The 72,089-nt window shown below is 46.2% G+C and overlaps 4 protein-coding genes across 4 annotated transcripts in view; 2 read left to right on the top strand and 2 right to left on the bottom strand.

Annotated features, from left to right (window-relative positions):
- The window catches only part of LOC135816965 (E3 ubiquitin-protein ligase TRIM71-like), an 11,891-nt gene extending 2,190 nt beyond the window's left edge, over window positions 1–9,701 (bottom strand). Inside the window, exons 1-6 of the mRNA XM_065330068.1 lie at window positions 8,980–9,701; window positions 8,313–8,456; window positions 6,941–7,081; window positions 2,802–2,954; window positions 1,508–1,645; window positions 519–659 (exon numbers count right to left, since the gene is read on the bottom strand). Of these exons, the coding sequence (XP_065186140.1) occupies window positions 519–659; window positions 1,508–1,645; window positions 2,802–2,954; window positions 6,941–7,081; window positions 8,313–8,456; window positions 8,980–9,456 (1,194 nt within the window). The 5' untranslated portion in view covers window positions 9,457–9,701. The remainder of the gene's footprint in view (window positions 1–518; window positions 660–1,507; window positions 1,646–2,801; window positions 2,955–6,940; window positions 7,082–8,312; window positions 8,457–8,979) is intronic.
- A 1,628-nt stretch (window positions 9,702–11,329) lies between these two features.
- Window positions 11,330–12,247, bottom strand: LOC135816964 (serine/threonine-protein kinase pkn2-like). The gene has a single exon (XM_065330067.1). It carries the CDS (start codon window positions 12,245–12,247, stop codon window positions 11,330–11,332), a length of 918 nt encoding a protein of 305 aa, XP_065186139.1.
- A 16,397-nt stretch (window positions 12,248–28,644) lies between these two features.
- LOC135818260 (uncharacterized) lies at window positions 28,645–32,826 on the top strand. Its single transcript, XM_065331616.1, has 3 exons — window positions 28,645–28,986; window positions 29,597–29,949; window positions 31,436–32,826. Exons 2-3 carry the CDS (start codon window positions 29,677–29,679, stop codon window positions 32,018–32,020), a joined length of 858 nt encoding a protein of 285 aa, XP_065187688.1. The 5' UTR covers window positions 28,645–28,986; window positions 29,597–29,676; the 3' UTR covers window positions 32,021–32,826.
- Window positions 32,827–38,225: 5,399 nt separating this feature from the next.
- LOC135818261 (uncharacterized) lies at window positions 38,226–39,835 on the top strand. Its single transcript, XM_065331619.1, has 4 exons — window positions 38,226–38,262; window positions 38,483–38,697; window positions 39,009–39,327; window positions 39,504–39,835. The coding sequence occupies exons 1-4, from the start codon at window positions 38,235–38,237 to the stop codon at window positions 39,740–39,742; spliced, it is 801 nt and encodes a 266-aa protein (XP_065187691.1). The 5' UTR covers window positions 38,226–38,234; the 3' UTR covers window positions 39,743–39,835.
- Window positions 39,836–72,089: the final 32,254 nt, after the last annotated feature.

Here is a 72,089-nt window from a genome sequence, read left to right as displayed (position 1 = left end):
GGCATTTCTCTAAATGTCAACATGCAAGCCAAGCATACAGTAAGAACACAGCTACAGTACGCCCCGGACTTGGTTGTAGCATTGATGTGTGTCCACTGTATTCCTTGCTCTGTTCTCCAGACATTCAGCACTCCACACAGTCTGAGTATGCATGGACACTAGGTAAACCCTAAAGCATATGTGCCAGAGGTACCATTTTGCAAATCATGCTAGTACTAGTATTCATTGCAAGCTTACATGTGAGACACACTTTTATACAAGAAAGTAGTGTAAGAGTAGAATGTACCCTTGTTTTTTGAACTGTAAGAGCTAATGTACTCTTGCTTTACTTGTTGTACTCTGTGCATGCAGTGTACATCACTTTCTGTGTTCATATCAGTGTTGTCTGATGATTGTACTGACCATGAATTACAGACTAGCAACAAACTGACCATGCTCCACTGTTGTATATGTACTGGGTACTACTCTCTGCCTGTAGGTATTTAGAAAGAAGAATACGACAACAAGCTCTCCCTTACCATAACACGTCCATTGCCAGCATCTGCGACTAGTACATTGCCGTAGGCATCTGTAGTGACATCATACGGTTCCTGCAGCTGACCAAAAGCGCTGCCCTGAGACCCGAACGAAGTGATATACTCTCCATCGACGGTCATCACCTATTGCAGGAATAAATAAAATTGAACATTCACACACACCACTGTGGTGACAGCCAGAGTATAGATATAACAGGAGTGTAAGAATAATACTCCAACACACAGTGCATAGCTACTATCATTATGACTGTAATGATGATAAGGTTACTGGTGTGCAACTGTAAAAACTCAAAACCTGAGGTAAAACATGGACCTGGCACCAACATTTGATTACTATGTATGTATTTATTGTAGCACAGACACTGTTTGGTTTGTGACATGATGTATAGACATGATGTTTACGAGTCTAACTTCACATCAGCCTATAAACTCTTACACTGAAAAGGACAAGTAACAGGCAAACATGGCCAACAAGCACTTGCATAACGTACACATTCATTTCTGATTGGATGAACATTTGCAGATTTTCTGAGTCAAACCTTCTACTTGCTGATCATGGGCTCTGGACAGCAGTCATGAGTCAGTCAAGTGTCAAGTCAATCAGAATGAAGTGTAAGCACCAAAGGTTGGAACAGCCAACTATAAATACCTGTCCAAACAATATAAAGCTGAACTTGCTACTGCTTCCATTGCTGCTGCTGCTGAAGTAGTAGTAGTAGTAGTTGCTGTTATTGTGGTTGTTGTTGCTGTTGTCGTTGTCGTTGTCGTCGTCGTTGTCGTCGTTGTTGTTGTTGTTGTTGTTGTTGTTGTTGTTGTTGTTGTTGTTGTTGTTGTTGTTGATTTTTTGTTGTTGTTGTTGCTGTCGCCGTCGTCTCTGTCGTCATCTTCGTTATTGCTTTCGTTGTCATTGCGGTTGTTGTCGTATTCTACATCATTGTTGACGTTGTTGCCAGCTGAACATGATAACATACCTGGATGCGATGGTTGTCCTCGTCAGCAACAAACAACCTGTTGAGGTACACTGTGATGCCTCTTGGATCTTGAAATTGGCCTTGACCACTACCTTCTGTTCCAAACGCATATCCTGTCTCACCACTGCAGGGCACAATCTGTACAGTACCAGTGTACATAGAAGAATATACACCTGTGAGTTGTTGTCTGATGATCGATTAAAACCGTGAAACTCAGAGTTACAGCTTAAACGCTTTTGATTCCTTTCAAGTGTGTGTGTAAACCTGTGAGGTATGTAATTCATTTGCGCACAACTTACAACTAGATTTGGTGGTTGGGCTGTGACAGAGCTTTATGAAGCTTTCTAAAACAAAAACAAGTAGTGATGTACCGGTATGCCAATGGAACACACATGCATGTACATACATACACACGCTCACGCGCACACACACACACACACACATGCACACACAAACACACACACACACATCTACACACACACTACACAGACACACACACGCGCGTGCACACACACACACACACACACAAATGCACACACACATGCTCGCACATACACACAGGGCACACGCACAAACACACACACAATCGTGTACGCACCCTAAAGCTCCCCCCCCTCACACACACGCAAACACAAGCCAAATGGACCCGCCCACCCACACGCAAACGGCTCCACCCACCCACATCACACCAATGCCCCCGACCTGCATACCAATGCGCCTGTCCTTTTACATGCTCATTTCCAAAGCTTGAATGGCGAGGGAATCAAAGGCATCTTGAGATGACCGATTGGCTATCGAACCATCCAACGGCAGATATACTGAAATCGACTACCTCTGGGTGGACTTGGAAATTATTCCACTTATAGGCTCACCACACATGTGTGAGTGGTTTAGGACAAGGTGCAGAAAAGGGTTTAACAGCACTTACCCCCCCCCCCCCCCGTGAACGTAATACTGTAATACATGTATAGTAGATGGCAACACACGCAGTCACAATCTGGCTTTAGAGCACCCACCAACAGAACTAGCTGACACACCCATTAAACATGCACTCACCCCCCCCCCCCCTCCCAACACACACACACACATGCATGCTTACCAATGCACTGTACTGTGTTAAGAATATATGCTTGACCTGCTGTTACATAATTGAAAACAGTCCCACAACTTGATGCTGAACAGTGATATAGGCTAGTTCTATCTTTATGTATACCACAGTACACTGTTAGTGGGTAGGAGAGGGATTTTACACAATACAACTGTACATGTACAGTGTGTACTGTCTGGTTATTACCTGAACCCGATGGTTAAATGCATCCATCACTGCAAGGCACTGGCCCAGTGCGCTGTGGTTCACTTGGACAACACCAGTTGGGAAATTGAACTCGCCAATTCCTGATCCATACCTTCCTATGGTGCTGAACTCGGAGAAGTCCTTACCAGTGATCTGCAGAGGGGGCATGGAGATGGACAGGAGAAATCAAGATGATTTAGAAATGGAAAATAAATTCTTTGGACCAGTTTTCGAGAAGACGAAAGGTTAATTCACGCTATAAGCAGTATTAGTGCCACAGGCATTACCATGGAAGTGAACATGTTTAGAGTTAAAACGGGTGTGTAATTCCAGAATCGATTCTCTGCTCCGGTCATCAGTAGAATTTACGGAAATAAGGGTAAGCGGCCAATAAACAAAGGTTAAGTAGTCACGTGGTGATACAATAGACACAGAAGAGTTGCTGATGAATGTTATAAAACTAAGTAAAAAGGCTAGTAAACAAGGTGGTGATTATACATGACAAAGTGTAGAAAGAAACACTCGTGTAAGGCTACTTCAAAGTAGTATATTCGTACGTGTGTGTGGGGGGGGGGGGGAGGGGGTGTGTTCAGGTGTGTGTGTGTGTGTGTGTGCGTGTGTGTGCATGTGTGTGTGTGTGTGTGTGCAGGGGTGGACCCAGGGGGGGGGGGGGGGGGGGTCGAACGAACCCCCTGTTGTTTTTCCGACCATAGTTCGGGTGTGATCACTAACCCATGCCCATGTGACGTGCACGCCCCATGCTATGGCCCAGTCGGCCCAAGCCAGATCGGTACGCTAGCTATGCAGCTTGGTAGATCTACATGACATTGTACTTTGTTGTGTAGAACGTAGATAATACAAAGTAAAGTAAATCTGCACTGAATATACAGCTACGCGTTCGCTTTCGGAGAAAGAGGGGCATGCATTTGTTGAGCTGCTGCGGAAACTTCGAAAGTAAGTTTCAAATACTAGTTTCTGAATAGTGGCCGTGCAGTGCTGTAATTGTCGTCGCGGCTCGTGCTTTTTGAGTTGTCTTAGAGTTCGTCGAAGCGTCTAAAGAGGCAGGTTCAAGACCAGCTGCCATTGAATTTTGGTGACACTCCAAAGAAAAGTGTAGCCACTAGTGTCGCAGGTAAAACAAAGAGCGAAACTTTGGAAATCACCTTCAAATTCACCGTCCCATCATCCAATAATCAAAATTTCTCCGAACTGGGGACAATTATGACTGAGACACGAAAGATGCAGGAAGCCTGCCATATGGAACCTTCTGTACAGTGGAGTCAACGTCAGGCGGCTCGGAGTACAATATTATGGACAATCATTACAGACGAGCTACTGGAGAAAGTACCAATCACCTATTCTGCAGCAAAGAAATTGAAAATTTCTTCCTGGTGCTGCGTGTCTTTAACAATGTTTTGTTTTAGCTGCAGAGTGTTGAAAATAGGGAAAATGAAGTTTCATTTGTATAGCTGGCATATTCAAGTACAGGATGCAATATACAGTACATGTGGGCTGTCGTGCTGTACCGATAACGCGAACGTGTGACCCTCTTATACCTGTGTATGTCATCAATGACTCATCATTTCGTCATTGTGGGTAGGGTGGGAAAAAATTGAACCCCCATTGGAAAAATCCTGGATCCGACCCTGGTGTGTGTGTGTGCGCGCGCATGTGTGTGTGTGTGTGTGTGTGTCCCCCCCCCCCCACTCAGCACAAGCTGCTATGGCTTCTGCTGTAGCATCGCTATCATCGCCTCCGGCGATGGGCGTCAAATGGTAAATGATGTGTGTGTGTGTGTGTTTGTGTGTGTGTGTGTGTGCATGTGTGTTCAGGTGTGTGTGTGTGTTTTGTGGGGGGGGGGGGGCTGTACACGTTGCCAGATGTGTCTGTTTCTTTGGCCTTAAATATCGATGTCGATAAGATAAAAATTCCTTGTGGCTGATAGGAACATCACACCATCTGACATCGGCAACATTGTTTTTGTGAAAGGGAAGGCAACAGAGGATTTGCCCCTATTCCTCTCCACCTTGGTTCTGTTGCTACACCGGTTTACTCGCTAGAAGAGAATTGCGCCGGCGCAATGTTGCAGTACACACTATCTTTTGCAAACTGTGATGTGTTTTGTCCACAAAACCTGTCCCTGTGCCCCAAATGACATCTAAACTTTTCCTGTATAGCCTTCATCCTAGTGTATAGTACTGAGTGCTGGACTCAGCTGAAAGCAGACCTTGAAACCAGGCATTCAACATGTTTTGGCCAGCATTGCACTGAGGGGCTAGGTCACCTTGTCAGAATGCCAAACATCCCAGATTTCCAATCAACTCCTGTTTGGACAGCTGCCCAATGCTTCTTTGAGATGTTGTCCAAGTAAGAAAAAAACAGGCGATGGGATGCAACTACTCATGACTTAAAAGCTAGGGACATCCCCATCTTTTGTCGGTCTGAGATGGCTGATGGTAGAATGCAGTGGTTTACGACGGTCATGAATTGGGCTTCTCCGCACTGACTGACACCACCAACAATGTCGATAGTCTGCTTCATTGTTCTGTTGATTATTCTTCTCCAAACTCTGCTACCTTGCTTGCCACACATGTCTGGAGGAGCAACACATTTCTATCTCCTTGCAATGTGGCTCAATCCTGTGTTCTACCTGGTATCTGCTCTATAAGCCTTTCATCGCTTATGGTCATGAAATGTCACAAGTTGGCAGTGTGTGCGTGTGGTTCTATGTGCACTTGAGAGGGAATGCATGTATGCAGGTATGTGCATGTTTTTGAGTGTGTATTCTGTGGGTGGGTGGTTGAGCGTGTGTGGGTGCATGTTAGTGTAAGTGTGTGTTTGGGTGTTAACGTGTGTGGGCCAATGTATGAAGAGGAGAGAGTGTGAGTGAAATAACAGTGGTGCTGCACAACAAATACAGGTTTTGCTCGTAACATGAGCCATTAGTTAGTAAGTGCCCATCATTGCAGCAAGAAAACCATTTCAATAAAATTGTATTACAAAGAGGTATTTACTTCTGCATGGGTTATAATGTGGGTATCCAATGACAACATAGTTTGTGTAAAATGTACATGTATGTGTAATTGTATGTTGTTGATTACTCAGGGGTCGTCTGTAAACACATGTATTTACTTAGAGAAGTCTAACAGGCGTTTGTGGTGGGTTCGCCTGCAAGGCGTATTTAAAAAAATACATTTCAGAGTGCATGCATACCATACCGCGTGTGTACATGTACATGATGTACTATACTGTAGTGGATATGGAAATCCGGTCGCACGTCTAGCGACCCCAGGGCGCTGGCCATGCAGCCGTGGGCAAACAGACCACACATGCGCTGGAACGCGCTGGTCGCATCGGAACAACATGACTGTGCACTGTTCTGTACGCGCTGAGGGCGCCGGCCCCGGTTAATCGACTGGATTTCCATGTCCACGACAGTAGCACTGCTACAGCTAGTACTGGTAGGCGTTGAGATGCACTACACTGCACTACACGCATCATGGCAGAGTAGACAGGGACACATGCACAGCCATACTCTGTACTCCCAGAAACATGCGCTTGCATGCAGTGACAGGCAGCTACCAGCAGACTTGTAGGTGTAAAACAGGATCCTTGGGCTTGGTTTCAGGTTCAGGTGCACATGTAGCCCATGACAGTATGACTCAGGTGCACTTGCTTTACATGTACATGCGGCCCTTTTAAGATTTGGTTTGTTATAAACGAAACCTGTTCGCTATAAAGGGTCAATTTTGTATGGTTTCAAACAGGGACATGGACAAGGGTTCGCTATATCACGAAATTCGTTAATATGCGAGTTCGTTATAAGTGGAGTCGACTATACTGTGTATGTGTTCATAGCATGGTGTTTATTATGAGTGGTGTTATCTACATTTGGGGGTGGGCGTTTCTGGGGGTGGGTAGGTCAAGAAAGAACCGCCTATTAGACGTCTCTAAGTAAATACATGTATTTACTTAGAGACGGCATTTCACTGTGTGACGGTTTCTATTTTGATTCTCGAGGCTTTTTTGAAGTTTTTCTGAGCAGCTGGCTTTACTGCATTGTTGATCAATTTTGCACGTAAAAGAGGCTACTGTTTACATGTAATCCTTACAACATGATTGGAACACCAAGACTATACCTGTAGTCGGTTGTTGCCAGTATCAGCAATGATCACTCGTTCATCATCTGTTACATGCACGGCTGTTGGCCAGTTGAACTGTCCACAGTTTGTACCCCTCTGACCAATCGTCTGCTTGAACTGGCCATAAACCCCATGTATCTAAGTGAATTGACAAAAAGGAATACAATTACAAATGTTAACACAACCATGCACCCATACATAGCCCAGATCCAAACATACATTGTAGTAAACATTTGGTTGCAGTTCTATAGTGTGAATCTAGCGAAAAGCTCGTCCAAAACTGTCAGTCACACCTACACACCCAATGTGCTGTCGGCCACCCCATTCCACTTGCACATCACCACCACAGCCAGGACAATTTAGTTGAGATATTGACTTTTCAGACCCTCCAGATAACTTTTTGGTCCAACATGGTGACAGAGCTCATCAGTGGAGGTTGTTGATAATGGTTGATTAAGATACAATGAGTGATTGATGTTGTATAGGGGAAAACTTTTACAATTTCACACGTTCTCCTTAGTGTGGCATGCCTTAGCAAACAAAGGGGTTAGGCGATAACCGACAGTTTTAACAGATGTGACAATACAAGCGTGCAGTGTTTGGACATTCAGCACTCGTATGTATGAGTGGCTATTGGCTACTAGTAGCACCTCTCATTGTTTGTTGATTTTGTACCAATTCTAGTACTGCAGACGACCTGAAAGCATGTCCCAGTAACGCACACTTGCACGATCTGTTATCACCTATAGCCTCAGTGTCCTATAGCATGCCTAACTTCGACGTAGAAAGCGCAGAATTGCGACTGTTTTACCCTATTATAACATTATCTCTTCACCCGGATCATCCACTATCACCAACTAACACTGATGAGCTCTGTTGGAGCAAAGCAGCTGCCTTCAGGGTCTGAGATATCAATATCACAATGGAAATGTCCTCGTTGCGGTGGTGATGTGAAATTGGAATGGCCCGGCCAAAAAAATATTTACGAGTGGGGGTGTCACAGGTATTCAAAGTCTTTTGTGATTTACAATGATCACCTTTCTCCAGTTTGATAGTTTAGAAAACCTGATCACTTCTGAAGAGAAATGACATTCTGCTTGTATCAACTTCTCAGCTTTTGTGTTCACTGGGTGTACAGGTTAACTCGATGGTGCAATAACGTAAAATTTAGAATGTTGAAGAATTCATCCAAGGGATTGTCTACTACTCTTTCAGACAGTCTTGAGCATCTTCAACCTGACCAATTGGGATCCTTCTTTTTCAATTCTACTAATGCATACACAGACCCTCCCGAGCAGGTCATCTATCAGAGTGACATTTATATATAAACTGTACTTGTCGGTTAGCATTGTACTGTGAGTTCAGTTACCTTTATTCTGCCGTTGTAGGAGTCACAGATGATCAGGTCACCAGCTTTGTTGGTTGCTATTCCCGTAGGAGAGTTAAACTGATCTCTCCCGCTGCCCTTGCTACCAAATGAGTACCTTGATCTGCGGATCTGTGTGTAATCACGCTGCAATACAGGAGAGCAGTAAGAACAACAGCAATCAACACTAGGACAATAGAGGGAGAAAGTAGTGATGTCAAACCTGGCCGGGTGGTCATACACTTCATACTTCGATTTCAAATTTTCATTGGCCTCATGTTTCGTATAAGGAGTAGATGATGGTATATACATCACCCTAAGGTGAGGGACCACATTTTCGACTATACAACCCTACAAAAATTGATCAGAATGGATTGCGCTATCAATCCTCCGGAATGTCCATGACAAATCAGTTTCAAGCACTAAGGACTAAACTAATATCATTTGTTGCATAAATAGTCACAAATACTCATGGTTTTGCCCTGCATAGTGAAACTCTGACTTGAACACACACCAGTGTTGTGTGTATGTAAACTATACTCAACTAATGCATGATGACGTCATACACGTACCACTATACACCCAGTCATGCAGGGCAACAGACTGTAGGAGAAATTTGATACACCGTTGCATAAACTTGTAAAAGTAAGCCTTTAAAAAGTAGCCTAACCTTCCGTGGTGGAGATGCAGCTACTACTGCTGCCGCTGCTGCTACTGATGCCGATGGTGACAACGTGTTTCTGGGCAAGGTAGACTGATCTGAGGCTGACCCTTGTCTGGGCACTCTAACCTGTGTGTGAGCTGAGGAAGCGCTGGATGACATCATCGGTGGTGTTGCAGAAGATGCACTGCGTGGTGATGGAGAGGACTGGGGAATAGAGTCACCGTTGGGTGAGGTAGTCGCCGTCAGACGTTGAGTACTGGCACTAGACGACTGTCTGGAGGCACGTGACTCCAGGGCAGCAATGCGTAAGTCCACTGCGGCGGAGCGTGAATCCACTTCAGCCAAGCGTGTATCGACTGCAGCAATGCGTGAATCCACTGCAGCCAAGCGTGAATCCACCGTGGAGTTGAGTGAAGTGAGAGTTGATGAGTGGGCACTGAGGTTAGTGTCGATGGTGGAAACTCTCTCCGTCAATGCATCCATGCCGTTCACTTTCTCTTCCACTGCTGTCACCCGGGTGATGGTTGCCTGCTGTTGTGTGGAAATCGTTTGCAGTTGAGTCAGAATGTCTGCAAACTGACTCAAATAGCGATCTGCGGACTAGACAAACACGAATAAATAACACCATCCACAAACACACACATACACATGCACACACATATTCACACACATGCACACACGCACACATATTCACACACAAACACACACATGCACACGCGCACACACGAACACACACACACACACACACACACACACACACTAAGGATTATTATGCTCTGCGTGCACCCAATTCAAGCGTTTGTACCTATGGATCTCAGAAAACAAAAAAATCCCGTGGTGTGTGGTACAACGAGACAATTTCACAAATCCGAAAGAAAGCATTCAATTATTTTGCAAGGAAGAATTCAAAATTGACGGAGTGGAGCAGTAATCTCTGTATTGAGTAGTGCTAACTGGTCACTGCTATTATGGATTTAGGAGTCTCGTCCGTAATTATCGAAAATAAAAAATTCGTCTCCGTCAAAAATTGTTTCTAACCCACCCACCCACCCCACCCGATTTTGTCCCGTTAATATTTTGTTTTTCCCAATGCCCAGCTAGAAAAAAGAACTCCTGACCCCAGAGTCACTGACTGCACCTGTGTCAGGTACATTGTACTAGTAGCTACTGTACTAGTTTGTTTTGTTTCTGGTTTTTGTTTGTTTTAGTTTTAGCAGGTCTACCAACGGCCATGCACGTCCTACAACTACATGTTCATCATACTGGTGTTTGCGACACTACGAGTACAGCCAGTACACTGCAAAGCCAGTGAAACAACTGTATGAAAGTCACTGAAAAAATATATAAATAAAAATATATGAAAAATTGACTCAGAAAAAACAAAAAAATTAAATTCCGCCAGCACTCCTGACCACCCACCCCCTTTTTGCATGAGGACAGATTTTTTAATTTTTTTAATTACGTACGACCCCTTATTAGTTATGGCTCTGATCCACTACTTTATGTTTTCATGTTACCATTCTGGATAAGGGACCTATGCAAATCTATAACCCCCCCCCCCCAGATGAAAACATAATTTCACTGGGCTATACTATGCATACTGCAGATGCACTCCACACCTATGTACACGCCACATGGCTGATGTCATAGGAACAGCCGGTCACCAGCCAGCATGTGATTGTGAGGCCTGTGCTTTTCAATACAATCATCTTGCGCACGTCAGTGTTTTGCCTTTTTGAAGTGTGACAGTCCAGACAGCCTGCGCCGCCTCCACTGAAATATCAGGGCCCTTATCTTGTGTAATATAATGTCATGCTGACCAGCCAGCTAAGACTTAGGGGGGCGTTCGAATTGTCTTCATCAACTGTTCGAACAAATGTTTAAAAGAGATTAGATGAAGTGTCCCATTAGAACGGTTACTGTCATTTCAGAGTCTCTCAGTTTCTCAGTGGAATTGTCATGGCGATGATGACGTCCGATCAGATCGACCATCTCCACGTACAACGTGACGTAGCTATTCCAAATTTTTCGGAACTAATCCATCTCTCCCATCGGATGAGATTGTGGAGTTTCGCGGAGTTTTGAGGAGTTCTTTTTGCTGAAGAGGCCTATAAGGCCACCTCTTCAGAAAAACGAATCTCCTGGAAAAGTCAAAGAGTGACAATTTGGCGAACGTGCCCTTAGAGTATGAGTGTGTACATAGGCAAAGCCAGGTCTAATGTATGCTCTGGTAGCTGCACCATTCAGGCATGCATCAGCCAGTATTTCCCATTTACATGTACACATTGCATGTATACCCAGCTAGGCTGTATGCTAACAGTACAGCACAGTGAGTACAAAGTCATGTTATACTATGTCAGTACATCCATACCATAGAGTGAGGTGAGATCTGCAGTAAGTGCATGTGAACATCAGCCGATGTGGGTCTAGATCCAGGATCATCATGCAGACACGACACGATTAGAGAATGCAGTGGATGATCCGAGCCCAGTCGATCCAGATCTGCTTTGCGTCGGCGACCCTCCGGAACTGATCTCCGCGTTCCATTCTCCAGCAGAACAGTAGCTTCAGTTGGGGAAGGTGGTCGTCCCACAAGCAGCGACAGCATCACCACTCCTAGAGAAAACACATCCAGTTTTTCGTCGTATGTTGTGCCCACTTGCAGGCTCTCTGGCGGCATAAAATAAGGCGTGCCGGGGCACCGTGTCAGAGTTGTCAAGTCTGCACCTTGACCACCGTGAAGAGAGCGGGCCAAACCTACATCAGCTATCTTGGCTCTCCCTGCCGTGATCAAGATGTTGTGGGGTTTCAAATCGCGATGCAAAATGTTCTTGCCGTGTAGAAAACGCAAACCTTCCGCCGTGTCGACAAGATACTGAAGGCTTTGCGCGAATGGCTCTCTTGGAACAACTCCAATTCGATCACCTAGCGAGCCGGCCATCAGTTCTACCACTATACACGGAGATTGATTGGGAGCAATGCCGATCCCGAGCAGTCGCACAATTCTTTCATGCTGCAGTCGCCGCATGACTAGGCACTCAGTGCCGAATCGCTGCAGAAGAGCTGCACGCCCGACATTGCCCTGTTGGAGTAAAATACTATGTAAGACCTTCACAGCAACAGGGAGACCCTCCAACTCACTTGTATAGACAGTGGCATCCGAGCCACGGCCTATCTCGGGTTTGTTCAGGTCAACTTGGACGCATCCCAGCCAAATTGAGTCTGGGACACCAAGTATCTCTTGGAGCTGAGTCTCAAAGTTGAACCTTGCCATTGCAATATAATAGTGTAACACACAATCGTCTTGCTCTCGCAACTGTGTGTTTGATTGTGTCTGCGAGTGTTCAGCACCTTGTTATGGCGTTAGACGTACACTGCATTGAGTGTGTGTGTGTGTGTGTGTATGTGTGTGTGTGTGTGTGTGTGTGTGTGTGTGTGTGTTTGTGTGTGTGTGTGTGTGTGTGTGTGTGTGTGTGTGTGTGTGTGTGTGTGTGTGTAGTCTGTAGACTACAGACTGCTACAGACTGAAGTTTAGCCCCGTTCCGCACTGGGGTATGCATTCCCGTTCTCACCTCCCTGTTTGCAGTCTACAAATACAATATCATGTACAGGTGCAGACATGAAGAGCTAGCTGTCTCTCGCCTCAACAGTGGGTGAACGTTTTGATCGCAATCGGCCACCGGTACCTCAAACGGCGCAGCCGCGTGCCGAAAAGGCCCCATTCGTAAGCATTTCGGAAAGCAATCCTCGCAATCCTCCAGTAGATCTACCCAGTGCAGTACCGCATAAAAATGAAGCTGTCATGGATCGTGGACAGCTAGTCTGCCTGGCTAGCTGGGCGGTCGACCACAAACTGACTGGCGAGTGGCGAGTAGGCAGATACATGTATGCCTGTACATCTGTTGACGGCATCAAACAAAACAAATCCACAATACAGGGAACGAAACCATGGAAACTGTTGGTTGCTCCCTAGTATAGTCAGATCCCTACGGACCCTAGCCTGAAGATCGTGCTATCCACTGAGTCTGTCAGTGTCAGTGAACTGTCACCTGGTCACTGACTTGGCTTGACACTCGACGCCAGTTGACGGCTTGACGACTGCCATGCCATCCAAGGCACACGCCATACCCATGGAGCCTTCGACCGGGCAAAGGTGCAAGAAAGCACCAGTCCCTGTTCAATGCACAGTCAGTGTTTTGTGGAATTTATCTCTCATCAGTTGAGCTTGAGTAGGCTGAGAAAGACTGCGCTGGAAGACCACTACATGTACTTGTCTTTCATCGTGCTCTCCAGGCCATAACATCATCAAGGAATCAAACAAACTTTACCAGGTGTTGCGAATCCAGCGCTAATCAATCCAAAGATACCTCGCGAGTTACTAGAGAGGTTGCGCACAATGAAATTTCGACCGGCCGGGTTCGAGTAACGAAAGTTGCTCCGAAGATCCGTCCAAACTTGACCGAAACAGAGCAGATCTTCGAAAATACTTTTCGTTACCTGGAGTACTAAAATACTGATATTTTACAACTCTCTGTCTTGACTCTTCGCCCCCGCGCGGCTGCCGCGTCGACGCACTACGAAAAAAGTTCAAGCGCTGTGCCCAACCTCACGGTTTTCTAATATTCCTTACCTTTCGTTAAAAAATATTCGTTACGGCGCTACGAATTTCCGCTGTGCGCAACCTCTCTCTTGACTTGCTTGTGTGAGGGAAGGGGCTAAAAGAGCATACAAGAGGGAGAAAACTCAAGTTTTTAAAGTGATGTTAGAGTAATTCATCTCATAGTACAGACTATGCTACATCATCAGCAAATCAAGTACTGGTACATTTAGTCTCTTTGATGCATAATTCTAGTATCATGCCAAACAAATGTTCGGCTAGTAGCCCTTTCCCAAAGGTGCTCCCCCTTTTTTCGCCCTTTTTGGCCCTTTTTGGAAAAGCCCGTTTCTTTCGCCCTTTATTGCGTTTTTTGGTGAATATCGCCCTTTTTGAGCTCTTTTAACTGAAAAAGTGCTAAAATCTGTTTGCTCATGCTTGCGATCACAGTTTCCGAGTGCTCGATGGGCCCGGGCCTTGGCACGCCGCTTTTTTGGGGGCAACAAGTTAGTTGATGAAGCTTGTACACAATGCTGTAAAATGTGGGTTTTTTGAACTTTACTTCCTGTTTTGCCTTTCTTGGACCCATAAATGGAAGAGTGCGTATTCATTTCTCAGCTTGTGTTCATATTTGAACATGTATCATGGCTATGCTTCACTGAAAAAAGAGCACTTTTGCCTTTTTTCACTGAAAAAAGAGCACTTTTTCAGCATATTTTGAGGGACGCGAAAAGCACTAAGTGCGAATTAAAAGAGCACCTTTGGGAAAGGGCTATCGGCTAGGAGCAGGAGTGAGGAGAAACCAGTAAGGTAGACCTATATCAACAACATAATTTTAAAAGGTGAAAGGGAACTACACCGAACAAAGTTACACCATTGTTTAAGCAACATGAACACACACTATGTACGTACGGTATATCTAATCGCCACACACACACGCACACACACACACACGCACACACACACGCGCACACACACACACGCACACACACACACGCACATACACACACACAAACGCACATACACGCACACACACGCATGCACACTACACACTCACGCACAGACGCACACACACGCAAACACACACACACACACGCACACACACACACACGCACACACACATACACACACACACACGCACACACACACACACACGCACACACACACACACACACACACACACACACACGCATGCACACTACACGAATACACGTAGTCTCAAACATGCTCATACACGGACGTGACGACGTGTGCAAAACAAGAAGAAGCGAAAATGTGCCTTGGAAACGACATGTGAGGAGTGGTGGGAATACTATGACAATGAAGGTGAGATTCTGGCACTAACCTGCAACAACCCTACAACATTGCGCTGTTTTATTCTTGACATTGCTAAAAGCAATAGAATGTGCAGGAATGGACTCGGATGGAGAGCCAAGGCCGGATTAATTTAAACAAAAGAGAAAGATTTGGCTAAAAGGGAAAGGACCAAGAAACTACAAGTTAAGCTACACTATCCACTATAACACCACCAGTTACTAAACAATCAGCCCATGCGATAACATTGCACGACACTGACCGACGGTACTGACGTTCTACAACTAACTGGCTAACAGCTGTAGCCCATCTTGAATGCGCACTCCAACAGCCTTGCATCTTGGAAGGTTCTAAGCATCATAGTTATAGAATACAAACATAAGGAGGGGGACTTGCAACTTGTAGTTCCTTGCTCCTTTTTCTTTCTTATAAATTCATCCTTGGCTCTCCATCCCAGTCCAATTCTATACAAGGCGAAAGAGAACATGGTGAAACACAAACAATAGAAATAGGATTCTAATCATGCTAACAAAAATTCGGATTCAACTCTCCAGGAATCAACGTTGTGCTGAGGAACAAATCAGAGCGAAGGAACTACTTCGAAGTATAGTATTTACAGAAGGCAATGCTGCAGATGTAACACATACATGTATAAAAAATACTTGAGGGGCTGAGATATCAAAGTGTGATTTCCCACAATGAATATACGAGCAACACAGCCTTCAAGGAGTACCAACAGCGAAAGTCGTGCATTACCTACGAGAAGGTGATAATCAAAAGCCGTATTGAATCAAAACTCACAGCAAATTTGCTGTATGTGTCCAACTTGTATTCATAAAAAAATATCTTCATCTCTTGTAGGATCCAGGGAAATAGTCTGGGGAGATGGCATCCGTGCTGCCTGATTGTCTGCTAATTTGATGAAGGGAAGTTAGGTAACGTGCCATACCAAATGCAGGTGGGAGCAGGTTCCCAATTCGCAGCTATGATACCTCCATGGAGGCAATAGAACCTTTTAAAAAGAAGGTGCATTTAAAACATTTGGATCGGGACGAGGTTACAGGGAGAGATTTCATCATACCAACACCAAAAGACAGGGATATGACTGAACAGATGCATGGACATCCACAGTTTTATGGGACGCACAGACACACGGACACTGGGACAGGGTTATAGACCAATGCACCCACTTGTGCATGTACAGGGGACATGAACAGATATAGGGTCAGGGACATGAACAGATACAGGGTCAGGGACCTGGACAGATACAGGGTCAGAGACCCAAACAGATACAGGGTCAGAGACCTGGACAGATACAGGGTCAGAGACCTGGACAGGTACAGGGTCAGAGACCTGGACAGATACTGGGTCAGAGACCTGGACAGATACAGGGTCAGAGACCTGGACAGATACAGCGTCGGAGACCTAGACAGATACAGGGTCAGGGAGATGGACAGATACAGGGTCAGAGACCTGGGCAGATACAGGGTCAGAGACCTGGACAGATACAGGGTCAGAGACCTGGACAGATACAGGGTCAGGGACATGTGCATGCACTGGTAAAGGGACGTGGACAGATACAGAGTCAGGGATACGGACTGATACACGGTCAGGGACATGGACAGATACAGAGTCAGGGATACGGACTGATACACGGTCAGTGACATGGACAGATACAGAGTCAGGGATACGGACTGATACACGGTCAGGGACATGGACAGATACAGAGTCAGGGATACGGACGGATACACGGTCAGGGACATGGACATGCACTGGTAAAGGGACGTGGCTAGGGGCAGGGACAAGAACAGAAACAATTGGGAACCCGTATTCTGGAGAGTGCTGGTGAAGCGTCGTTGCAGGCAAGTGAAGTGAAAGTTGAAGAGAGTTGCTCAAAGGATGAAAATCATAACTTATAACAGTGCTTTTACAAGATACAATCTTGCTAACTAGAGACCAAAATGAATATACATGTACATGTGATCTATACGCAGATCTATGTAGATCTACATGCAGTAACTGCACTTGACCAGACCCGGCTCTGACCCGACTGCAAGAGTTGTGCCGTATATCTACGTGTACGTGTGCCCGGCTGGTTTGAAATCCTAGATCAGATACAGAATGCATGTCTATAGAAATGAATAAGGCAGTAGATATGCATACGGTACAGTTGCTGGAGTATTCATAACATGAACATGTTTAGACAGTGTGCTGAGAAGAGAAGCCGATATTCAATACACTGGTATATGTGCATTGAATTTTGTTTGACATACACATACACCCCCCCCCCCCCCACACACACACACACATACGAACACACACTCACATACACACACAGCCCTATGGCCGTCCGTCAAAGCTTCATCCATGTACATGTATGTGTACGTGGCACTAAGAGTCGACAGAATCAGACGAAGGAAAAGGATGATCTCTTTGTGCACAAGTCAAGGCAATGTTGACTAGCAATTCTAATACTTCGAAGCAGGATAATTGATCTGTAAGAAAGCAATCCACAATAGTAAATATATAAGTCAATGAATCAGAACTCTTACAAACTAGTCGCAATGCAAAACGGTATACAACCTAGGACACAAACAGTTTTCTAACAATTTGGAACATCATTCTCCTGCGAGTCAGGGTGAACAAGGATCAAGAATCCAGGAGCTACCTAAGAAATAGTGGTGCTGCTACCAAACTGGTTTGTATAATTAAGAAAATAATTTCAAAGAAAATACAGAACTGAATATTCAGTTCATGTGAGAATGCTGACAGGCGAAAAACAGCAAGCATGGTGGGAAATGAAAGGAGGGAAAGGCCAATTTTGAGTGGAAAGTTCTGTAAGAGACAACCGATGAAGAACGGAATGAAAGACGGGTGTGTGGGTAAGGAATTTGGGGGGGGGGGGAGGAACGGAGGTGTGTGTGTGTGTGTGTGTGTGTGTGTGTGTGTGTGTGTGTGTGGTGTGTGTGTGTGATGTGTGATGTGTGTGTGTGTGTGTTTGTGTGTGTGTGTGTGTGTGTGTGTGTGTGTATGTGTGTGTGTGTGTGTAGGGATTCACTGGCCAGAAAACGCCACTTCATAGCTCTGTGGTGTAGACCAGGCTGAATGGTGGCGGTCAATTCTTCAGGCTTGCAAGCTTTTAAATGGTGCAATCCCAGCACAAGTGGCTATGGCTTCTGCTGTAGCATCGCTATCATCGCCTCTGGCGATGGGCGTCAAATGGATGGTCAACGGTGTGTGTGTGTGCGTGTTTATGTGTGCGTTTGTGTGTGTGCATGTGTGTGTGAAGGCTTATGTGTGTGTGTGTGTGTGTGTGTGTGTGTGTGTGTATGTGTGTGTGTGTGTGTGGGTGTTAATGTATGACTGTACAGATATGTTGCCTAGAAGTAACATGGTGACAGAGGGTGCTGGAAGTCTAACAAGAAACCTTTAAAACACAACAATCTTGTGGCTTCCATCACAGGGAACAGCTACTAAGCCCTCACTTGTCACGCAGACACCCATCGGCTTGTCCAGCTCTCCTTTTCCAAACTCAGCCAGTGGTGTGTAAGTTTCTGCGGCATATACCTGCAGAGAACATAGACAACACAGGTGAGTGTACAGGAATAACACGTATTATAGATGGTTGATGCATGGTGATGTATGGATGATGTATGAATGATGTATTATGGTTGATGTATCTGTCCCTCCAGGAACTTGCGATTCCGTGATCGCGTTGTTTTCCGCGATATGAACAAACGTCCGCGATATCCACGATATTTGAAAAATCATCCGCATTATTGTACAAAACTGTCCTTCGTACTTGAAAAGCACCGCGATATTTCGAAAAGCACCCACAATATTGGAATCTTTCTTCGATGTTGTTTAGTTCTTCAATCTAGTCAGTAGTTTACTTGTGAGATCGATACCAGAATGGAGAAGTTTCTGGGCAAATCAGCGGCTGAAAAGTAAAAAAAAATAAGGCTCGCGACGAGTGTTGTCGGAGAATGGAGGAAAACTGTCTTGCAAGCTCCTGTCATCACTTGAACACAGTCGTAATCGAGTACAGCGCAGCACAATCCTACCTCACTACACTACAAGTAACAAAATCGGACGAAATTTGTGGCATTTTACCTCGCAACTTTTTCCGCGATATTTCCTAAATGTCTCCACAAGTTTCTAGAGGTACAGATGTATGGATGATGCATTATTGGCGGATGTTCATGCATGTCAATGACGATACTGGAAAGACCATTGGACAACACGGTCAAAACACGATTGAAGAACGCAAAGCAACATTCTGTAAGAGCTAATTTACTCTTGCTTTACTGTCTTGTACTCTGTGCATGCAGTGTACATCACTTTCTGTGTTCATATCAGTGTTGTCTAATGATTGTACTGACCATGAATCACAGACTAGCAACAAGCTGACCATGCTCCACTGTATTATGTACTGGGTACTACTCTCTGCCTGTAGGTATTTAGAAAGAAGAACACGACAACAAGCTCTCCCTTACCATACCACGTCCATTGCCATGATCTACGACTAGAACATTGCCGTAGGCATCTGTAGTGACATCATGCGGTTGGCACAGCTGCCCAAAAGCGCTGCCCTGAGACCCGAACGAAGTGATATACTCTCCATCGACTGTCATCACCTTTTGCAGGAATAAAAAAATTGAACATTCACACACACCACTGTGGTCACAGCAAGAGTATAGATATAACAGGAGTGTAAGAATAATACTCCAACACACAGTGCATAGCTACTATCATTATGACTGTAATGATGATAAGGTTACTGGTGTGCAACTTTAAAAATCAAAACCTGAGGTAAAACATGGACCTGGCACCAACATTTGATTACTATGTATGTATTTATTGTAGCACAGACACTGTTTGGTTTGTGACATGATGTATAGACATGATGTTTAAGAGTCTAACTTCACATCAGCCTATACACTCTTCCACTGAAAAGGACAAGTAACAGGCAAACATGGCCAACAAGCATTTGCATGACGTACACATTCATTTCTGATTGAATGAATGTTTCAAAGTCTTGCCCGAACCTGTCTAGTGCTTAGCCTGGTAGATGAATTATCAACAACAGTAAAGTCTCAGAAACAGAATAATTCTCAAAGTAAGTCTATAATTTCTAGAACAAGTCAAGTTTGCATGCATCCACCCAATTAACACATCCCGTCAAATTCCAGTATCCTTCTGAAGCTCAACTGAAACAGGGTGAATTTAGCGGAGCAATGCATATTGAGCAGAGAGTGGTGTTTTTCTTGCAGATTTGTGAGTGCGAAGTTTGACGTGTTGCTCATGTGTTTCAGACTACAGCCATGAGTCAGACCCGTGTCGTCAATTAGCTGCAAATGCCATTTCCAACCATTCGGAGCATCCACCGACTTAAGAATAATTCCTGACACGATAGGAAAATGAAGTTGCTGCTGCTTCTGTTTTGGTTGTTGTTGTTGTTGTTGTTGTTGTTGTTGTTGTCGTCGTTGTTGTTGTTGTTGTTGTCGTCGTCGTCGTTGCGGTTGTCGTCGTCTTTGGTAGCGTTGTTGATGTGGGTGCCAGCTGAACATGCTAACATACCTGTATACAATGGTTGTTCTCGTCTGCAATTAACAACCTGTTGTGGTACACTGTGATGCCGCTTGGGTATTGAAATTGGCCTTGACCACTACCTTCTGTTCCAAATGCATATCCTGTCTCACCACTGCATGGCACAACCTGTACAGTACCAGTGTACATAGAAGATAATTATCTGTGAGATTCGTAATTAGGGTTGCAAGGATTATTCGAGTATTCGACTGATATTCGTTTGAAAACACGATAGAAGGAATGTGTTCCCCTTTGGAATATTCATTTCAAGGAAGTGTACGGTTAAGTACATTAATGTGTCGATCTATGGTTGTACAGGCGCTATGACGCATGCGGATATGTGCACTCTGTTCAAGTGTCGATCTATCGTAGTTCTAGAACGGATGCAGTGAGTTGTAAATGCGTGCGAGCATGTATATTTATACGCACACACACGTGTGCTCGCACGCACACACACACACACACACACACACACACACACACACACACACACACACACAAACACATATACACACACACAGCACTCACACATACATACACACACCACATACACACACACACACACACACACACACACACACACACACACACACACACACACACACACACACACATGAAGCGCTCCTATTGCATTGACTCGCAGACAGAAGGGTCAGGTAGGTCAGGCAATGCATAATGATCTGGATCCAGAGGCAGGAAAGATAAATTGAGGGCGAAATCTCCGCAACTCTTGAACCACCGGTCACAAGGAGTATAGTGCTTTTTCAAGGACACCACGCCGTGCCCGTAAGTGGCACTCACCCCGAGATTGTGGTGAACAGGTCGCGCATTGAAAAGTATATGAAATGTGACAGGGTTGTCTCAACCAGAGCTTGGATTGATTTTGAAGCTTGTTCATTTTCGCCCAAGCCATGAAAGGGCTTCCCGGAAGCTGCTCTGAGTCAACACGAGTGTTGGACATGAAGTTGAGCGCCATCCTATTGCTTCTTTCACCTCCATGCGTCCATTCTCGTACAATGAATGTGACCCGGGCTTCGCCTGTTCACCAGCGATTCAAAATTTTTCTCGCACATGATCCCGAAAAGTGACCGTTAGTCCGTCCTTGAAGAAGCCCTATGCTTGCAGTCACCCCTTTGGTGTGAGATTAGTTTCCCTCGCTCAGCTATGTATCTCTGCCTAATGAGATCACCATATGCTTCATCTTCTGTAACATGATTGAAAACAGTCCCACAACTTGATGCTGAACAGTGATATAGGCTAGTTCTATCTTTATGTATACCACAGTACACTGTTAGTGGGTAGGAGAGGGATTTTACACAATACAACTGTACATGTACAGTGTGTACTGTCTGGTTACGTTTCTGACCTGAATCCGATGATTGTAGTTATCTGCCACAGCAAAGCACGGGCCCAGTACACTGTGGTTGACTAGGACAACACCAATTGGCTCATGGAACTCGCCAATTTCTATTCCACGTATTCCTATAGTGCTGAACTCTGAGAAGTTTTGGTCAGTGATCTGCACAGGAGGGCATGGAGGCAGACAGCAGAGATAAAAGATGATTTAGAAATAGACAATAACTTGGTCAAATGCTTATGACCAGTATCCTCATTTCACGATCACGGTGGCTAGAAGTGGGTGTGCGAAGCAAGACTTGAATTGGGATTACCAACATAAACAGTATAACTACAATACATGATAGTGTGTGTGTGTGTGTGTGTATGTGTGTGTGTGTGTGTGTGTGTGTGTATGTGTGTGTGTGTATGTGTGTTCCGCAGATGTTGTTGTTTGGCACATTGCTGCCGCCATGCCCAGCGTGTGGCCCGCGGAAACGATGGCGAGACGCAATTAGGGTCGACCTGCGACGAATAAACATCCCCGACAAGTCATGGTTTGACACAGCGCAGGAACCGATCTGAGTGGCGGCAAGCAAGTTTTGCTCGGCAGTAAGATATTGCCCGCCACAAGTGCATCATGGAACGGCGTAAACCAGTCCAGCAGCAAGCCAACAGTGCCAGTGCTCCCAGTGTCACCGATAGTTTCCGAGTGCGGGTGGCATTGCAGAACATCGCTGTACCCAGTCCTGTTCTGCCCCGAATGTTGCCAATGCCACAAGTTCTTCACCTGTACGCCTATGTATTCGGAAACCGTGCTGTCCCGCTCACTGTTCCATTTGTGAACGTTGCTGTAAGTCGATCCAGGGCTTTGCTATCCATAACTGCAACCGATCCACCAGGCACCCAACTGCTGATGAAAGGGACAAGTTCCAATTGCAATGTCAGAATTGCAAGAGGCGTTTCAAGAGGCGAAACGACTTATCCCGTCACCAACGCTCATGTCTCCTCTCGTCTCTGTCTCGCTCAACGAGAAACATGGCATTGTATACCAGGACCAGGACCAGGATGTGTGTGTGTGTGTTCATGTGTGTGTGTTCATGTGTGTGTGTGCATGTGTGTGTGTGTGTGTGTGTGTAAGTGCGCGTGAGAGTTCGCCATGTACATGTATGTGTGAGCAGGGGTGGATCGAGCAGGGGTGGAATGGGCAGGGTAGACAGAGCAGGGGTAGATAGAACCTAGATGTTTTTGCCTCTGTGCAGGTTGTAGGATGTGGAGTGTTCAAGTACAACAGTAGCGAAACACCAACACCATACCTGTAGTCGGTGGTTACCAGTATCAGCAATGATCACTCGTTCATCATCTGTTACATGCACAGCGTCTGGGGCATAGAACTCTCCACAGTTTCTACCCTCGACGCCAACCGTCTGCTTGCACTGGCCATCAACCCCATGTATCTAAGTGCATTAACAAAAAGGAATACAATAACAAATTCAAGCACACACATGCACACAGACATAGCGCAGATCTAAACATATACATTAGAATGTAATTCTATGGTGAGAATCTAGCCACAAACTCGCCCAGTAAATATCAGGCAAACATCCACTCCCCGATTCGCTGATGGCCGACCCATTCACATCACAACCATAGCGAGGACGATTCATTATTTTTAAGTTTTAACCATAGCGAAGACAATCCCATTGAGATGTTGATATTCAGACCCAGCAGACAGCGGTTCGTTCCAACACAGCAACAGAGCTCATCAGTGGAGTGTGTAGATAATGGCTGATTCAGGAACATGAGTGATGTTGTATAGGGAAAAAAAACTATCACTCGGAATTTCACACTTTCTCTCTAGTGTGGCATGCCCTAGCAAAACAAATGTGCAAGGTGATAACAGATAGTTTTCACAGAGGCCATGCACGTGTGCATTGCTTGGACCTGCATGATGTCATGTCCAGCATGCGTATACATGTACATGATGTCATGTCCAGCATGCGTATACATGTACATGATGTCATGTCCAGCATGAGTATACATGTGCATGATGTCATGCCCAGCATGAGTATACATGTACATGATGTCATGTCCAGCATGAGTATACATGTGCATGATGTCATGTCCAGCATGAGTATACTATACATGTACATGATGTCATGTCCAGCATGAGTATACATGTGCATGATGTCATGTCCAGCATGTGTATACATGTACATGATGTCATGTCCAGCATGAGTATACATGTGCATGATGTCATGTCCAGCATGAGTATACATGTGCATGATGTCATGTCCAGCATGAGTATACATATGCATGATGTCATGTCCAGCATGAGTATACATGTACATGATGTCATGTCCAGCATGAGTATACATGTGCATGATGTCATGTCCAGCATGTGTATACATGTACATGATGTCATGTCCAGCATGAGTATACATGTGCATGATGTCATGCCCAGCATGAGTATACATGTACATGATGTCATGTCCAGCATGAGTATACATGTGCATGATGTCATGTCCAGCATGCGTATACATGTACATGATGTCATGTCTAGCATGCGTATACATGTACATGAGTAGCTATTGGCTACCAGCAGAACCTCTAACTGTCTGGTGATCCATTTCTTGCACCAATTCTACCACTGCATGTAGCCCTTTCCCAAAGGTGCTCTTTTAATTCGCACTTAGTGCTTTTCGCGTCCCTCAAAATATGCTGAAAAAGTGCTCTTTTTTCAGTGAAAACAGGCAAAATGTGCTCTTTTTTCAGTGAAGCATAGCCATGCAACATTTTCAGATATGAACCCAAGCTGAGAATTGAATACGCACTCTTCCATATATGGGTCCAAGAAAGGCAAAACAGGAAGTAAAGTTCAAAAAACCCACTTTTTACAGCATTGTGTACAAAGTACAAGCTTCACTAACTTGTTGCCCCCGAAAAAAGCGGCGGGCCAAGGCCCATCGAGCACTCGGAAACTGTGATCGCATGCATGAGCAAACAGATTTTAGCATTTTTTCACCTGAAAAAGCTAAAACAGGGCGGTGTTCACCAAAAACGCAATAAAGGGCGAAAGAAATGGGCTTTTCCAAAAAAGGCCAAAAAGGGCGAAAAAAGGGCGAGCACCTTCATGAAAGGGCTAACTGCATGTGCCATTACTTTATCGGGGATTTTTGATATTTGCTGAGAGAGAGAGAGAGAGAGAGAGAGAGAGAGAGAGAGAGAGAGAGAGAGAGAGAGAGAGAGAGAGAGAGAGAGAGAGAGAGAGAGAGAGAGAGAGAGAGAGAGAGAGAGAGAGAGAGAGAGAGAGAGAGAGAGAGAGAGAGAGAGAGAGAGAGAGAGAGAGAGAGAGAGAGAGAGAGAGAGAGAGAGAGAGAGAGAGAGAGAGAGAGAGAGAGAGAGAGAGAGAGAGAGAGAGAGAGAGAGAGAGAGAGAGAGAGAGAGAGAGAGAGAGAGAGAGAGAGAGAGAGAGAGAGAGAAAGACAGAGAGACAGAGACAGAGACAGAGAGAGAGATGATTTTGAGTTGGTGTAGAAGCAATGTAGCCTTGTTGATGCAAGAGTGAAGCCAGCGTGCAGACGTGCATATACATGTACTTGGAAAAGTAGTGCGATGTATCAAACCGTTGTGAAGTTTGCCACCTCTGACCTGGTGCAAGCCATATGTGTGCATTCCCGGTGTCAACTGCCAGCTGCACTGTTATGCCTGACGGGTGCGAGACCCGCATCGGTACATTACACAAATGTATGCCTTAACCATATCTTTATAGGAAATTCTAACAATGGTGGCACTCTAGTACTGTCTTTGTGATCGATAACGATCTCAAATATAGGCTGAGCATTACACTCTGGATGAATCTTAAATTGCCAAAACATTGCTAAAAAAAGGAGATGCACATTATACTCCGCCAAATACCTTTATTCTGTGGTTGCAGCTGTCACAGATGATCAGGTCACCAGCTTTGTTGGTTGCTAGTCCCCAAGGGCTGTCAAACTGATCTCTCCCGCTGCCTTCACTACCAAATGAGTACCTTGCTTTGTGGATCTGTGTGTAATCACGCTGCAATACAGGAGAGCAGTGGGAACAACAGCAATCGACACTAGGACCATAGAGGTTGAAAGTAGTGATGCCATTGGCCCAAACCTGGCTGGGTGGTCATTGAGACCGTTGGTTGCCGGACCCTGTACCACACGGAATCCTGTATTCATACTTGGCAACCCAGCCAAATCAAATCCCTTAGTCACACAACCAGTTTTCCCCTAATTTTCTCTCATTTCTCTTATTTAGCTAGTTTTCGCCAATTTCGTCTATTTTCTCTTTTTCGGGCAATTTTTGAGTATTTTGCGAATTGTGCGCAATATTTTGGCAATTTTGTTCTTTCTTTTTATTCATTTCTAACCCATTGCTCATTGGACCAAAGCTTGGATTTCTTCATTGTCAGATCGCCCCTACGTAAGGGATTCTGTGAAAAGCAGGGCCGCATGTGCCCTTGTCACACCACAAACCAGCAATTCCAGTAGTTTTTCGGTATGTTACCGGGTTACCCTAGTTACACACACACACACACACACACACACACACACACTCACACACATACACAAACACACACACACACACACCAGCACCACCCACACAAACACACACCCACACACACACACACCTAGTCTTACCTGCTTTGTTGGAGATTCAGCTATTTCTGCTGCTGCTGCTGCTGCTGATGATGATGATGGTGACAACGTGTTTCTGGGCAAAGTAGTCTGATCTGAGGCTGAACCTTGTCTGGGCACCCTAGCTGGTGTTTCAGCTGAGGAAGCGCTGGATGACATCATTGGTGGTGTTGCAGAAGATGTAAATGTACTGCCTGGTGATGGAGTGGACTGGGGAATAGAATCACGGCGATGTGAGGTAGTCGGCATCGGTGGTTGCTAAAGTATTCAAAATCGACAAAAAGCGCAATGTATTGTCCTTCAATAGCAGGTGTGTACATGTATATGACAGCCTCATTGGGCATCTGCCCTTGTTTTTCCGATGCCGTTTTATGCTCCTTCTAAAAAAGGCAATTATGCCTTCAATTATTATTTATTATTATATGTGTATAACAGTCTCATTGGGCATCGGCCCTTCTTTTTCGGATGCAATTGTATGCTCCTTCTCAAAAAGGACCTGATTATGCCAAAAATTATGCCCGCATAATCCGCTTACCCCTAGCAAGTGCAGCGCTGTGCCGCGAGTCCGCAGCCTTTTCGTTGAAGCATCAACTGATGATGTAATCAAATAACGTCTATTCACACAGGGGGTGATGAGAATAGCAAGGGCCGTACTAGCAAGAGTACAGAACCAAGAGTGTGAAACTCCTATCTTGAGCTGCGATGGGTTCACCCACGGCGGAATTTTTTTATTGCCTCATCCTTTGGCAGAAGTATGATGAAGTGGGTATTCTTTCCGGCGCTTGTTTTGTAAATACGGTGAGAGTTCGTCAGGTTCAAGACACGTCGATCTTTCGTCCGTTGTTCTGCTTCTACTACCGTAGGTGTAATGTACACATTATTTGCACTTTGATCTCTGGCTATGCATGATGGCATCAGTGAGCTAAACCGCCGCCAAAGACCATGAAAGACTGATGTCATAAAAGGATTCCGCTGTGGGCTGGAGAATCGTAGAGTTGCACACTCTTGGTTATGTACCCTTGGTACTAGTAATAAATAATCCATCATGAATTATACTATTCATGAATGGATTATGAATGGTTTCATGAATGGATTCACGTTCATGGGTTCAACAAATTAATTGATTTGTGGGCAAAATCGAACGCACTCACGTGAGTCTGTATGTAGTCTGTAGTCTAGTCCAGGTCGGATCCGTACTGCGCTCGTTAGCCTGTTCAGCTCTCCCAGCACGGCAGCAGCCTGTTGTACTCTTGCCTCTACTCCCTAGGCCGCTACTCGACTCACTACTCGCACTGACGTCGTTATGTTACTGTATACTACCGGTAGTAGACTCTACTACCGGTGGTACTACTACATGTACATGTAGTACGGAACATTTTGTGTTTATGCTCGTCGCTGTTCGAATAACCAATCATTAGTGAGGTTTTGCATTCCGAATTTCGGTACAGCGTTCTTCGGTCATTTGTCGAACATCAAAATGTCGAATTTTCGCACCAACGTTTGTTTTGCAAGTCGAAAATGATGTGTTTTCATTTCGTGAGCCCCAGCATCAGCAACGTCCTGTCCCGTGCTCCTTTTCTTGCTGATTCCAACGAACTTTGATCACCCAAAGAGTCGAGGGCCAAACCTGCCTCCTCAGTCGCCTCAGAAAAACCAACTGGCAACTCCATGGCCAAGTCAAATTTTATGCGTGTCGCCATAGTCTTTTCAGCCACACAGATGACGGTGAGGACACTCCAGGCGAAAGAGAGTCGACAGGCAGTGGAGAGGAACAATCAGAGGTAGCTGACGATGCTATGTCGCCAAAGACGCCTGCCAAGCAAGGCCGAGATAAGAAACCTCTTTGAATAAATCACGCGCTAGCGCTCTTCTACAAGAAAATGCATCCGAAAAATATTTTCGGCAAAGTGAGCTTTTTCCGAACAAACACGCCGAATCTTCGTGTGCATTTTCGACCTCGCTCCCACGTGCCGAATCTTTTTGCCGAATTTCGGAATGCAAAACCTCTCTAGTATCGCAGGATCCTTGCCCTTAGCGCGCCCTACGCTTCTTCGTCACCATGGTCACGCATGGGTAGACCATGGTAGACTCCCGATCACAGGATCTCTCAAGTCTCATGTACTAATAATGTTCGGTGGGAACATAATGTTGACTTCAAAAATAATTGAAACATTATTTTTTAAATGTTTGCGTTTGAAAATAATTGGCGGACTACATAGTCATTGTACTCGATCGTAGATGTACGAGTACCTAGACAGCAAGAGGCAAGACTACTACATGACTTTGTAGTACTACTACTAGTACTAGTTCATTCAGTAACACTCACTGGAGCAGTGCATAGCCTGGTGTTGGCCATTAGGTATTTCTGGTATTTGCAGATCACTTGTATGGAGTCGACCCTGGTAGTTACATAGAGGAGAGTCGTGTTTTGCTAATCGGTTGACGTTCGTTAGCTAGCGGTGTTTTGATCTTACTCGTACAAACTACCCCAGCGTAGCGTGCACTGTGACGGTAAGAGCATGAAAAAAACTGGTACATTTAGACATGTAGTGGAGGAGCAGACAATTGCACAAAATTTAAAATAATGCTGTGATCTAAAATAGAAAGTTCTAGGTACGTACAGAGAGGCAGCTCCCATTTGTATGATGCTTGTCAGTGTTTGTGAAGGTATTGAAACTTGAAGTATGAAAAGAATTACTGAGGAACACTCTGAAATTACAGTACACGTAGAAAAAGATTTTAACAAAACAATCAAGCCGTGAATAGTATGTAGCATGATATTTGAACTTGTAGCATATAGCACGCACTGGAGCAGTCATGGAGACACCAGTAGCCTTCCTGTGGAAATGACATTGATTTTGGATTTTGCTGTTCAAACACGCCGCTACGCAAGCAGTTAGTGACACCCAGTTGCTATATTCTACATTGTATGTGTTCGTGTGTGCGTGTGTGTGCTCTCCGTTACGTATCTCTGTGTTTGTTGCTATGGAGTCTAATAGCTCTCTCTCTCTCTCTCTCTCTCTCTCTCTCTCTCTCTCTCTCTCTCTCACTCTCTCTCTCTCTCTCTCTCTCTCTCTCTCTCTCTCTCTCTCTCTCTCTCTCCGTCTCTCTGTCTCTCCAGAGCAAGCTGTTCAGTGTACTGGACAGTCATATGGAAGAACCATACAAGGTCACTGAGATAGCTCGCCACAGCTAGTCACTATGGACGCTAAAGCCCTCGCTGACCATCTAACCAACTTTTACTCTGGAAAGACAGCAGCACGTCGACTCGCCGATGATGAAGTTGCGGCAAACGTCATGTGCAGGGTGTCCATGGTACAAAGTGGTACTGTGCCGACAAGGCTGAGTGAGGCATCAGGACGGCGCACGGCGTTCGTTGCCGGCCGAGATACTGCCTGCCGCGTTCTGCCATGCAAGTCACCGTATGATGTCCTGCTCGCCCTCGGTCTAACACGCGAGTTCATCACCCTCAAGGTAAAAGATACGGGAAAACAGTACCTGCTTTAAAAAAGTGGCTAACAGCATCAAATGAGCCTGGAAGTGTTTTCGACTTGTGGGATGCGAGCTACAGTCAGACCTCGCTTAACCGCACACACCCTTTTTCTACGAAATTATCCGGGTAGGCGAGGGAACCGGATAATCGACCACACATACTGTATGTATGCATGACATATGCTGTAAATCGGTAACCAACGATTTTCTTCCGGATGGCGAGGGATCCGGATAAAAGAGGACCGGATAAGCGAGGTCCAGGCTCGTGTAATGTGTACGGGATGTGATCTACCATGCGTGTGTAGTATGTGATCTACCATGCTCCTGTAATGTGTGTAGTATGTGATCTACCATGCTCCTGTACTGTGTGTAGTATGTGATCTACCATGCTCCTGTAATGTGTGTAGTATGTGATCTACCATGCTCCTGTACTGTGTGTAGTATGTGATCTACCATGCTCGTGTAATGTGTGTAGTATGTGATCTACCATGCTCCTGTAATGTGTGTAGTATGTGATCTACCATGCTGCTTTTATGTGTGTAGTATGTGGAGTTGTACACCACTGTAGTGTATGGTGTTAACATAGAGTATGTTTAGAGTATGTTTAGCTATACTGATCTGCAAGCACGTGTAAAAGCGTATACCGTATTTTCCCGAATATAAGTCGACTTCGATTATAAGTCGACCACCCCAAATCCAGGAGTCAATTTCATGAAAAAGAGTTGTTATAGCTCCATGACACCCACACATACAAAATGATGAGTTCTCTGCGAGGAGAGATCATATCATGCCAGTAAGACAAAATCTGAACAAAACCAGTGTCAGTCGCAGGACGAAAGTTCACATGGTTCATACGGCAGTGCTTTTTTGTACGGACACTCCAGTCACTTCATTTGTTGTGTCAGATTCCCGTATGTAAGTCGAGTTCCGTTTGTAAGTCGGCCCCCAGCTTTTGGCGAAATTTCTGGCGCACAGAAGGTCGACTTATATTCAGGAAAATACGGTGAATGTCAACTAGGACAAGTGATAGATATTCGCCATCATCTCTACAATTCCAGTGACATATGACAAGAATCCACCTTTCTGTGGCCAGTGACGTGTACCCAGCCGTCAGCATTACTTGTGATGAACACGGTGTATGTCTGTGATTTGTGTGGTGATGAACAGAGTGGATATCTGTGATTTGTGTGGTGATGAACACGGTGGATGTGTGTGATTTGTGTGGCGATGAACACGGTGGATGTCTGTGATTTGTAGCAAAAATCTGGGAACGGTGTATCTCTGGAATACAGTTCGTAACACAGGCCCAACCGAACGTCTTTACATTATGCATATTTACTCACAGCTGTATGACGGTGCTAGGTCTACATCACCCGATTGTTCTGCATGCAGAATGATGACGATTTGCAGTGCCTGAAAACTTGATGCGTGTGCTTTGCTTCCGGATCTTTTGCTTGTCCCTGTGCAGTGCGAGGTGGACAAGAATGATGCATGGCTGTTGCTCTTCCAGGCCAAGATTGTCGAATGCGATAACAGTCATGGTGCTGCTCTTGCCCAGGCTAATCAACAAGACGTGCCCGATGACAAACCCGCGGACGCTCACTTGCCGAAGGGCGTGCCAGCAACGTGGAGCGGTATCGTGGAGCTTTGCCGCCAGTTCTACCCCGGTGCCGTGCCTGACGTGATGCGGCATCTGAGCGAGTTCCGTGCGCGCTCAGTTGCCGATTACGAGAAGGCCCACGGCGTGAATTTTCTCTCAATAAAACGATCGCCCAGCCAGTTAATGGACTATAGCAGATTCATGGCACTTGCAGCTCCTCGCTCGGCCTGGCAAACGCGTCTTTTTCTCTACTGTGAATTACGCCTCTTGGAGCTCTTTACTGGTCAAGGGTTTACGAAGAATGAGTCGGATGCTGTCACAGTGGGAAATGAAGACCATTGGCCGTGTCTCCGAGAATGCGTGTGTGAAAATGCCGAGCTGGCCACACAGCTGAGCTCCGGTACGGCATCTCTCATCAAACTGCAAGTAGTACTGCCGGATGAACTGCAGTAGTAATTATTACAATGGTGATGTTTGTTTCAAAAGGGTTTGCTCCCTACACTGGAGCTCATGCTACTAGTATGTGTTTGTTTGTTTGTTTAGCTTCATTTTCTTTCACCATAGGCACAGGAGAAATGCCTTCTCACTGGGCGTATTGCCACAGTTCTCGCAAAATGATGGAGATTTTTTTTTATGTTCACCTTGAAGTTGATTTTGAAGCAGTGAACTCACTTGATCGTCGTATCATTATTGAAGGAGCCAGGTCAGTTGGTATGATGTGATGGCATCTTTGGGCTAAGTTAATTTATAGTAAAGAAAGGGACCAAGGAAGTACGTTGTATTTCTCGCCGGCCGAGCGCAGCGAGATAGGCGAGAACTGATTTCTCGCGAAATATTTTCAGTTGCAAATATGGCATCTGGTGTGTTCTTTATTGTCGCTTCTTTTCCTGACTTCTTCTGTCAGTTTTGAGTCTTACCAGTGTCCCTGCCCTCCCACACTTCATTTATGTGCATATTATCATTGCTTTTTATCACTTTTTGCCATGATGTGCTTACCATGCCTACATGATGCCTAATCGCCATTGGGGATATATACCCGGTTTTTATCCCTCACAACTGTGTACGTCGGCGCGAGGGTTTTTTCCCGGCTGGCTCGGTCCAGAAAAATTAATCTGACGGTCCCAAGCGGTTCTGCATCATGGCCTCTTTTTGCTATCCACTGGCATGCCTATTCTATCTGAGACACTCTGTTCTCAGTCCTTGCTTCCATACCTCATTCGCTATCCGGTTCACATCTGGCTGCGGCCAACTACCCTTCACTTTGTGTAGTGTCGTTATTGCTGTCTATGTCTCTGTGTGTGCACGTATATGTGTAGCGAGTAAAGTTATGCTATTGTTCACTAACACCCCAGTTACTTGACTATCAGCTCATGCGATAACATTGCACAAAGCTGACCTTATAATTATGTAGTTTCTTTGTTGCTTTTCTTTACTATAAATTATTAATCATTGGCTCTCCTTTCAAATCTATCTTTAGCCTGAGTGCTTTTTTCCTGAGTGAAGCAGGTTAAACAACTCCACCAGAATGGAGCATGACTGTTATTCAGTCGACTCCTGATGTAGCGACCACCCTTTTGGAGGAGAATTAGTTCTTTATATCCGAAGTTTGTTTGTGTTGCAAACCACCAGTTCTCAAGTGCGAAAGGCTTCGTGCTTAAGGCATTGTATTCGTTGCAATGTTGTATTTCGACTCCGCCGTACCGCTGATGTTTGCTGCATGGCATACGCTATATGCGCTGTGTGCGGTTTGCAGTGTACCACTGGTATACGCTGTCATGTCATGTTTTATATGTGTATGTTTTGATATACATGTACGCTGTTTTTGCATGCTATAAATAGCTGGTGTTATTAGTGTTAATTGTTAATTATTCGATGAAGTGAAATATACTGTGTAAAGGAAAAGAGTTGTCCTCGTGCCGTGTGGTCGTTCGATGCTGACAATTTAGAGAACCTCAGAGGGTTCATAACAGTTTGAACAGAAATGCTCTCACACCATAAAAAGAACACGTCATGACTGGCATGTGGTCCATGATTCCATGAGTGCAATTGGTTATCATGCCGCCCTACAAGATAATATTATTATGGTTCGTTAAAAACAAAAGCAGTTCGCTACCAAGGGTCATTTTTGAATCGGTTCAAACAGGGCCGGAAATGGACAATGGTCGCTAGCACGAAATTCACTACTATAACAATACGAGTTTGTTATGAGTGGAGTCAACTGTGTATCCAACTTGGAACTTTGAGTAAAGCTTTCGAGTCGACATTCACTTTTAAAAATGGGATTCTCTACATCATGTAATGCCATACCTTCTCAATACAAGTTCCCCAATTTCTGAGTGCAATTTTCTGGATTTGGTGTTGATATTTTGCCTGGGGACCCAACAGACTGTACTTGCATCTACATGTAGTTGCCACCTAACTAAAAACCTAAGGGATTCAGTGTAGTTATTCTGTTTCACATAGTACATCAAACGGACGATCATGCCAAATATTTTACGATATTAAATGGAAAGAGAGAAAAGAGAAGATAACTTTAAAAAGTGGAGTGGAGAAAGCACAGAGCGCAGAGGTCTCTTGGGACAAGAGACCATGCGACTATTAGCCATGAAAGTGAACTTTCAAGGGACGCTAGATTTGGATGTGGTAGGACATGAACTTTAAAAACAGGGGTAAAGGCGCTCCACAACTAACTTCACAGCGATTATAATGTGGAACTGGTCCCTGTGAGATCCACGATATACACCTGCGCGTGTGGGGAGGGGGACATCGATCAGAAGCAAGGAATAGGTCCGTTTGGACTTCGCAACCATGATTTGACATTGCATTCTCCCCCTCCCCCCCCCCCCCCTATTGCAGGCACTTTCTTGAATTCTGCTCCATTTCATGATCCACATACAACCAGGCAGGCACAGTGGGTTGGTCAGAGACCATGATTGAGATACGAGAGGTACCTGGTTCAAGTCCTGCCTGGGAGCGGTTTTTCCAGCCGTGCTGCTACCCACAGTCAACTGGGAACTTGTGGCCAGGCACAAGGGGTACATGGATGCAGCTAATGGGGTCGTTTTCGGCACTTGTGCCAGTGGTTGTGAGGCTTACCCACTCACCCCCACCGTTAGGCGCTGCATCTGCCGCTAGGGTTTATCGGGTGTTAGCGGCCGTCGTGAGTTCCCTTCGGGAACGGATACGATAATTTACTTTTTTTTTTACTTATACATGTACCCAGACATCCACAAAACAAAAAAGAAAATGTACCGAATTCTGCCGATTTTTCTGCCGACATTATCCGCTAAGGATTTTCTCTTGCTCGCGATCACTTGTACGCGATCACTTGAACGCCTCCCCCCCCCCCCCCCCCGGGCCCCCGCTCAACCATACCACGAAACAGGATAAGGATCACTGTGGTTTGCGGAGTGTGTGTGTGTGTGGCTTTTTCTGGCCAGTGAATCCCTACTTTTATAGCTGTGTGGTGTAGACCAGGCTGAATAGCGGCGGCCAATTCTTCAGCCTTGCAAGCTGATGAATGGTGCAATCCCAGCACAAGTCGCTATGGCTTCTGCTGTAGCATCGCTATCATCGCCTCCGGCGATGGGCCTCCAATGGTCCAATGGTCCAATGGTGTGTGTGTGTGTGTGTGTGTGTGGTGTGTGTGTGTGTGTGTGTATGTGTCGAAAAAAGAAAAAAGAATAAAAAATGAAGAAATGAAAAAATGAAAAAATAGGGATTCACTGGCCAGAAATAGCCACTTCAATCAGCTGTGTGGTGGATACCAGGCTAAAATTAGTGGCGGTCAATTCATCAGCCTTGCAAGCTGTTGAATGGTGTAATCCCAGCACTAGTTGCTATGTCTAACATAGCTGTTCGCTATCATTGCTTCTGCGATGGGCAGGTCTGAGGTCTGAGGTGTGTGTGCGTGTGTGTGTGTGTGTGTGTGTGTGTGTGTGTGTGTGTGTGTGGTGTGTGCGTGTGGTGTGTGTGTGTGTGTGTGTGGGGGGGGGGGGTGGTGTGTGTATGTGTGTGTGTGTGAATGTAGTCAGAGAGTGTGACTGTTTTATGCACGTTTGATTGTTTGTTTCTTGTGTGTGTGTGTCCACGTGACGCATGGCAAATGGACAATACAATAATGTACTTACATGTACGTCCGGTACGCAAACTAGTGAAAAATGCCTGTCAGAGTTGTGGAAGCATGAACATCCTCTTCATCTACATACATGTATGATGTGCATGTAGGAACATGTACAAACTACTTTCTCATCAGTCGGATGTAATGGACCTTATGCCATTTGTACAGATCCACGAAATCCAGTAGAATCCCGTAGACCCGGTAGAGTGTTGAATGTGCAGGACCCTATTGTGTTTTCTGCTATTTCCACTAAGAAATGGGGCCTGAAGGCATTTCATACGAAAACCCTTTTCTGACAAAGATCTAGCTAGTCATTAGCTCTAACCAAAGTGAAGAAGCTGGAAAAGCGATTGCTGGTTATTGAATTATGACGCTAAAAAGGTCAAATGCGCATGCATAGCACACAATGAACACCCTACCGGGTCTACGGGTTTCTACGGGATTTCGTGGATCTGTACCAATGGCATTATTATTATTTATTATTTATTTCACCTTTCCGTGGCCAGAGAATATAGGCCAATATGGAGGGAGGGGGGGGGGGGGGGCGGTAGCAAGCCATGTCAGTAAACAAAAACAAAGCAAAAATAAATAAATATTATACATTACTGGAGGCAAAGAGAAACAAATCTGAATGAAGAACTAGCAGTTATTAGAACACGAGCTTCATGTTGGCCTTGAAATCCTTTAGCGTACAAGACGATTTTACTGATAGAGGCAGGGCCAGCCAGAGAGAATAGGCAGCGAAACACGGATATCTGGTATAAGCTGATGTTCGGGCTTTAGGTAAAGTGCAGGGATTGCGCGTAGGACGAGCGGGAAGAAACCAGTTATATTTACGCAAGTGTGGCGGGGCTTTGTCAAGACGAATAGAATGAACAACAATACACAGTTTTCGATCCGCTTGACTAGAGATAGGGAAGGTGTTAAACATATCATACAGCTCGGCAGAAGGAAAGTATGATGGTTTGCGGAAAAGGACTTTGAGTATCCTCTTATTGTGGACTTCCAGGGTACTCATTAACGATTTACTTAGTAGGGATGACCAGGCGGTTGAGCAATAGAGAAAAATGGGGAGAATATAGCAATGAAAAAAAGGCGAATGCATTCAAGCGGTAGGTGGGAGCAGTGAGACACGAGGTAGCCAACAGCTTTACTGACTTTGCTACAGATATGGTCGACATGTCTACTAAACGATAAGTCTGAGTCAATGACCAAACCAAGATGCTTGTGTTGTTTTACCACTGTGAGGTCTGTGAGGGATCCGGGAAGAGTGAATGCATAGGTTGGCTCTGAGTTCGGCAGGAATAATATCTCAGTCTTGGCGATATTAGGTCTTAGTCTCCAGGTAGTCATCCACTGATGGACTTCGTTGATACCGCGCTGGAGACTGTCTCGCAGCCTAGACACTCATTGAACCGGAGCAGTGCAGTGTCGGCAGCAAATAAGAACACACCTTCAACATGACTGGGAAGATCATTAATATACACTAAGAAAAGGAGGGGCCCTAGGATGGATCCCTGGGGCACTCCGGACAGAACAGGTGAAGCATCTGAGAGAAGTCCACCTACAAAGACAACTTGCGTTCTGTCGGATAGGCAGACAGGCATAAGGTCGATTTAATCATCCCTTATTGCTTTTTTACTGCCAGATATCACTGGCAGATAACACTTCACAACATAATGTCATGCCCCAAGTGCTGCAAATGCACAGTCATCCACAATAAGCGTTGTGCACACAAGGGCAAGTGACATCATTGGTTTACGTCATCGCGCGGGACGCTCAAATTGGGTGGCAAAACCTTTTGGGCTTCGTTGTTTGAAGAAAGAACAAACTTACATTTTGGTTTAGTTAGGTTCAGGTTATCTGTCGACTGTGGAGGAAGTGGTTGTAGTCGTTTAGACACGATAACGAAGTCTTGCTGCGTCTTTGGCTGCTCCAATCGGGGTGGCAAGCGGAAAGATGGAACAAAGCTTTCTTTTCACCGTCTTCCTCTGGGAAAGAAGCCTACACTCAAAAAGTGGCTCCACAACATGCGGACATCGAGTGTGGTTGTGGGCAGCTCGAGAAGGGTCTGCGGCGCTCATTTTGTTGGCGGAAAGCGCTCCAAGGAGCATCCTATCCCAACGCTGTTCGCGTGGTCAGCAGCAGAGAAGACAAGGAAAACGCCAAAAGAACGCGTGGCCCTGAAGACACATCAGGACAAAACGCCCCAACCGTCAGCAGCGAAACCTGAAACATGTGAAAGCACTTGTGAGGAGCAGCCATCACCATCCCTGCCCAGCGTTGATGAGCAGATCAGTGAAGTGCAAACTCAGATCCAGGAATGTTTGGAGGAGAACACACGGTTGCGGATGGAGGTGCAGAAGTTGACACAGGAGAATGAGGCACTGCGAGTCAAGTTGGAGGAAACTGCCACAGTACCAGCACCAGAGTTTTCTGTCGCCAGGATTTGCAACAGTGCCAGCCTCACCAAGTTCTATACTGGTATCCCCAGCTATGAGTAATTTCAGGCATTGGTGGCTTTCCTGGAGCCCCCACTGCAAGGGGATGACCTTATGGAATGGAGCAAGAACAGGTGAGGATGTTATCTGCTCTGTGCTAGATTTTGATGATGTAAATACTGTGCTTTGCAATGTTGTTGGGTGGAATGACTTCAGTAGTACGGAACCTACTTGTGTCGGTACCATAATTTCCATACTCAGTGCTGTGAGTCTCCATCCTCCTGGCAAATCAAACTTCTTTTCGTGGGCCATGTCATACATGTCTCGGTTCAATGTACTGTGCCCACTGCATAGGTGAACGGCAACGTCAGTGTGTGAGGGCCTTGGACGATGAAAACAGCCTGCTCCTTACGTTCATGAAGTTGCGGCTGGATTGTCCTAACGAAGACCTGGCTCAGAGGTTTTCAATCAGTGCAGGTACTGTGAGCCGCATCTTCACCTCGTACCTCATGGTCATGTACCACGCCTTCAAGTCCGCACAGCTACCCGCCTGGCCGTCTAGAGCGCAGGTTAGTTGTCATGCCAGAATGATTTATGTCTGTTGATGATATGCCCGTGGCTCAACAGCTGAAGCCTAACCCATTACTGGTCGTTAGTGAGTCCAGCCTTTTGGATTGCAATAGGGCTGGTTTATTTTTTTCCTAACGTATACCTTACATACGATCGCATCAGTGTCTGTGCTTGATCTGGTCTTTCGAGAATTGAGTCCCATTGGTGTGTGTGTGTGTGTGTGTGTGTGTGTGTGTGTGTGTGTGTGTGTGTGTGTGTGTGTGTGTGTGTGTGTGTGCTATGTGCCCATGTTCTATCTACTAACCTGTAGATCGATGCCGCTATGCCCCAGAAGTTCCGCGACCTATACCCCACCACACGCACTATAATCGATTGCACCGAGTTCCCCATCCAGATTCCCTCCGACCCCGACACTCAGAGAGTCACCTGGTCAACGTACAAGAATAGAAACACATTCAAAGCTCTAGTTTGCATCACACCCAGTGGAGCTATCTCGTTCATCTCTTCCCTGTATGGTGGGTCAGTTTCTGACCGTGAAATCACCAAGACGTGTGGAGTGCTGGATTTGATGGACGAAGGTGACTCAGTCATGGCGGACAAAGGATTCACAATCAAGGAACTCTGTGAAGGTATGTCCCCCTGTTTTGTTTCCTTTTGGTGAACTATTAATAGTTTATGGTTGCGATCAGTGCTGTGAACTCCTCCTCACAGTAGATGTGTAGTGCAGTCAATGCTGGAAATGCTGGTGTAAGCAAGTTTTGCTTGGAAGCTTATAAACTGTGCTTCTTGTTTCTTGTTACCTCAGAACGGGGTGCCTATGTCAACATACCACCGTTCATCAAGAATGGCCAACAGCTGACCGAAAAGGAGTTGGTGCAGACCCGCCGCGTTGCCTCGCTACGCGTTCATGTAGAACGTGCTATCGAACGAATAAAGAACTTTCACATCCTGGATTTTATTCTATCCGCTCACTTTGACATTGCTGATGCCATAGTTCTGGTTTGCTGTGTGGTTGCCGATTTTGGTGCGCAGCTCATTACATAGCTTCCTTCCATTTCTTGCTGCACCGTTACTGCTCAATGCGTTCAGTTACTGACAGGTTCATGATGGCCTGTCCCAGTGTTTGCTTCTGTGAGCCTCTTCCCCCCCCCCCCCCACCCCCCACCATGCATCCGTTGTTATTTTCCACACGTGACTGCTGTCACCACCATAGCAATATCACTGCCTGTATTTCTCCTCTTTGCTTTTCAGCATGAAGTGACAAAAGTGCGTTCTATGAAAGTAACTCAATGGATCATGGAAGCAACCATACAAATCACAAGCATGTGTGTGGCTGTCATGTACGGCAATAAAGTGGGCTATGTTCACGTATGGTTGTAAAAAGAAATGGTGTGACGTGGGGCTGTATCCACTTTCATGTTCTGTACACTGGCAATAAAACACTAGACATTATGTACACTGACAATATAAGTATGTACACCGTATGCAAGCGTAGCCGTTCATGTGGATGCATTGCCACAGCTCCACCGTCCATAGGGTGGGGAAATACATGTAGCAATGGTGGCAGCCAATGAACACGTCAAAGACTGGCGTCACCATGAGCTCTCAAGCAGCAACTGCAAACTTTGCCCATGTCATCATTCGTGCACATATGATGGAACTGATTGGCACAGACTTTTCACGGACGCAATGCCAATGCTCAATCAAATGAACAACCTTGGCAGCAGGATGAGATTCCTGTGGCGGTTGATATACGTTGCTGCCGGTCCACATTTCCTTGCGTTGGAGACTTGGCAGCATCTTCTGCAGCGCATACCTGTCGTGGCGGGCTATCCTTCTCTTGCGTTGAAGAGGTGGCGGCATCTTGTAGAGCACACAACACTGGCGGCGGCACATTGAGCTGGGTGAGGTCGGCAGGGGCAACATCCATGTAGCAGACGGGCTCTTCTTGTGGGTGAAGAAGTTGCGGAAGCAGCCAACCACGGTAGAAGCCGGTCAATTTCGGCTCCATCTGCTCCTTCCAGAACGCCGTGTCGAATGAGATTCGCTGTATAGCGATGCCCATTGGCGTCCACACGACAAAGTCGCACCACTGCACTTCAGCAACTGCCATGCCACCTTGCACTTGATAGAAATAGTCATGTTGTCGCCGTAGGCATAAACCTCCATCTGACCATGTGCAGTGGAATGGGTTGGAGCCAGACTCCATGCATGCATCTTGGGGAGAGTGGTGACGATGGGAATATGGGCATTTGACCTCAAGTAAACCCATTTGCGATGTCAGCGGCTGGGTCGGGACGAATACGATTCCATCTGGGCTGGCAGCAACGTACCCACACTGCATGACAACAAGACCACGCTGTGAGACACACAGGCCATTCTTGCCAGACATGTGCTGCTTCTCCGAGTAGATGCAGACGGCTTCATCTTCATGCTCTCTGCCCCACGACAAGGCCGGACTGTTGATAACTGACTGGGATAGAAGGCGTTTCACCAACGACGGATGTGCTGATTTGCACTTCACAATCACGCCGAAGTTGGATGTTGTGAGTCGCCCGTACCTGTTGCATAGGGCATGAAATGAACACACCAGAGGGACATACACATGAACCAACCAATCTGCAGTGTTGGGTGAATTTGAACATACTTGAAAGTGTTGTAAAGTCATGGCCTAAACAAAGTCGTCAACAAAAGCATGAAAACAGTATACACCCGTCATGTTTTGGATAGTGTTATGTGCCTGCAGACTTTCCTGGACTGAATGCAGTACACTATCCTCAGACATACCTTTGCATTTTCCACTGCCGGTTACCAGCCTGCCCACGAGTTCGATACTCCAGTGCATGGCGTTGCTGCCTGGACACTTGCATATGACGCATGGACATATCACACCATGCCACGACAACACTGCCATCAGGTCGGAATGTGCTGCGGTACGTCCTGGACTCCTTCATCAGCTGCACTAGCTCCGGCACTGACCAGCAGTCGGGTGATCCAGTGGAGCAGGTGGTTGTCTGAGCAGGAGAGGTAGAGCATGGCCGCAGAGTGTCCAGGATATTGGCTGGTTGGGAGCAAGAGCTCAACAAGTCAAAGAGTCTCTGTCGCTCTTCTGGTGCAGAGTCTTTTGGAGCGGTGGCAGCACGTGGATCGAAGGACGCACGACTGGAGGTTGACTTCGGGGTATGGTTGAACACAGGCTTAGCGAACTCCATGTCAGAAACTCGCCTTTTGCCTGGTGGTGCGCTCCAAGCCTGTAGGTCACTGGTTGAGCAGGTCATCCCAGTGAATATCCCTCATCGGCAGAATTCCTCTAGTCCATAGCATATGGCCCCGATGTGCTTGCAGCTGGCTGATGGGCCAATGCCAGCTCGGCACTCACAAGACGCATAGATGATCCGTACAGAGGGCTCGCGTTTCATTGCCATTGCTATTTTATACCGCATCGACGTCTTCATCTCTGCCTTGCAAAACCCACGGAAATACACCGTCCCATTCTCCAGGCACACCTCTCCATCTCGGCAGTACTTCTTGCTGTAGAGTCCAAAGCTATGGGAGGACACAGCTCTCATGTCGTCAGCATCCAGACCATCAGACGACTTCCTGCACATGAAGTGGTCCATGAGGGAGAAGATTGAGAACTTCATCTTCAGTTCCTCCTGCGCCACATCCACCAGCTTCTTCCATCCTCTGTCAGGAAAACGGACATCAGATGACGAGGCTCCAGCGGTGTCATCCTCAAGCTCCCCAGTCACAGTCCCAGACAGCAGCAGTGACGACACTCTGCACAAACACAAAAACGTGTGTACAGCGAATGATAATAATATTATTGCGCATTTTATTATTATTTGGAAACTATTCCCACAGCAATTTCAGGAGTAATATCAATTTTTTATTGCATCCTTACACGGAGGACAAGGTTTTTTGTGTGTCTCACGTCTTTTGCAGGTCAGCTTTCTTTCCAGAGTCGTCTTCGCCTTTCAGCTGCAGGTACAGCCTCATTTCCCCCACTTTCCATGACGAAGAGTTTTTCTTGCGCAAAGTCGATTCCCATAACGAACTGGACTTCTTCAGGCGGTCCTCAGCTGACAATTGGGCAGACATGGTCCAGAGCGTCCATAGGCAACAGCCAACAAGAAAGAAAAGACCAGGCGAAAGACCAAAATACCGCTTCCTACTTTCATATGTCACCTCGTGGATAAATGCCAACGCCATGCGCCAGGTCTCTGCCACCCAAAACGCTTTCCCGCGGTTTTTCAAGGCCCAAAACATGACGTAATGCCTTGTGTGCACATCCACGATTAACAACAGTCATCTCTGCTGCGAGTGTGTCTCGCCAAACACTAATAATGAGTGACATCCTAAAAATTAATGATTTCCAGTGTAGTGAATGTCGTTTTGAACTGCGTCCTCAAGTATCACCTTTCACTGCTAGCAGCAAGCGGAAAATCTTGATGCTCGCAGGAGACTGGCGACCAGGACATGTTCTGCGTGTGATTACAATGAGAACTGGCCACCTGCGACGGAACAATTGTCTGTGAGCTGACCCTCCACATTGTGAACTCGTCCGAGACATACCCAAAACTGTGCTTCTCTGGATGGCAGTTGTTCGCCATGGGACATTAGCCAGCTAGATCGATGGGATATGGGATAGAGGGAACGCTCAGAGTTGACTTGCGGGGAACGCTGCACAGACAGTAAGTACTTAAGGCGGCAGACTACCCAAAAATTCGCTGAAAAATCGAATTTGTAAATTCATATTGAGTGCTACGTCAGTTAAAAGAGCATGAATAGCTGCAAATTCTCTGAAAATTGTGTCCCTATCTGACCAGCCGTTCAAGAGTTATGGCCGAAAATGTGCCCTTGCAAGGAAAGATTTTTTTGTTGCATGCTGTCATTTGTTGGCAGCACTGTATTTGAATGTGAGCAGACCGTGCGCAACTTGTCGTATTATGGAAACACGCGAAAGTGTGCAGAATTTTGCCCGAAGTCCAAAAAAGTCCAAAAAATCACGTTAAAAAACCACGTATTGGGCTGCACGGCGGCGGGCGAAGCCCGCCGCCGTGCAGCAGGACTTTTGCCAGCACCCTCGTGACGTTGCAGATATGTGGCTTGATTATTGTAGTTGACGTTGATTTAGTGACTTTGGCAAGTTTGAGTCGCGTCAAGAAGTCAGGTAGGATTCAGTACTAGGCAGTAGTGAAACGTGAGTGGCAGTCTTTGCCGGTTTCTGAGGGCATCCTGGATTTGGTGTGCAGCGCTGTGGAAATGGCTTGCTGTGGAGGTCCCAGCACTGGATGTTGTATCAAAGGTACGACCTCGTAGCACACCCTAAACCTAAAAAATTCAAAAATTGACTTGGGTCTGTGGGAGTCCGCGAGAGAACGCCCACTCGTTCCGTTGTGACAGATTCCAGGGCCACTACCCATAAATTTCATATGGCATTCAATTGACCGTAACTTTGGTGTTTCTCAGAGGATTTGAGTGAAATTTTGACCACACACTCCTGCCACTATGCTGGCCCTCAGGACATGATTTACAAGTTCTTGCGCCTCACTGACAGGCTTTCCAGGCCGGAAAAACTCAAATTTCCGGCATAGTGCCACGATGTGCGAGCCACCCAGGAACCAAACAAATGCATTTACATTTTTTTCACATTTTCGTGCCCATTCTGTCCGTGCGCGGGACCCAAACCTAAAACAAGTCCAGAAGCAGCCATGGGTGGTGGGGTAGGGCCCCTCAACGTGGCCCTGGAATCTGTCACAACGGAACGAGTGGGCGTTCTCTCACGGACTCCCACAGATCCAAGTCAATTTTTGAATTTTTTTAGGTTTCGCACGTGCTACGAGGTCGTACCTTTGATACAACATCCAGTGCTGGGACCTCCACAGCAAGCCATTTCCACAGCGCTGCACACCAAATCCAGGATGCCCTCAGAAACCGGCAAAGACTGCCACTCACGTTTCACTACTGCCTAGTACTGAATCCTACCTGACTTCTTGACACGACTCAAACTTGCCAAAGTCACTTAAAATCAACGTCAACTTTCTACAATAATCAAGCCATATATCTGCAACGTCACGAGGGTGCTGGCAAAAGCCCAATACGTGGTTTTTAAAACGTGATTTTTTGGACTTTTTTGAACTTTTTTGGACTTGGGGCAAAATTCTGCACACTTTCGCGTGTTTCCATAATGCGACAAGTTGCGCACGGTCTGCTCACATTCAAATACAGTGCTGCCAACAAATGACAGCATGCAACAAAAAATCTTTCCTTGCAAGGGCACATTTTCGGCCATAACTCTTGAACGGCTGGTCAGATAGGGACACAATTTTCAGAGAATTTGCAGCTATTCATGCTCTTTCAACTGACGTAGCACTCAATATGAATTAACAAATTCGATTTTTCAGCGAATTTTTGGGTAGTCTGCCACCTTAAGCCTTTGAGAGCGGATTGGAAAATTCAAAATTCTGCATATTTTCAAGTTGTTTGGGACGTAACTTCAGTTCTACTCACTCAATCTTCACAATCTTGGGCTTCCTGGAAAGGTCTCCGCGAGAGGAAGAGACTGAGGTCACGCATGATGACCAGGACGAAAAACCATTTAACCAACAGGCTCGAACCAGCCACGTCGTGTGGCATGTGCAGTACATGATTGCGCATGCTTGATTATGACATGGGGCCGATATATAAACACGACCGTGTTTAATTCTGTGACGAGGAGTTGATGCAGGCGAAAGGCGCAAAAAGCATGACATTGTACACCGGTAAGAAGTATTGCGGATCCACGTACGGTGTACATGTGTATGATGTATTCCACGTACAGGGTGTACATGTGTATGATGTATTCCACGTACAGGGTGTACATGTGTATGATGTATTCCACGTACAGGGTGTACATGTGTATGATGTATTCCACGTACAGGGTGTACATGTGTATGATGTATTCCACGTTCCACGTAGGGTGTACATGTGTATGATGTATTCCACGTACAGGGTGTACATGTGTATGATGTATTTATTTATTTATTTATTTATTTATTCAACATCTCCTGGCCCGTCCGAAGACTGCCAATAAACATGAGAGGTCAGGTGATAGCCAACCACGGCAAGCTAAAAAGGGAAAAAAAAAAGAAAGATGCTGTCAGAGAGGGAAAGGAGATAGGGAGAGAAAAAGAAAGGGAGGCACATTAATAATACATGGGATCACTTCGGATGAGACAGTGTGGAAAGCTGGACTGTGAATTTCCTGATATCCTGGCATGTCTTAATGCTAGTAGGCAGGTTAGACCAAAGGGAGTATGCTGAGAAGAAAGGGGATTTCAAAAACAGAGAGGAACTAGCTCGGGGCAGTGATAAGGCATTGCGTGTTGGTCTAGTGGTAACAAACCAGTTGTACTTGGCAATATGTTTCGGGACTTGGGCTAGGAAGATTTTTTGCACAAGGATACAAAGATGCTGCTGATGTCGGGCAAGAAGAGGGTGCGTGGAAGCAAGTTTATAAAGACAAAGGGAGGCAAATGTTTGGTCTTTTCGAAACAGAATTTTCAGAAGCAAGCGTTGATGTACCTCCAGTCTGTGGAGTAAAGTCTGAGACAACCCGCACCAAGCTATATCGCAATAGTCAAATATAGGCAAGATGTACGACTTAAAGAACAATTCTCTGCAGTTATCATTCAAGTGTTGGCAGTGGGGTTGTAGCATACCTAAGGACGCACTCGCACGCTTGCACACAGACTGGACTTGTGGAGACCAGGAGAGTTGGCGGTCGAGAATAACGCCCAGGTGCTTGTGCTCGTTAACAACTTTAATAGGTGTACTATTTAGACCAGGAAAATACAGAAGTTGAGTGGGGGGCGAGGGAGAGAAGAACATGGCCTCGGTTTTGGCGAGGTTAGGCTTCAGTTTCCAGGTTTCCATCCATGTTACTGTAGCGTTGACCCCGGACTGCATGGAGGCCGTGAGGTTGTCTGCCGAGCTGTCGGAGCACATCAGAGCAGTGTCGTCAGCAAAAAGACTTACATTTGGTACAAGGGCTGGCAAGTCATTAACGTACAGTAGAAATAGGAGCGGCCCAAGTATGGACCCCTGGGGTACCCCAGACACGACTAGTAATGGGTCTGATAGGGAGGTAGATACTCTGACAGTCTGGTGGCGGCAGGAAAGATAGGATGAGAGCCATTGCAGGGCGTATTCCACGTACAGGTGATGGATCAAAGACTACCTTTCCGCCTTCGTGAGATTTCCCATGTTCAGACGTTAGGTACAGCTTTAAAATGGTGCGGAAGGATAGATCGGATCCACCAACCAGCCAGAGGTCATAGGCCAACATGAAAAAAGAAGTTGAGAAACACAAATCACCGCCACTATTCATTCACGTGGATACTGCATGTCAGGAGACATGGGCAGCAGCAGGTAAACACGCACCTACATTATTATTATTTTTTATTATTTTATTCCAAGCAACACATGGCTGGGGTAGCCAATGACCACTTTGCGTGGCGATTGCAGGGTTTTTATAGCCAACCACGGCTAACAAGGAAAAGAGTAAGAAGTCAAAAAGAAAAGGAAAAGAAGAAAGTAGCAAATATGGACTAAAATTGTGTTCTACTGGTAAAGCAAGGCGTTCCTGAATGCTGTTAAAGTGGAAAGGCCTTTTGTCTCCTGGTGCAGCTTAAGCCAATGCAAATAGCCAATGAAACGGGGGGGGGGGTGTAGCAATGCAGAAGAGCGGGCTAGAGGAAGGGAGAGTTGGGTCCTAGTGGAGCTATCCCGTCGGACATGTACATTGTATTTTCTGATACTGCAGAACCAACAAGGCAGCCTATGCTAGTAGTTGGTGGATAGGCGGAGGGAATTTGATTGAGAAAGTCTATCCTAAAAAACGGGAGTTAATACGTAACGTTGTTCGCGTGGAGGTTGTGAAGCCTGCCTTTGTTCTCGAGTTGCATGCTTCCACTCAGGTCAGGTAGAGAATCCCAAATGTTCCGGTTCAGTTCCAACGCCTCAGTCAGATGCACGAAGATCCGCATCTCTCCTTGCACCGGTGTTCAGAACTCCCTATCGATGGACGGAGCAATACGCAATCACCTAGGTGGCTGTGGCTACCACAGATCGTGTTTCTTACCTATTACCAGTACATGTACAGCCAGCGACCGCTACCGTCGTTTAGTTCTCTAAAACCAGTCAAGCAACGTGTAGACTGTAGTGTATTGTGATTTCTCGCTCGTAACATCACGCATCACTTCCCGGCACGGCCAAGAAATACACCCAGTCACATATCGGGCAGCGCAACGCATCGCTTCTTCCTCGAGTTCTTGCGCGTCTCTTGCGTTGCGCGCCGCGGAGAGCGTCTTGTTTTCGGGTAATGCCGATTCTCACCTGTCGGCTAAGCTGATTGTTCTCAGATGTGTGACCGGCATGGAACATGCAATCAGCTGCAAGTACATTTACGTATCTGGATGTCCATTCCAGCATACCAGTGCACTAGTGGTAGGTTTTTCATTTTGACCCGACGAGACCATACGACGCTTGCAGATCACAGCACGAACAGTTCACCAGCCACACTCCACGAAAGCAAGTAGTAGTACTCCTGACAAGTCTTGTTTCCTTCCATAGAGATAATAACGGGGAACTCATCAGAGGAGAAGCAGTGCAAGACTTGTCAGGAGTACTACTACTTGATTGAAGGCCTCTTTTACGGGCAAAGCAAAGCACAATCATCACCATGTATCAGTACAATGAGTAGTTAAACCCAACACGAATGAAAAATGTGAAATGGAATAAAAACAATATTTGTAAAGCAATAAATAAATTAAAATTAAAATTCAATATCGAACACGAATAAAAAGTACTACTACTTGCTTTCGTGGAGTGTGGCTGGTGAACTGTTCGTGCTGTGATCTGCAAGCGTCGTATGGTCTCGTCGGGTCAAAATGAAAAACCTACTACTACTGTATTTGACGGACCTATTGAAGATGGCACAAAGAATTATACCAGTGCACTATTAGTATTACAAAATGTACTGCAAAGTAATGACATGAACTGCACAACACCGTCGGTTGGTATGCGGGGTTACTACCAAGTCATTGCTGCCTTTTTGCCTGGACATTTGGAGGTTCTTGACGTTTGCTTGGATACACTAGCCAACTTAACATGCTGTTGGTTGACAGAATGTAACAAGGTGGAGGACACCCTGTTCGGAAACAGTGACCTTTCTACAACCATCCACGGTTGGTAGAGCCCCAGTCTGTTGAGACCACCTGAACCGTGTGGATCTTAGACCCGGTTCTGACCCTCTTTATTCTAGGGGTCATTTTCTAGACTTCTCCTAACGTGAGTCGTGTATTCTGTGATCACCCTATCCTGGATGTGTTCTAGGTTTATACCAGTAGCGAAGTTGCACGGTGTGATCTCAGAGCAAAGATATGCCTGTCACTGCATGTATAAGTACATGTACGATAAAACCTGTGACTAACGACCACCCCTTGGGGCCAGAGAAAGCGGTCTTTAGTGGAAGGTGGTCCTTAGTTAGAGGTTTGCACCGCGTAACCATACTCTTGTATATGAATGTATTGTATTTGTATTTGTATTTATTGATTCTCCACGGGCCTTAGCCTAAATCGAGGGAGTCAATGTGAGACCATCATTCTGTGCCTGACGAAGTGGTCTGTAGTACCAGGCTGGTCGCTAGTCACAGTGGTCTTTAGTTACAGGTTTTACTGTATAGCGTTTCCACCCTCATGCGACCTGAAATTGTGGCGCGGAGGACCCTAGGCGACTCAAGCCAAGGCGGTAATTCCAACAGTTTTTTCGCCTCCATCTTGTGCTCACTTGCAGTGGGCAGTCGCCCTTGGCGGAAACTGCTCTCCTTACGCATGCATTGCACAGGACACAGCACAATTGCAATGTCACATTGTGATGACTGGGTGTGTTGGCCAGTGCATTTTTGAACATGACCAGTAAAGCCATGACTGTGAACAGGGCTGATACGCATCGTAACTACACAATAGGCGTGAGCATTGGACTCTGGAAAAGTACGTAAATAATTTCATTAAACAAGGCAGAACAACAGACACCAAAAAGCTTTCTCGTAACTCCGAGTTTCGTGTTTCAAAAAACACTCATCAGGCGATAAAACATAATAGTGCTATTCGCTAGTTACATGTACATTGTGCATGTATATAGGGCAATTATAATGTTAAATGTAGGCTAAAGCAGTGCTACAACCACGACACGTACGTGAGGAGATAACACCAGCACTGGAATACACTGTGACTATAAATTGCATTAAAGAGGTATTCACATGCCCGTCTCTTACTCTGTATGTAAACATGTTAAAAATTCACATAGGGTTCCCAGTAAAAAGGCAACACCTGTTGGGACTCCCCTAGTAAAATAATAAAATCTACTACTACTACTACTACTACATGTATGTACAGTGTACATGTAAGTATACTTGCACACGTACATCTACAGTACAATGTACGTCACGAGTCGATGGTGATCACTGCACACTGCAGCCAACAACAACAACAACAACATGCAATCAAGGAAACCTGACTTCAGAGTGATGGTGAGCGTCGAGTTTGCTGGAGAAATGTCAAGACATGTAGTGTCAAGACAAAAACCCAGCACACCCCGCTGTGAAAGTAATGCATGTAACACGATAGTAGTGCAGCTAGTTCTGCAATAGAATTCAATTATTTCTAAGGTCGAAGTGCAAGTACATGTACATGTACATTGTACACGTGATTGTAGATTTAAACCTCTGATGCATTCTTGACAGCTTTCCTTCTTCCGCAACCAATGCATGTTTCTCAGCTACATGTTCGCATCAAGTTAGTCAGAAAGTTTGAGTTACACATGGCCAGCAGCACTGAGCCTTTACTCTCTGTACCATGTGTACTGCGACAGGCATTTATAGTCCAACTCCAGCACATGCACTCTGTTGTGGGGACTCCACTCGCCACACCAGCCAGCAACACGACTCCAAGGTGTTGTACAATGTACATGTATACAATGGCATGTACCGTGTACATTCTCAATTTTATAAAAACAGTTCTCCATACCTTTTTTGAAGTGATTTGTGTGATTGAAAAAGCTGCATGGAGGAATTCTACATCATACATGTCACTTGTAATACATTATCTACTCTAACTTCGAGTCGTTTTGCAGGCTCATGTGCTGAATGAGGTCGGCCGGAGAGCGCATGTTGTGGCACTTCGACTACATTATGATGAACAGGCATAACCTGCTTACCCTCCCATGCCTTTCTCTATAATAGACATAGCAAAAATTTGGTATTTGGTAAGTGTTCTATTTTTAAAGGAAATGACCAAAATGTAACATGTTATCTGTAGTTTGTGTCCAACACTAACACTAACAGTTATAAGTAAGATGTTGTGTAGTCAGAAGGTGCAAATAAATAATATATTGCACGGTTTGCGTGAGACTCGGGCCACTCGGCTGGAAGGCGAGTTTACCGGAACCGCCGTGGGAAGGTGCAACAGCTATCATAATACTGACTGATGTGATACTGACATTCAACGACCTAATGATCGGGTGATAAGTGTTCTATCTTCAGGAAAGCTTGTTTGTTGTTTACTTCGCACAAGCTGTTCATATCAGGGAGTAGTACAATACCCGATATTTTACTACTCACTGGTTCGTAGTGATGTTTCTATTGACAAGGATCATTTGGGTCTTGAATTCGATTTGATGTAAATACATTATGTGTACATGGAGACCTCGAGCTTAGTAAACAGGCCATCAACGGTGTTGTGTCATTGTTCTTAAGTGTTGGCACAGGACTACATGCAACGTCAGGTGCTAATTGACGCTTGAGCTTTCTCATGCCAATCCAAGAGGCGAGATCAAGTGTTTGGACAGCAGCAACATTTCTGGCTCTGGCTTGACAGATGCATTATGCTAATACCAAGGTAGACAATAGTTTAGTAAACACACTGACCCTCATACACTTGCTGCGCACCACAATGCAGCCAAAGTCGCAAAAGGCCAGCGGGGTTATCTGGGCACGTCGAAACGAGAAGGCCAAGTACGCGATATAGCAGTTTCCGGTTGTGTGCATGATAGCTCTGTCGCGGTTATTATCATAAGTGATGCATATGTCCTTCAGCACTGTTTCCTACCGCTTCAAAATGCTCGATATCAACATCTTCCGGTTGTTCTTCATGTAGACTATAACAGCGATTACAAGCTCTAGGTGTCTGTCGACAACACCAGTACATGTATTCAGAATCCATGTCATTGTGTGATCCTGAGGAGTTGAACTCTTCCGACACCCGTGGAGAATACAGTGTAGTAGTGCTGTACTGTGCTGCATCAGGTGTTGTGTGGTGTACACGGACATGTATCATTCTGTACACGCATTGCTCGTTCCACTACATGCCGTCGCACGCTCTTATCGTGTAGTTCAGCTCTCCCTCCGATCGGATTCACACTATGTCATTCACGGCATGCAGAATAGCTCCAGGGCACCGCCATGCTCGCCTGGAATGGTCAGCTACATGTATGTATGTACAAGTACAGAGTCGACCTGATTTGTACATTTGTATATGGAGGACCCAGAGAGACCAGGAGACATACAATGCGAGTCACAAAGCCTCCTCCTCCCAAGGATACTGCACAAAAAAATGCAAGGACTAAGGAATTCGTGCAGGAAGCCTGCATGCATCCTTCATTCCCCAACGAGAAGCCCATGGATGTCAACTTTACCAAACTGCTCCCGGCATTCCGTTTCTTAGGAGGCGCCGCTGGTGTCACTGTAACAGTGTTACCTGCTGTTCACACTCCTATCCCCTCTATCCACGGCCCTTCGGCCTATCACCTACCATCCTGCCTATCTAGTTGACACCTTTACATCATAATATAACCCTGTGTAGTACGAATAAAGATGATTCTTTTCCTCAACCCGCAGTAGCCGGTTACACTGGTAGCAGAGAGGATGATTTCCATCGACCTGACTAGTACTGGCCTTCCGCTCCTGTTGACCGTCATCGCCGTGACCGCGTACCTGGCTCTACAAGAGTTGCGACGACTCGTGGCCGCCATCACTCCAACTCCTGCGAGACCATTCCAAGTCCCATCCAGCACAGGGCTAAGCACCAGAGAACACCCTTGCGATAATATTACCAAGCGCCATGTCAAGGAGCCCCCAGCATTTCAGGGTGAGGCAGATTTGTTTCGGGAGTGGGTATTTAGCATGGACTTAGCTATAAAAGCCATAGGATTTGCGACACAGGAGGAAGAAGTTACTTATGCCTCGAGTTTTCTTGTGGGCAATTTCGTGATTACAGCGAATCAGAGTCCATGTCCCTGTTTAAACCCATACAAAAAAATTGATCTTTTATAGTATATCGAATAATTTTCGTTCATAAGGAACCACCATATCTCTTCATCTTGTGGGGCGGCATGTTAACTACATTGCCCGCCCGGCAGTGCAATGTCTCACATATTAAACCAATCATACTGTCATGAGCTACATGCTGTGTTGCTTGTATGGTGTGAGTGCATTTCGGTTATAAAGAACCTGGCCTATAGAGAAGTAATTCTCCTGTACAATGGTGTTGGTTATATCAGGAGTTGACTTAGCTATGGTCAAAACAGTACTATCTATACAGTATGGATGCTGTTCACGTTATGAGGTCACCGCTATACACAGGATACTGCATTAATGGAAGAAAACATTACAAACACTGGTACCTTGAACGTTATTTTCAACAGTATCAACACACACAAAAACACACACACACATGCACACACACGCACACATGCACACACACACACACACACACACACACACACACACACACACACACACAAAACACCTTTGACTTTTTGACGCCCGTGGCTGGAGGCGATGGTAGCGGTGCTACGGCAGAAGCAATAGCAACTTGTGCGGGGATTGCACCATTCAACAGCTTGCAAGGCTGAATAATTGACCTCAACTATTCAGCCTCAGTGGTCCACACCACACAGGTATGAAGTGGGTTTTTGTAGCCACACCACACAAACACACGCACACACACACACACACACATACACAAACATACACGCACCCATGCACACACACACGCACATACATGCACGGGGGCGTGCATGCGCGCGCACCACAAACGCACACACACAGACACACAAGCACTATGTACCATAAACACCAACCACGTGAGTGGACAGAATCCGTACAAGGAAAACGTGATGTCGATGTGAACAATTCAAACTAACTGTTGCATAGATATACTAATCATATGATTAATGTAAAAAAGAGAAGAAACAGATGAGAACGAGTTATGCAGCAACTATCCACGACTGTAACAAGATGATAAACGGTCAGAAAGTGCGATAATAGGGCACAAAACTGACAGGCTACTGACTCAGTACTGAGACATTCAACGACCCGAGATCTAGCTCTAGCACATCTCCAGTGCGCAAACCAACAACCTTCCAACTTGGAAGGTTCATGGATACGTAGGACCGAAGAGGGGAATATGATTTATCTGCTAGAAAACAATCTAACAAGTAAAATTAAAAAAATCAGAACTATTACAGCCTACATATAATGTATAATGAGCTCAGATGGAGAGCCAAGGATTAAAATAAAGAGGAAAGAACCAAAGCAAAAATATATCCACCACTGGACACAAATTGTATTCCAGCAAGTACGAACGTTCTTTTCTGAGATAACCGGGTTAATAAACACCGGCAACCAGAAGCTACCTAGGAATAACTGGAGTGGAATAACTGTTGCGGCATCTACCTAATCCATTAAAGAAATCGAAGTACAGTGGTATAAAGTACGTGAGATGCGTTCAGTTCATGTGAGAGTGCTGTAAGATAGAACACGTCACAAAGCAAGGCGGCGGATGAGTGGAGGAAAACCAAATTCTAAAGAGAAGTGTAGAAAAGACAATCGAAAATATCAATGATGTTTTAAGCATGTGTAGCCTAAGGAGTTGTATTTGCGTGCGTGTGTGTGTGTTGGGGGGAGGGGGTAGAGGAGTAGGATGGGATACAAGATCAATTTGTGTCACGCTATGGTCGTTTATGTTATGATGCATACAAAAGTGTGAGCATGTGACTGATGACAGGTGTCTAACAAGAAACCTTCAAAACACGAAAATCTTGTCATTACGGTAAGGGGAAACAGCTACTAAGCCCTCACTTGTCACGCAGACACTCCTCGGCTCGTCCAGCTCTCCTTCTCCAAACTCAGCCAGTGGTGTGTAAGTTTCTGCGGCATATACCTGCAGAGAACATGGACAACACTGGTGAGCGTACAGGAATAACACGTATTATAGATGGTTGATGTATGAATGATGTATGGATGATGCCTGGTGATGCATGGATGATGTATGGATGATGTATGGTTGATGCATGGTGGTGCATGGATGATGTATGGTTGATGCATGGTGGTGCATGGATGATGTATGGTTGATGCATGGTGGTGCATGGATGATGACGGATGATGCATGGATGATGTATGGCGGGTGCATAAATGATGCGCAATTGACGTATGGATGATAGCATCCTGCAAGGTACGGGTAAGAGTGGACATAAAATGAACATGGCAGGGGCGTCGGAACCGGTACGGCAGGTGCGGCCAAAGCCGCACCAATAATTATCGAGGTTTCTTTTTTAGACGGGAACCGGCCTCTTGTACGGGCAGAATTAACACAATGATACATTTCAATTTTCCAAGTCGAAATTCTAAAAATCTATTCTACGTTTTTTGCAGGCCTCAAAAAGGTGTGGGGTATTCATGCATGCATAAAAAATGTACGGTACGCTGAACTGTGTGAACCTTTGTACCAGAGCATGGACGGAAGTGGTAAATCATGTACAGTGCCAGTGGCGGCAGTTTATTGTTTACTGACTCGAAGAAGATGGATGGTTACCCCGAAATAGGAGATGCTCCTTTCCAACCCAGGTCGCATGACTACCCAAAGCGAGCCTTCGGGGTTAGCCAAGTAGTGTTCCGTAGAAACTTTGTTGATGGCTTGTCGACTCTTGTACAGGTACCATGTTTCACAACGACAATACGGTATATCTTCAGCATGCATATTCTTATTTCTAATATTATTCCGTAGCATTAAAATATGGCCTTTTAGGCACAATTTTCAAAATAATTTCACGGGGAGGACCCCACACTTTGGCCGCAGCAATGTTAAACAGCTTCCGATGCCCTTGCATGGACATGAATGTTCATTTTATTCTGCATGTATTTCACCCGATGATACTGAGACAAGAGAGTATATTAGTGAAAACTTTCAAGATGTTCAAGAGCCTGAACTGTGTCCTTCTTCTCAGCACCAATACAAAGTAGACTAGAGATTTTCCCTAATGAATTGAATAATCTGATCCTCTGTACTTGGGAAATGTCAGTAACAGTGCCGTATTTTCCGGAGTATAAGCCACACTGGAGTATAAGCCACACTGGAGTATAAGCCACACTGGAGTATAAGCCACATTGGAGTGTAAGCCACACTAGAGTATAAGCCGCACTGGAATAAAAAGCCCCTTCTGAACCATCTGAATCATTTGGCACCAAATAGAGTCATCTTTCCCATTAACCACTGTTGATTTGACCATCTGTGTACAAGCCACACCGGCTTCTCTTTGGATGTATTACTGCTGTCTAAAGTGCGGCATATACATGTCGCGAAATGACTTGGGTCTTTTTTTTATTCCTCGCGATATATCACCAGGCAAAGAGAACAAGAGTTGAACTACCATTCGGATTGGCAAGAAGAAGAAGAACCCAAAAATCCATTAGTCCAAACTGTTCCTCGTCCAATATCACTGAAAAGCCCGCGAAGAACCAAACTCACGTGGCAATATTTGCCACGTTCAAGAAATCGGATCAAATACGTGTTACAAGTGAAACCGCAGTGATTCACCGGCACAAATACATGGTGGGCACAGTACAGAAAAACAATATTCATGACTCAGACTGATGTCATGATAATACTCCAGATAATAAGGAATATGCAATAGGTTTGTAAACCACTTTGCTACTTCTGAAGTATGTTTTCATTCATTGAAAGATAAATAACCGTCAAACCAGCACCACGGAGACAGTTGTGGTCAGGGATTCAGTAACATTACCTCAAACAACGTCCTCTTACACCGGCGAAAACTGAATCCACCACAACATGGCACGTATATTTCAAGTACAGTAAAACCTGTCAAGGCGGCCACTCGGATAAGGTGACCACCTGTCCTAGAAGACCACTGCAACCAGGACCAAATGATGCTATTTCCAGTCAATTGACCCTGGATACGGCGACCACCTGGTAACAGAGACCACATTTTGAAGGTCCCTTGAGTGGCTTTGTTAGACTGGTTTCACTGTATAAATGGGCTTCGAAGGCATACTCCTATACAAGTACTTAAATTCTAACTTAACTGATTAGGCATTTCTCTAAATGTCAACATGCAAGCCAAGCATACAGTAAGAACACAGCTACAGTACGTCCCGGACTTGGTTGTAGCATTGATGTGTGTCCACTGTGCTCCTTGCTCTGTTCTCCAGACATTCAGCACTCCACCCAGTCTGAGTATGCATGGACACTAGGTAAACCCTAAAGCATATGTGCCAGAGGTACCATTTTGGAAATCACGCTAGTACTAGTATTCATTGCAAGCTTACATGTGAGACACACTTTTATACAAGAAAGTAGTGTAAGAGTAGAATGTACCCCTGTTTTTTGAACTGTAAGAGCTAATGTACTCTTGCTTTACTTGTACTCTGTGCATGCAGTGTACATCACTTTCTGTGTTCATATCAGTGTTGTCTGATGATTGTACTGACCATGAATCACAGACTAGCAACAAACTGACCATGCTCCACTGTTGTATATGTACTGGGTACTACTCTCTGCCTGTAGGTATTTAGAAAGAAGAACACGACAACAAGCTCTCCCTTACCATAACACGTCCATTGCCAAGATCTGTGACTAGTACATTGCCGTAGGTATCTGTAGTGACATCAGACGGGTGGCACAGCTGCACAACAGCGCTGCCCTGAGACCCGAACGAAGTGATATACTCTCCATCGACGGTCATCACCTTTTGCAGGAATAAAAAAATTGAACATTCACACACACACCACTGTGGTGACAGCAAGAGTATAGATATAACAGGAGTGTAAGAATAATACTCCAACACACAGTGCATAGCTACTATCATTATGACTGTAGTGATGATAAGGTTACTGGTGTGCAACTGTAAAAACTCAAAACCTGAGGTAAAACATGGACCTGGCACCAACATTTGATTACTATGTATGTATTTATTGTAGCACAGACACTGTTTGGTTTGTGACATGATGTATAGACATGATGTTTAAGAGTCTAACTTCACATCAGCCTATACACTCTTACACTGAAAAGGACAAGTAACAGGCAAACATGGCCAACAGGCACTTGCCTAACGTACACATTCATTTCTGATTGGATGAATATTTTCCTGCCCGACCCTGTCCAGTGTATATTCCGATAGATGGGTTGTCAATACCAGTAAAGTCTCATGCATACTAGACATGCAAAAAAGAAACAATATAATTCCAGATCTACATGTAGGTATTGCAATTTCAGTGGATATAATTAAAGAAGGTGGCTACTCCAAACTTTGGATCTCGGCTCTTGCCAGAGAGCAACACATTTTGCAGTGCTCTCAGAGCACAGATTACAGTAACGTTCTGAAGCTCAGCTGATACAGGGGGAATTCCCCAGAACACTGCATATAGCAGAGGGTGGCATCTTTTGCAGATTTTCTGAGTCAAACATTCTACTTGCTGCTCATGGTCTCTAGACGGCAGTCATGAGTCAGTCAAGTGTCAAGTCAATCAGAATGAAGTGTAAGCACCAAAGTTTGGAACAACCACCTACAAATACCTGTCCCAACGATAATTATGAAGCTGAACTCGCTACTGCTTCCATTGCTGCTTCTGCTGCTGCTGCTGCTGCTGCTGTAGTAGATTACATAGTAGTAGTAGTAGTTGTTGTTGTTGTTGTTGTTGTTGTTGTTGTTGTTGTTGTTGTTGTTGTTGTTGTTGTTGTTGTTGTTGTTGTTGTTGTTGTTGTTGTTGTTGTTGTTGTTGTTGTTGTTGTTGTTGTTGTTGTTGTTGTTGTTGTTGTTGTTGTTGTTGTCGCCGTCGTCTCTGTTGTCATTACGAATGTTGTCGTCTTCGGTGTGACTGTTGCTGTTGTTGCCAGCTGAACATGATAACATACCTGGATGCGATCGTTGCAACTATCAGCAATAAACAACCTGTTGAGGTACACTGCGATGCCGCTTGGATCTTGAAATTGGCCTTGACCACTACCTCTTTTTCCAAGCGCATATCCTGTCTCACCACTGCATGGCACAACCTGTACAGTACCAGTGTACATAGAAGAATATACACATGTGAGTTGTTGTCTGATGATCGATTAAAACCGTGAAACTCAGAGTTACAGCAGAAACGCTTTTGATTTCTCTCAAGTGTGTGTGTAAACCTGTGAGATATGTAACTCATTTGCACACAAGTTATAACTAGATTTGGTGGTTGGGCTGTGACAGAGCTTTATGAAGACTTTCTAGAACACAAACATGTAGTGATGTACCGGTATGCCAATGGAACCCACATGCATATTCATACATACACATGCTCACGCACACACACACACATGCACACACACACACACACACACACACACACACACACACACACACACACACCTACTCTCACACACACACACACACACACACATGCTTGCACATACATACACACAACACGCCTGTCCTGTTCTGTCCTGTTGAGCCACTGCCATGAAGGTTACGTGGGCCCCGGAGGGGCAGCTGAGAGAGAGGAGGAGCACACAGCCCTGTGACGATCCAGGTGATGCGGTAAGCGAAATCGGCGGGAGCAGGCGCAAACACACGCGAAACCCTGACGGTCCTGAAGGGTCGGACGACTACAATTCCGTGAGCAGCGATGACGGGCGCGGCCACGTGTAGACGCAAAGCAGCGGTCACAAGCCTGGCAGTGAGCGACGCAGCCTAGCGGAGAAGCAGGCAGCGGCAGGGGCGCAACGACTGCTGACTGGGGGTAAGCACACTTGTGCCTTGCCAGACCTCCACGGGACTTCAGCCAATGGCCACACTCTCCACACTGGCATGCACCTTTCTGCTCCGCAACCGGCTTCGCACGCTCAACCTTACACTTGTGGCATGCGCGATCACTGGGGCGTGCAAACTGTCGGTCGCAGGTATAGCAGGTGACGGGAGGGGGATGCTGGGCGTCTACCGGTGCTGAGTACGCCGAGCGCCAGGTAGAACGCGACTCGCATTCAGCTCGCCATTCCCCCTCGAGGCCGGGAGAACGAAGGTCAGACATGATACAATCCTTCCAGCGCCGACGAGGGCCATGAGCTGGGCGACGCGACGGAAGCGTGCCAAAGAGAACTTGCTTCGGCAGCCGGTGGTCCTCCTTCCGAGCAACATGCCCGAGCCATTCAAGGCGGCGGTGCTCTACCTTCGTGCGGATGGTGTCGGGATCACCCCACCAACACGCACACACACACACACACACACACACACACACACACACACACACACACAAATGCTTGCACATACACGCACACACTATACCACACACACACACACACACACACACACACACACGCGCGCACACACATGCACACACAATTGTGTACACACCCTCAAGCCCCCACACACAAACACAAGCCAAATGGACCCGCCCACCCACACTCAAACGGCTCCACCCACCCACGTCACACCAATGCTCCAAACCTGCATACCTATGCGCTTGTCCTTTTACATGCTCATTTCCAAAGCTTAAAGGGCAAGGGCTACAAAGGCATCTTGAGATGATGGATTGGCTATCGATCCATCCAACGGCAGATAACTTATACTGAAATCGACTAACTCTGGATGGACTTCGGGAAATTATTCCACTTATAGGCTCACCACACATGTGTGAGTGGTTTAGGACATGGTTCAGAAAAGGGTTTAACAGCACTCACCTCCCCCCCCCCCCCCCCCCCAGTGAACGTAATACTGTAATACATGTATAGTAGATGGCAACACACGCAGTCACAATCTGGCTTCAGAGCACCCACCAACAGAACTAGCTGACACACCCATCAAACATGCACTCCCCCTCCACCCCACCCCCCACCCCCCCGCACCCCCCTCCCAACACACACACATGCACGCTTGCCAATGCATAATTATGTTACAATCGACTTCCACTAAAATTATCAACTGGGAGTGTACTGAGTATTATGATTGACCTGCTGTTACATGATTGAAAACAGTCCCACAACTTGATGCTGAACAGTGATATAGGCTAGTTCTATCTTTATGTATACCACAGTACACTGTTAGTGGGTACGAGAGGGATTTTACACAATACAACTGTACATGTACAGTGTGTACTGTCTGGTTATTACCTGAACCCGATGGTTCTCTGTATCCGCCACTGCAAGGCACTGGCCCAGTGCGCTGTGGTTCACTTGGACAACACCAGATGGGAAATTGAACTCGCCAAATCCTGATCCACGCCTTCCTATGGTGCTGAACTTGGAGAAGTCCTTGTCAGTGATCTGCAGAGGGGGCATGGAGATGGACAGGAGAAATCAAGATGATTTAGAAATGGAAAATAACTTCGTCAAATTCTTCGTACCAGTTTTCGAGGAGACAAAAGTATAATTAACGCTATAAGCAGTATTAGTGCCAGAGACATTACCATGCAAGTGAACGCGTTTAGAGTTAAAAAGGTGTGTAATTCCAGAAACGATTTCCTGGTGCGGTCATCAGTGGAGTTTACGGAACTACCTTAGGAAACTACTTACCAGTAAGGGTAAGCTGTTAATAGACAAAGGTTATAAGTAGTCACGTGGTGATACAATAGACACATAAGAGTTGATGATAAATGTGATAAAACTAAGTAAAAAGGCTAGTAAACGAGGTGGTGATTATACATGACAAAGTGTAGAAAGAAACACTTGTATAAGGCTACTTCGAAGTAGTATATTCGTACGTGTGTGTGTGTGTGTGTTCAGGTGTGTGTGTATGTGTGTTCAGGTGTGTGTGTGTGTGTGTTCAGGTGTGTGTGTGTGTGTGTTCAGGTGTGTGTGTGTGTTCTCAGGTGTTTGTGTGTTCTCAGGTGTTTGTGTGTTCTCAGGTGGGTTTTTTTAATGTTTTTTTTACTAAGTACACAACCTACTCGTCAGAAGGGGAGAAGACAACAGAGTATACAATGACAAAACAGCAGGGAGAGTAGGGGCTGCAAAGCAAGCCTGTGCTGGTGAGGCAAGCCCACAACACCGACCTATGGTCTCGGCGTTAACGTGAGCTTGCGCACCATAGCCTAAAAGAGGGGGGTGATTTAGTGCGATAAAGACAAGAGAAGGTGAGGTAGAATGGATGAGGAGAAAGAAAGAGAGAGAGAGGGGGGGTGGAGAAAGAGAGAGAGAGAGAGAGAGAGCGAGAGAGAGAGAGAGAGAGAGAGAGAGAGAGAGAGAGTGAGAGTGAGTGAGAGAGAGAGAGAGGGTGGGGGGGGGGGGGTGGGGGTGGAGAGAGAACAAGAAGAGAGAAAAATAGATTCAAAGGCAGTTCAGATGCAGTGAACATCATGCAGTGCTTGGGGGGGGGGGGAGCTTCAGGATGGAAATAGTTCTGAACTGTTAGAGGGAGTCTGTGGCCCAAAGCCACTGGCTTCGGCGAAGATGGTAGTGGACGTTCGCTTTGAAGGATTGTAGGCCCTTAGGAGATGGTGGTTGTGTGTGTGTGTTCTCAGGTGTGTGTGTGTGTGTGTGTGTGTGTTCAGGTGTGTGTGTGTGTGTGTGTGTGTGTGTGTGTGTGTGTGTGTCTCTGCTCTGGTGGAGCTGGTTCGCTGACATGTCAGCGAACGGTGAATATGGCTTGTGTGTGTGTGTGTGTGTGTGTGTGTGTGTGTGTGTGTGTGTGTGTGTGTGTGTGTCTCTGCTCTGGTGGAGGACGGTTGTACTTTTTTGGGCTCTTGTTTCTGGCCTCCGTCCGTGCTTGTCCTCGCCGTTGTGGACGGTCTGGGGTGTCCCCAGCCGTTGTGGACGGCCTGGGGTGTCCCTAGCCGTCCAGGCAAGCAGCGCCTGAGGTGGGGTCTTCAACGACAGGAGACTTGGTCGGATAGTTGCGATGCCGACACTCTCCTCGTCGCCCCCACCTCGGAGTCCTTCGCGAGGCCCTGCAAGCCCGCGAGTGGAGCAAACTACCGCACGAAGGCGACGACCTGGAGCGACTCTGAGCATTGGATCATGGAATGTTCGCTCTCTTGTGGAGAGTGATGGACCAGTTCAGACGGCAGCCGTGAGAGGAATTGTTTCCGACGATAAGAAAATCTTTCAAATACCGTAGTTGAACATCTTGAAAATTTGAAAATGGACATCGCCGGTCTTCAGGAAACGCATTGGTTTGGCTCTGAGCAGTACAGAGTCGCTGGGGCGGAGGTCATTACTTCTGGACGCCCAGTACCTGGAGTCGGTGAGCCATGTCAGAGAGGCGAGGGGGTTGCGTTCGTGCGGAAATGCCTTTAAGGCTTGGAGTGCGGGTGTATGTCAATCGTCGCCGCTCTCTGCTCGTGTCATGTCACTCCGCTTGAGATTCGAACTGGAAAATGGGAATACAGACTGGATTACCCTTGTCACCGCGTATGCCCCGATATTTCGGAGCAAATGCTCTGCAAAGGACGAGTTCTATGCGTCGCTCCAGAATGTCATGAACAACATCGCCCCAAGTGAAAAATTTATTTTGCTGGGCGATTTCAACGCCAGGGTCGGAAGTGGACACAGTCAGGACAGCTGGTGCAGGGTGCGTGGCCCACATGGCCTTGGCATTTTGAACTCTTCTGGTGAGCACCTCCTCAGTTTCTTGGCCATGCATGAGGGCTGGATATGTAACACTTGGTTCTGTAAGAAAGCAGAGTTGAAGGGTACGTGGATGCACCCTAGGAGTCACCATGTGCACTGCATCGACTACATCATAGTTGCTCAGAGGGACCGTCACCGGTGTACGGATTCACAGATTATCCCATCGGCTGAGTGTGGCAGTGATCACAGTCTACTCGCAATGCGCTTCCGGCTGGGTCGTGTCAGGTGGCGGAAACCGGCGGCACAGTCCAAGAGGGCTCGTATTGCAACGTGCCGCTTACCGGATATTGTATCCACTGATGACAATGGTCAAGTCCGCCGTATTGTTGACGAGTATCAAGACAGTATCGCTGCCAGGCTCAGGGGCGCCGCCGACCCCTGCTCCAGTGTTGATGAAAAATGGAACAACATCCGAAGTGCTATGACAGATGCCGCACAGTCTGCCTTGGGCCGCCAGGGTCGCCGACAGCCGGACTGGTTTGCTGATAGCAGGGATACTTTGAAGCCGCTACTGGTGGAACGTAATGCCTACCATCGGTCCTGCCAGCAGTGGCATCGTGCTGTTGCCGATATTCCTGGCGTTGGTATTCCTGTGGCAACAAACCCTGGGGACAGTCTCCTATTCCGTCGGAAGTCAACAGACAAGAGCAAGGTCCATCGCGAGTGTCAATTATTTGCAGATGACTCTGCTCTGCTGGCTACCACTCATGATGGTGCACAGCGGGCCCTTGACCAATTCATACATGTAGCGTATTCTTTCGGCTTGACAGTCAACCTGGACAAGACAAAGGTGATGGCTGCTGGATATGGACTCGCGGAAGCAGACTGGCTGCCCCTGGACGTGGCGGGTGAGGTGGTCGAGTGTGTAGATAGTTTTCGTTATCTTGGCTCTCTCCTCCACACAAATGGCCGATCCACCCCAGATATCAGCTCGCGCATTGCCGGTGCATCACGTGCATTTGGAGCCCTGCGCCAGCTGGTTTTCACTGACAGCAACCTCTCACTTGCTACGAAGCGGCTTGTGTACATGCGTGTTGTCTCTGCTTCTGTACTGTGCTGAGTGTTGGGTGCTGTTGAAGCCCGACCTTGATGCACTGTGCTCTTTCCATCTGCGCTGCATCCGTTCCGTGATGGGTATCAGCCAGCGGAATGTATGGGACGAACGACTGACCAGGGTTGATGTTCTGGAGCGGTGGAATCCGCGTCAGCCCCGTGACATCCCCAGGCTGCGGACATCGCGCCGCATGGAGTGGCTTGGGCATGTTGTGCGAATGCATGAGGAGCGTGCCCCGCGTCAACTACTGTTTGGCACCCTACATCCTGTCCGTCCAATGTGCGGCCCGAGGAAAAGGTGGCGCGATGCTGCGCGGAAGGATCTGGCGGCGTTGGGCATCGATGAATGGTGCTGCCGCTCTACTCGCTCTACTTGGCCCAGGATAGACGGGAATGGCGGGCCGCTTGCAATGTTCTGCCCCCGCCCGAATCCGTTTGTGAGCCCCTGCGGATACCTTGTGCCGAGTGTGGCCGTCTCTTCTCCAGGAGTGGTTTGCCTCGTCATAAATGCCTCGATGAGCGCTGCAAACCTGTATCAGAACAGAGAGGTAGCCGACAATGTTCTTCCTGCGAGCGCTGGTTCCGCAGTGCCGGAGGTTTGGCGGTCCACAAGTGCCCCAACTCCCGGATGCTTCCCGCGACATCGTCTCGGGCTCCGTGCCGGGAGGCGGTGTCGACCATTGCTGCTCAGGCGACTCCTCCACCGCCGCGTGTGTGGCTCGCCCTCTCATGCTGCAAGGCCCACTGTGGGGCCTGTGGTCGGTGCTGCCGCTCTACTCGTGGATTCCAAATCCATAGCTGCCGAAGATGGCTCTCTCGTCGTGCCGATTGAACATGGTCCCTGATCTCTCGGCAGACTGCCGACTTTCTGCCGTCGCGCGTCGTTTTCCATGTTGTCGGCCCCGCGAGGGGACACGTGACCGTAATGGCAGTGTTTACCAGAACCAGGACCAGGTGTGTGTGTAGTAGGGATTCACTGGCTAGAAAAAGCCACTTCATAGCTGTGTGGTGTAGACCAGGCTGAATAGCGGCGGTCAATTCTTCAGCTTTGCAAGCTGTTGAATGGTGCAATCCCAGCACAAGTTGCTGTGGCTCGTCTGTAGCATCGCTATCATCGTCTCCGGCGATGGGCGTCCAATGGTCCAATGGTATGTGTGTGTGTGTGTGTGTGTGTGTGTGTGTGTGTGTGTTCAGGTATGTTCAGGTGTGGGTGTGTGTGTGTTACCAGGTGTGTGTGTGTGTTCAGGTGTGTATGTGTGTATGTGTGTGTGTTTAGGTGTGTTCAGGTGTGTGCGTGTGTGTGTCTGGGTGTGTGTTTGTGTTCAGGTGTGCGTGTGTTCAGGTGTGTGTGTGTGTTTGGGGGGGGGGTTGTGCACGCTCACAGATGTGTCTGTGTGTTTGGCCTCGACTGTCACTGGCAGCAAGATAAAATTCCTTGTGGTTGGTGGGCACATCACACCATCTGACACTCGTGACATTATTGTTGTGAAAGGTAAGGCAATGGAGAGTTAGCCCCTATTCTTCTCTACCTTGGTTCTGTTGCTACACTGGTTTACTCGCTAGAAGAGAATTGCGCCGGCGCAATGTTGAAGCACACAATACCTTTGCAAACTGTGATGTGTTTTGTCCACAAAACCTGTCCCTGTGCACCAAATGACATCTAAACTTTTCCTGTATAGCCTCCATCCTAGTGTATAGTACTGAGTGCTGGAATCCGCTGAAAACAGACCTTGAAACCAGGCATTTCAACATTTTTTGGCCAGCATTGCCCTGAGGGGCTATGCTGAGGGGCTATACCTCCCAGATTTCCAATCAACTCCTGTTTGGACAGCTGCCCAATACTTGTTTGAGATGTGATCCAAGTAAAAAAAAAACAGGTGATGGGATGCAGCTGCTCATGACCTCAAACTGCGGCAACGGACATCCCCATCTTCTGTCGGTCTGAGACGGCTGATGGCAGAATGCAGTGCTTTACGACGGTCATGAATTGGGCTTCTCCGCACAATGGCGATAGTCTGCTTCATTGTTCTGTTGATGATTCTTCTTCAAACTCCGCTATCTCGCTTGCCACACATGTCTGGAGGCGCGACACATTCTATCTCCTTGCAATGTAGCTCAATCCTGGTTTCTACCTGTTACCTGCTCTATAAGCTTTTCATCGCCTTTGACCACGAAATGTCATAAGTTGGCAGTGTGTGTGGTTCTGTGTACACTTGAGAGAGAATGGATGTATGCAGGTATGTGCACAGGTTTTTGAGTGTGTAGTCTGTGGGTGGGTGGTTGAGCGTGTGTGAGTGTATGTTAGTGTAATTGTGTGTTTGGGTGTTAACATGTGTGGACCAATGTATGAAGAGGAGAGAGTGTGTGTGAAATAACAGTGGTGCTGCCCAACAAATACAGGTTTTGCTCGCAACATGAGCCATTAGTTAGTAAGTGCTCATCATTGCAGCAAGAAGACCATTTCAATAAAATTGTATTACAAAGAGGTATTTACTTCTGTATGGGTTATAATGTGGGTATCCAATGACAACATAGTTTGTGTAAAATGTACATGTATGTGTAATTGTATGTTGTTGATTACTCAGGGGTTGTCTGTAAAAACATGTATTTACTTAGAGACGTCTAACAGGCGTTTGGGGTGGGTTCACCTGCATGGCGTATTTAAAAGATAAATTTCGGAGTGCATGCATACCATACCGCGTGTGTACATGTACATGATGTAGCACTGCTACAGCTAGTACAGGTAGGCATTGAGATGCACTACACTGCACTACACGCATCACGGCAGAGTAGACAGGGACACATACACAGCCATACGCTGTACTCCCAGAAACATGCGCTTGCATGCAGTGACAGCTAGCTACCAGCAGACTTGTAGGTGTGAAACCGGATCCTTGGGCTTGGTTTCAGGTTCAGGTGCACATGTAGACCATAACAGTATGACTCAGGTGCACTTGCCTTACATGTACATGCGGCCCTACAAGATTTGGTTCGTTATAATTATACGAAAACTGTGCTGTAACTTCACTATAAAGGGTCAAATTTTGTATGGTTTCAAACAGGGACATGGACAAGGGTTCGCTATAATTATCACAAAATTCGTTAAAATGCGAATTCGTTATAAGTGGAGTCGACTGTACTGTATATGTGTTCATAGCATGGTGTTTATTATGAGTGGTATTATCTGCACTTTTCGGGGCCTTGCTGGGGGTGGGTGGGTTAAGAAAGAAACGCCTATTTGACGTCTCTAAGTAAATACATGAATTTACGGACGCCCCCCCCCCCCACACCCGTGTGCCGGTTTTCTCTTTTGTTTCTCTGGGCCTTTTGAAGTTTTTCTAAGCAGCTGGCTTTACTGCATTGTTGATCAATTTTGCACGTAAAAGAGGCTACTGTTTACATGTAATCCTTACAACATGATTGGAACACCAAGACCATACCTGTAGTCGGTGGTTGCAAGTATCAGCAATGATCACTCGTTCATCATCTGTTACATGCACGGCTGTTGGGAAGCTGAACTCTCCACAGTTTGTACCCTTCCGACCAGTCATCTTCTTGAACTGGCCATCAACATCGTGTATCTAAGTGTATTGACAAAAAGGAATACAATTTACAAATGCTAACACAACCATGCACCCATACATAGCCCAGATCCAAACATACATGTAGTAAACATTTGGTTGCAGTTCTATAGTGTGAATCTAGCGAACAGCTCGTCCAAAAATGTCAGTCACACATACACACCCAAAGCGCTGTTGGCCGCCCCATTCCACTTGCACATCACCACCACAGCCAGGACAATTTAGTTGAGATATCTCGAGTCGGTTCAACCCTCGAGCTCAGTGCCAGGTTCTGAACCACCTCTTAGTTAGGAAGCAACAACCGACGACTCTACTTGTAGACGTTCCGGCCCTAAGTGCAGTATTTGCGGCTCAAGTTAGCGATCCTACACTGAACACTGGGTCACAGTTACCCCTAGGCCCCAGCAAAGCAACTGGATTCACTACATTTCGGCCAGTGTCCCCTACTGACCTGGAATGATGGTTATGCAAGCTAGACGAATGGCAAGCAACCGGCTCTGACGACATTCCTGCTTCACTTCTGCGTGCCTCCTCCAAGTATCTAGCCGCATCCTTGGCGGAAATCTATAACAACTCCCTAGCCACTGGCGTATTCCCCGAACAATACAAGCTTGCCCCAATCTGTCCAGTTTTCAAGAAAGGTGATAAACACGCTCCCACAAACTATAGACCAATCTCCCTTCTTCCCATCGTTTCCAAAGTCCTAGAAAGAATCGTCTACGACCAGTTCCGGCAGTTCATGGTCTCTGCAGGTGACGTTATACCTGACGAACAGTTCGCCTATCGCTCCTGTCATTCATGCGGTGACGCACTGGCGCTATGCATTGACAGTTGGCAGCAGTCCCTGGACTCTGGCAACGTGGTTGTTGTAGCATTCCTCGACCTCAGCAAGGCCTTTGACTGTGTCCTGCATGGTGAGCTCCTTCTGGAGCTGCAGCGCTGTGGAGTAGGAGGCACTGTTCTGCAATGGTTCTCCAGCTATCTGTCCAGCCGACCACAGCAAGTGAAATTCCTCCGTCAACCACCTGGAACCCCGTACACGGCCAATCGCGGTGTCCCTCAGGGCTCTGTCCTGGGACCGGCACTGTTCACGGTGTACACCAGGCGCCTACCAGCCTGCCTACAGTCATCCCTCTGCCTCCTGTATGCAGATGACACCAACATCTACGCTGTCGACCCGTCCCCTTCCACTGCCTCACAGACCTTGGAACATGATCTGACCCGTGTGAGCAGCTTTCTGGAGGCCCGTGGACTACAGCTGAACCCATTCAAGACGCAATTCCTGCTGCTACGGAAACCCAATGTACATGCAGACTGTGCCCTACAGTTTTGCAACAGCCGTATACAGCAATCGCACCAAGCCAAGTACCTGGGCATCATCATAGATGAGCATCTGTCGTTTCAACAGCAAGTAAGTAACATTAGAAGTAAAGTTAATGCCAAGGTCAATGCAGTTCGCCGTTGCCGTCACCTTCTCAGTGCTAGAGCCAAGCACACTTTCTATCTTGCATTTGTCCAATCTACCCTGGAGTACGCGAGCCATGCGTACGTGCACTGCCCGTGACAGACCACCTATAACGCTCGTATTAGCATCGCGAATCGGGCGATCCGCACTGCCTTAGCTAGACAGCACCTAACACCGTTAAATATTCGCTATGCTGCCAACCTCTATGTGTTTCTACATAGATGCATAAATGCTCGTGCTAGTCCCCTACTTTGACGACTTTTCACTCCTCGTGCTGTCTCATCATCCCGCACTGCTAGAATTACCCGTTCTCAGGAATCGCTCGGCCTGGTACTGCCCCATGCCAGATTGTATTTTGGCTATCACTCTGTATCTTATTTTGGAGCTGACCGATGGAACTCGCTCCCTGCCGCGATTCGCACCATATCCCTACCTGCTGCATTTCGCTCCGCTATCTTCACGTGGCTAGGGCACCCTGTAAGAAGACCATAGGTCTGTGGGGACTGCCCTAGTAAAATATGAATAAATAATAAAAATAATAATAATAATCTTCACTAGTTTGAGGGAAAGAGACAAACGGGAAAAAAATAATAATAATAATGATCAGTCGGGGAAGTGAACTGCCTGAAAAGAGAAAAAAATGCCAGACCCACCAGGACTCGAACCTGGGACCCTCCTGTCATGAGCAATGCTCTAACCACTGAGCAATTTGAAGTTCTCCCAATCCTTTCCAAATAACCCTTTGTGACCCCAGCTCTTCTTCCACCACTCTCTCTCTCTCTCTCGCTATACTCTTCTTCACACTCTATAAGTTTGTGTTTTCTTTACAATAAAATCAGTTCAGTGACTGACGAGTTCAAGATCACAACATGGTGTCAGAAGCGGCTTGATTACGAATCCAGCCGAGTGAGGGGCAATGTAGTCCTCAAACTGTACTCCTCTTTACCCGTTTTAGCCCTCTCACTCAGGCTCTCTCTAGCAATTCTGGCTCATTGCAGAAACCGTCCATCTGCTGGCTCTAGTATCAAATACTCCAGTTATATTTGGCGTCTTCTTTACAATACAATCAGTTCAGTGATTGACGAGTTCGAGATCACAACAGATGTTGTATAGGGGCCCGGGAGAATTTCACAATTTCACACTTCCTCTCTAGTGTGGCATGCCCTAGCAAAAAGGGGTTAGGTGATAACCGACAGTTTTAACAGATGTGACAATACAAGCGTGCAGTGTTTGGACATTCAGCACTCGTATGTATGAGTGGCTATTGGCTACTAGTAGCACCTCTCTTTGTTTGTTGATTTTGTACCAATTCTAGTACTGCAGACGACCTGAAAGCATGTCCCAGTAACGCACACTTGCACTATCTGTTATCACCTATAGCCTCAGTGTCCTATGGCATGCCACACTTCAATGTAGAAAGCGCACATTTGCGACTGTTTTACCCTATTATAACATTATCTCTTCATCCGGATCATCCACTATTACCAACCAGCACTGATGAGCTCTGTTGGAGCAAAGCAGCTGCCTTCAGGGTCTGAGATATCAATATCACAATGGAAATGTCCTCGTTGCGGTGGTGATGTGCAATTGGAATGGCTCGGCCAAAAAAACATTTAGGAGTGGGGATGTCACAGGTATTCAAAGTCTTTTGTGATGTACAATGATCACTTTTATCCAGTTTGATGGTTTAGAAATACTGATCACTTCTGAAGAGAAATGACATTCTGCTCATATCAACTTCTCAGCTCTTGTGTTCACTGGGTGTACAGGTAAACTGGATGGTGCAATTAAGTAAAATTTAGAATGTTGAAGAATTCATCCAAGGGATTGTCTACTACTGTTTCAGACAGTCTTGAGCATCTTCAATCTGACCAATTGGGATCCTTATTTTTCAATTCAACTAATGCACACACAGACCCTCCTGAGCAGGTCATCCATCAGAGTGACATTTATATACACAACGTAGTTGCCGGATAGCAATGTACTGTGAGTTCAGTTACCTTTATTCTGTGGTTGTCGCTGTCACAGATGATCAGGTCACCAGCTTTGTTGGATGCTAGTCCCCAAGGGCCTTTAAACTGATCTCTCCCACTGCCCTTGCTACCAAATGAGTACCTTGATTTGCGGATCAGTGTGTAATCACGCTGCAATACAGGAGAGCAGTAAGAACAACAGCAATCAACACTAGGACCATAGAAGGAGAAAGTAGTGATGTCAAACCTGGCTGGGTGGTCAAACACTTCATACTTCGATTTCAAATTTTCATTGGCCTCATGTTTCGTATAAGGAGTAGATGATGGGATATACATCACCCTAATGTGAGGCAACACATTTTTGATTAAACAACCCTAAAAAATTGA

This window comes from Sycon ciliatum, chromosome 5 (genome assembly GCF_964019385.1).
Source record: "Sycon ciliatum chromosome 5, ocSycCili1.1, whole genome shotgun sequence".
Classification (NCBI taxonomy): domain Eukaryota; kingdom Metazoa; phylum Porifera; class Calcarea; order Leucosolenida; family Sycettidae; genus Sycon; species Sycon ciliatum.
This window is presented reverse-complemented; position numbering and strand designations above follow the sequence as displayed.

Bases quoted from the DNA above. Each gene is read 5' to 3' on its own strand.
- LOC135816964 (XM_065330067.1), bottom strand. From the start codon at position 12,247: ATGGCAAGGTTCAACTTTGAGACTCAGCTCCAAGAGATACTTGGTGTC.
- LOC135818260 (XM_065331616.1), top strand. From the start codon at position 29,677: ATGGACGCTAAAGCCCTCGCTGACCATCTAACCAACTTTTACTCTGGA. The intron at 29,950-31,435 runs GTAAAAGATACG...GTCCCTGTGCAG, and splicing joins GCGAGTTCATCACCCTCAAG to TGCGAGGTGGACAAGAATGA.
- LOC135818261 (XM_065331619.1), top strand. From the start codon at position 38,235: ATGACCTTATGGAATGGAGCAAGAACAG. The intron at 38,263-38,482 runs GTGAGGATGTTA...CCCACTGCATAG, and splicing joins ATGGAATGGAGCAAGAACAG to GTGAACGGCAACGTCAGTGT. The intron at 39,328-39,503 runs GTATGTCCCCCT...TTGTTACCTCAG, and splicing joins AATCAAGGAACTCTGTGAAG to AACGGGGTGCCTATGTCAAC.